Consider the following 72,089-nt stretch of genomic DNA (forward strand, 5'->3'; position numbering starts at 1 on the left):
TTGATCTTCTACTATATTCCTCTCCTCTTCTTGGACGTCGTGTGAGCGACGATCTATCAAGACGAAGACACTCGACCTTCTCCTTCTTTTCCAAGCTTTCGGCCACCAAAGAATACAAAGTGAAGAGGCCTCCTTCTTCCTCTTCTTCTCCTTCTTCTCCTCCAAGCAACCGGCCACAAGGTGAAGGTCCTTCTCCAAGTGCCGCCGATCCTTATGAAGAGGAAAGGGAAAAGAGGGAAGAGCCGGCCACAAGAAATTAGAAGAGGAGCCTTATGTTATGTTATTAGAGAGCATTCCCTCCTTTTTTATAATCTTTGCTAGCGGCTAATAAGGAAAGTTTTTAATAAAATTTCCTTTTATTTGCTATTGTAGATGGTTACAAAAAAAAAGAAAGATTTTAACAAAATTAAAATATCTCTTTTAAACTATTGTAAATAGCTATAAAAGGAAAGATTATAATAAAATTTTGTTTTAAACAAAATCTTTTTTTTATTCCTATAATGGTTGGTTACAAAAAGGGAAAGATTTTAACAAAATTAAAATATCTCTTTTAACCATTGTAGATAACTACAAAAAAAAGGAAAGATTTTAACAAAATTAAAATCTCTCTTTTAATACATTGTAGAAAGCTATAAAATGAAAGATTTTAACAAAATTTTGTTTTCAACAAAACTTCCTTTTCTCTTCTTATATGGTCGGCCCCATGCTTGGGCACCAAGCATGGCTTGGCCGACCCCTTGCTTGGGCACCAGGCAATGATGTGGCCGACCCCTCATTTGGGTAAGAAGGAAAATCAAAACGGGTGAACGCGAGACTTTATAGAGGCTACAGTAGGGACCGAGAGGAGGAATTGGTTTTAGCCTCCCGATAAGCTTGAGGTTCCTGTGTTCGACCCGAACACTCAACTCAAGTTCATTAATAATAACTCATACCACTAAAGAGTTATTATTGAGCTACCGCACTAATCCTATATTACATTATGAGCTCCTTTTTATTATAAGTGCATTAATCTCCCTATGTTTAAGATATCGAATGCCCATTAATTAAATGAGTTACTGATAACTCACTTGATTAATATCTAGCTCCAAGAGTAGTACCACTTAACTTCATTGTCATATTAAACTAAGTCCACCTGCAGGGTTTATATGACAATCCTTACGAGCTCCTAAAGGGGACATCATCAATCTAGATAACTAGGACACAGTTTCCTTCTATAATCAACAACATACCATATAAATAATATTATTTCCCAACTTATTGAGCCTATTGATTTAACGAATAAATCTCACCCATTGATAAATTAAAGAAATAAATACTAAGTATATGTGCTTGTTATTATATCGGGATTAAGAGTACGCACATCCATAATAACAGAGGTTCTGTTATTTTATGTAGTCAGTATAAAAAGAAACAACCTCAAATGGTCATGCTCAATACACACATAGTGTACTAGTATAATTTTATAGTCAAGACAAACTAATACCAAATTACACTACAACCTCTCCAATGGTTTGTCCATTCCAACTTGGTTGTGAGCTACTATTTATAATTTATAAGGAACTGATAACATGATCTTCTGTGTGACACCACACACCATGTTATCTATAATATAAATTAAATGGACAACTGCATTTAATTAAATGCAGACATTTGACCAATGTGATTCTCATTTCAAAATAAATGTTCATATGAAAAGCTAGACTTTTAGTATACATCCTAACAATCTCCCACTTCTTCTTTGCCTACAAGTTTCGGTGACCCAAGGAATGCCAAAATAGGAAACTTCCTTCTCTTCTTCTTCCCCTCCAAGCAAATCGGCCACAAGAAGATGGAGCTTGATGTGCCGCCGGTCTTAAGAGAAGAAAACAAATTGGGAGAAGAGAAAGAGAGAAGGGTCGACCACCAAAGAAAAGAGAAGAGGGAAAGCTTAGATTTCAGCCCTAAGGGAACAAGAGAAATATGGAGATGTGTTATGTGTTATTCGTTATTCCCATAAGGCACCCTCTACCTCTCTTTTATAATCCTTGGCCATGGCAAAAAAGGAAAATTTAATAATAATTAAAATATCTCTCTTTTAAATTTCCTATTATGATGGTTACAAAAGGAAAGTTTAAAATTAAACTTCTCTTCTAAATCATGGTTAAAAAAGAAAGTTTTATCAAAATTAAAATCTCTCTTTTTAAACCAATATAGATGGCAATAAAAAAGGAAAGATTTTAAAATTTAAAAATCTCTTTTAAAATAATGTGGATGACTTTAAAAAGGAAAGATTTTAAAATTAAAATCTCTATTTTAATCCTTTGCAGATTGCTATAAAAGGAAAGATTTTAACAAAATTAAAATCTCTCTTTTTATTTCTTTGGTGGTCGACCCCTTGCTTGGTCACCAAGCAATGATTGTGTTGGAGTGTATACTGAAAGCCTAAGCTTTGTAAACATTTATTATGAATAAAGAATCACATTTGGTCTAATTGTCTACATTTGTTTGTAGTTGTTCAATTAATTTATATTGTAGATAACATAGTATGTGGTGTCACATACAGAAGATGATGTTATCAGTACCTTATAAATTATAAACAGTAGCTCACGACCAAAATGGAAAGGAACAAACCATTAGAAGGTCGTAGTGTAATTAGGTATTAGTTTATCTTGACTATATAATTACACTAGTACACTCAGAGTGTATTGAGTAGGACCATTTGAGGTCGTTTCTTTTATACTGACTTTATAAAGGAACAAATACCTCAGTTATTATGGAAGTGTGTGCTCTTAATCCTAATATAATAACAAGCACATATATTTGATATTTATTTCTTTAATTTATCAATGGGTGAGATTTAGTTCGTTGAATCAATAAACCCGATAAGTTGGGAAATGGTATCACTTATAGTGTGTGTTGTTGATTATAGAAGGAAACTGTGTCCTAGAGATACTAGGTTGATAATGTCCTCAAGAGGAGCTCATAAAGATTGTCATGTTAAACCCTGCAGGTGGACTTAGTCCGACATGACAATAAGGTTGAGTGGTACTACTCTTGGACTTAGATATTAATTTGTACAAAAATTAATACAAGTACAGAACTTTTCCTAGCAACCCATGTACTTTTCATAAGTTAAACTTGGGTTGCAAACGAAACTTAACATTATTAATCCAAATTCAACTCATGTGATCTTCAGAAGTTAAACTTGGATTGCAAACGAAACTTAACATTATTAATCCAAGTTTAACCCATGTGTTCATCAGAAGTTAAACCATATTATAGAAGTTGATTAAATATCTATTTCAAGGGTTGGCTTCTAGGTTGTTGGCGAGACACTCGACCTTCTTAGTTATGAGATCATCCACTACTTCCTAGACAAAGTCTTTCAAAGAAATTGAATATTTAAACTCCTTACAGTAAACCCTAGGTTTAACTAAAGAGACCTCAATTAAAGTACAAGATCGAAACACAAAATCGAAGCACAAAATCGAAACACAAAATCGCTCGTCTCTTGTGTTGGTATTTCAGGATCCATACAAAGAAAAACTAAACTAGTTCCGTTGTGGAATAAAAAACTAGTTGTACTTTTCTTCGTAGACAAAGACCTCTTGATCTTCTACTATATTCCTCTCCTCTTCTTGGACGTCGTGTGAGCGACGATCTATCAAGACGAAGACACTCGACCTTCTCCTTCTTTTCCAAGCTTTCGGCCACCAAAGAATACAAAGTGAAGAGGCCTCCTTCTTCCTCTTCTTCTCCTTCTTCTCCTCCAAGCAACCGGCCACAAGGTGAAGGTCCTTCTCCAAGTGCCGCCGATCCTTATGAAGAGGAAAGGGAAAAGAGGGAAGAGCCGGCCACAAGAAATTAGAAGAGGAGCCTTATGTTATGTTATTAGAGAGCATTCCCTCCTTTTTTATAATCTTTGCTAGCGGCTAATAAGGAAAGTTTTTAATAAAATTTCCTTTTATTTGCTATTGTAGATGGTTACAAAAAAAAAGAAAGATTTTAACAAAATTAAAATATCTCTTTTAAACTATTGTAAATAGCTATAAAAGGAAAGATTATAATAAAATTTTGTTTTAAACAAAATCTTTTTTTTATTCCTATAATGGTTGGTTACAAAAAGGGAAAGATTTTAACAAAATTAAAATATCTCTTTTAACCATTGTAGATAACTACAAAAAAAAGGAAAGATTTTAACAAAATTAAAATCTCTCTTTTAATACATTGTAGAAAGCTATAAAATGAAAGATTTTAACAAAATTTTGTTTTCAACAAAACTTCCTTTTCTCTTCTTATATGGTCGGCCCCATGCTTGGGCACCAAGCATGGCTTGGCCGACCCCTTGCTTGGGCACCAGGCAATGATGTGGCCGACCCCTCATTTGGGTAAGAAGGAAAATCAAAACGGGTGAACGCGAGACTTTATAGAGGCTACAGTAGGGACCGAGAGGAGGAATTGGTTTTAGCCTCCCGATAAGCTTGAGGTTCCTGTGTTCGACCCGAACACTCAACTCAAGTTCATTAATAATAACTCATACCACTAAAGAGTTATTATTGAGCTACCGCACTAATCCTATATTACATTATGAGCTCCTTTTTATTATAAGTGCATTAATCTCCCTATGTTTAAGATATCGAATGCCCATTAATTAAATGAGTTACTGATAACTCACTTGATTAATATCTAGCTCCAAGAGTAGTACCACTTAACTTCATTGTCATATTAAACTAAGTCCACCTGCAGGGTTTATATGACAATCCTTACGAGCTCCTAAAGGGGACATCATCAATCTAGATAACTAGGACACAGTTTCCTTCTATAATCAACAACATACCATATAAATAATATTATTTCCCAACTTATTGAGCCTATTGATTTAACGAATAAATCTCACCCATTGATAAATTAAAGAAATAAATACTAAGTATATGTGCTTGTTATTATATCGGGATTAAGAGTACACACATCCATAATAACAGAGGTTACATTATTTTATGTAGTCGGTATAAAAGAAACAACCTCAAATGGTCATGCTCAATACACACATAGTGTACTAGTATAATTTTATAGTCAAGACAAACTAATACCAAATTACACTACAACCTCTCCAATGGTTTGTCCATTCCAACTTGGTTGTGAGCTACTATTTATAATTTATAAGGAACTGATAACATGATCTTCTGTGTGACACCACACACCATGTTATCTATAATATAAATTAAATGGACAACTGCATTTAATTAAATGCAGACATTTGACCAATGTGATTCTCATTTCAAAATAAATGTTCATATGAAAAGCTAGACTTTTAGTATACATCCTAACAATCTCCCACTTCTTCTTTGCCTACAAGTTTCGGTGACCCAAGGAATGCCAAAATAGGAAACTTCCTTCTCTTCTTCTTCCCCTCCAAGCAAATCGGCCACAAGAAGATGGAGCTTGATGTGCCGCCGGTCTTAAGAGAAGAAAACAAATTGGGAGAAGAGAAAGAGAGAAGGGTCGACCACCAAAGAAAAGAGAAGAGGGAAAGCTTAGATTTCAGCCCTAAGGGAACAAGAGAAATATGGAGATGTGTTATGTGTTATTCGTTATTCCCATAAGGCACCCTCTACCTCTCTTTTATAATCCTTGGCCATGGCAAAAAAGGAAAATTTAATAATAATTAAAATATCTCTCTTTTAAATTTCCTATTATGATGGTTACAAAAGGAAAGTTTAAAATTAAACTTCTCTTCTAAATCATGGTTAAAAAAGAAAGTTTTATCAAAATTAAAATCTCTCTTTTTAAACCAATATAGATGGCAATAAAAAAGGAAAGATTTTAAAATTTAAAAATCTCTTTTAAAATAATGTGGATGACTTTAAAAAGGAAAGATTTTAAAATTAAAATCTCTATTTTAATCCTTTGCAGATTGCTATAAAAGGAAAGATTTTAACAAAAATTAAAATCTCTCTTTTTATTTCTTTGGTGGTCGACCCCTTGCTTGGTCACCAAGCAATGATTGTGTTGGAGTGTATACTGAAAGCCTAAGCTTTGTAAACATTTATTATGAATAAAGAATCACATTTGGTCTAATTGTCTACATTTGTTTGTAGTTGTTCATTTAATTTATATTGGAGATAACATAGTATGTGGTGTCACATACAGAAGATGATGTTATCAGTACCTTATAAATTATAAACAGTAGCTCACGACCAAAATGGAAAAGGAACAAACCATTAGAAGGTCGTAGTGTAATTAGGTATTAGTTTATCTTGACTATATAATTACACTAGTACACTCAGAGTGTATTGAGTAGGACCATTTGAGGTCGTTTCTTTTATACTGACTTTATAAAGGAACAAATACCTCAGTTATTATGGAAGTGTGTGCTCTTAATCCTAATATAATAACAAGCACATATATTTGATATTTATTTCTTTAATTTATCAATGGGTGAGATTTAGTTCGTTGAATCAATAAACCCGATAAGTTGGGAAATGGTATCACTTATAGTGTGTGTTGTTGATTATAGAAGGAAACCGTGTCCTAGAGATACTAGGTTGATAATGTCCTCAAGAGGAGCTCATAAAGATTGTCATGTTAAACCTTGCAGTGGACTTAGTCCGATACGACAATAAGGTTGAGTGGTACTACTCGACTTAGATATTAATTAAATGAGTTGTCAAGAACTCACTTAATTAGTGGACATTCGATATCTTAAACATGGAGACTAACACACTCATAATAAGAAGGAGCCCAAATGTAATTTGGGATTGATGCGGTAGTTCAATGATAGTTCTCTAGTGGAATGAATTATCATTGATAAAATTAAGTTGTGTGTTCAACGCGGGATGCTTAATTTTATCGGAGACCAAACCAACTCCTCCTCTCGGTCCCTATCGTAGCCTCTTATTTATAGAGTTCTATACCCACCTATACCCACCTTCTAAACCCACCCAATAGGGGCCGCCAAGCTAGCTTGGGAACAAGCTAGGGCCGGCCTAGGTATCGGCCCTAGCTTGAACCCAAGCTAGTGGGGGCCGGCCAAATTAGATTAAAAAGGATTTTAATTTTAATTTTATTATGTGGAAGAAATAATTTATTAAAGAGAATTAAAATTAAAATATCTCTCTTGTAAAAGATCTACAAAGATTAAAGAAAGAGATTAGATCTCTTTCCTTATTTGTAGATTGGAGAGATGTTTTATTTTCTCTTTAAAATTATTCACATGTTGATAAAATTAAAATTATAGAAATTTCCTTTATCAACCATGAAGAGATTTTAAAGAGAAATTTTATTTTTAAAATTTCCGGAACAAATTAGGAAGTTTTAATTGTTGATTAAAACTTGTCCAATTTGTTCTCCAATGATGTGGCTGACCATTGGTTTTAATTTGGGAAATTTTATTTTATTTTTCTCAATAAAATCATGTCAAGGAAATTGAGGAAATTTTATGGTAATTAAATTTCCTAATTTGCTAGGCCAAGGAATATAAAAGAAGGGGTAGTGCCTTCACGAGACACAACATCTATTATTTCTCTCCCTCTGTTGGTGTGGCGGCCAACCTCTCCCTCTCTTCCTCTTGTGGTGGCGAACCCTACTCTTCCATTGGAGCTCTTGTGGTGGCGGATACTACTCGGAGAAGAAGAAGAAGAAGGAGAAAGCTAGCATCTCTTAGAGCTTGGTTAGTATTTTGATTTTCTTCCTTGGTGAAGCTTCCTCCTTGTGTTGGCGAACCTAGCTAGGAGGAGAAGAAGGTGATTGGTGGTTTCTCGTCTCGGAAGATCGTTGCCCACACAACGTCCGAGGTTAGAAGAGGAATACGGTAGAAGATCAAGAGGTTTTTCTACAAGGTATAACTAGTAATTTTTATTTCCGCATCATGCTAGTTATTTATGGAAATAATACCAAATACAAGAGGCTTATGTTCTAGTATTTCGAATATGTTTTTCGATGTTGTGTTATTTTGTTTTCTTTCTTTTCCTTGTGATTTGATTGTTCTCTTTGGTTAACCTAAAGTTATTTTAGGAAATTAAATATTAGCTTTCTATTAAAGGTTTTGTCTAGTCGGTGGTGGTTGCTCCCATATCCAAGAAGGCCATGTGCCTCGCCACGTCAGTACTGGGAACCTTTTATGGAAATTAATATTTAATGGAATTAATAACTTAAGGAGACTTGGATCGAACGTGTTAAGTTCCGCAGGAGATCCAAGTCAAAACCTAAAAGAACAAATAGATTAAGTTTTGGATCAAACGTGTTAAGTTCCGCAGGCGATCCAAAATTTAATTTAAAAGAACACATGGTAGCTAGGAAAAGGTTCAGACCTTTGTACAAAATTTTTGTACAGTGGAACCTCTAGATTTTCCGAGTAGCAACCAACAGATTGGTCGACCACATCTTGGACACCAAGATGGGCTTGGCCGGCCCCTTGCTTGGGCACCAAGCAAGGATGTGGCCGACCCCTATCTTAGGTAAGAAGTTGGGCTTTGGGTGGATAAAAAGACTTTTAATAAAAGGCTACAACAGGGACCTAGAGGAGGAATTGGTTTTGTTCTCCTGATGGAATTAAGCTTCTTGTGTTCGACCCGAACACCCAACTCAAGTTCATCAATAATAACTCATACCACTAAAGAGTCATTATTGAATTACCGCACCAATTCCATATTAAATTATGAGCTCCTTCTTATCATGAGTGCATTAATCTCCCTATGTTTAAGATATCGAATGCCCATTAATTAAATGAGTTACTGACAACTCACTTAATTAATATCTAGCTCCAAAAGTAGTACCACTCAACTTCATTATCATGCCGAACTTAGTCCACCTACAGGGTTTACATGATAATCCTTATGAGCTCCTCAAGGGGACACCATCAACCTAGATAACTAGGACACAGTTTCCTTCTATAATCAACAACACACCATATAAATAATATTATTTCCCAACTTATCGGGTCTATTGATTTAATGAATAAATCTCACCCATTGATAAATTAAAGAAATAAATACTAAGTATATATGCTTGTTATTATATTGGGATTAAGAGTACGCACATCCATAATAATAGAGGTCCTGTTCTTTTATGCAATCAGTATAAAAAGAAACAACCTCAAATGGTCCTGCTTAATACACACATAGTGTACTAGTATAATTTTATAGTCAAGACAAACTAATACCAAATTACACTACAACCTCTCCAATGGTTTGTCCATTACATCTTGGTTGTGAGCTACTATTTATAATTTATAAGGAACTGATAACATGATCTTCTGTGTGACACCACACACCATGTTATCTATAATATAAATTAAATGGACAACTGTATTTTACTAAATGCAGGCATTTGACCAATGTGATTCTCATTTCAAAATAAATGTTCATACCAAAAGTTAGGCTTTTAGTATACATCCTAACAGGCGTCCGGTTGGATGACGCTGCCTCAATTTCTGGAATTGGTGCTGGGGTTGAAGTCTCAACCCGCTCGGCGACCCCCACGGCAGAGGTAACGGAGCAAGATAGAGTGCTTGCTCAGCGCCTCTTGCGTCTAATGAGGGGTTCGTCCGATGAGCCAAAGCCCTCAGTTTGAGCGGGGTGGTATGGCTCGGGTAGAGCAAGCGGTCGACCAACCTCTTCCACGCTGGTCGTTCGGCTGGCTGCTCCCCGCTCGCCATGATGGGGGGTTGCCCCATCCCCGCCTTGCGGGTCTTCTTGCGAGCCGACCGGAGGGAGGCCACGACTCGCTAGTTCCTCAGCAACTGCTGCGTTGATTTCGACATCCTTGAACTTGGTCGGGTCAGATAGACGGGCTTGCAACATGACTTCGACTGCAAAAGAAGTAGAAAAATTAGTTAGAATCAAAGAAAAAACGTACATGGAACCTCTTATCTAAGCTGGTCGGGAGCCTAGTGCAGATCGAACGCAGGCCAAAGATGTACAACACACCCTTAAGAAGCAACTTGTGGATGTCATACTTCTGGCCGGCCAGCATGGATGCAGCATAAAGGTAGTGTTGGTTGCTATGCGGAATATCATACTGGTTCCCCTGTACAAAAATTTTGTATAAGTTCTGAACCTTTACTAATAACCTATCGTGTTATTTAGAAATTAAATTAGGAATCGCAAACGGTACTTAACATAATTGATTTCAAATTTAACTTATCTGTTCTTAATGTTTTAGACTTGGATCGCAAACGATGCTTAATATTATTGATCCAAATCTACCTATGTTACAAATTCAATTAAATATTAATATCTAAAATTGGCTTCCAGGAATGCATGGCGAGGCACTAGGCCTTCTTGGGTATGGGATCATCCACCACTGCCTAGACAAAGCCTTTTAAAGAAATTTAATATTTAATTTCCTTATATAACCTTAGGTTTAACCAAAAGGAACAATTGAATCACAAATTCGAAAAACAAAAAAACACAAACTCGAACCACAAATTTGAAACCTTGAATCATATTCCTCTTGTGTTTGGTATTTCAAAAACTATACAAAGAAAACTAGTATGATGTGGAAAATAATTACTAGTTATACCTTTCTTTGTAAGCAACAACCTCATGATCTTCTATCGTATTCCTCTTCTTATCTCGGACGTTGTGTGGGCAACGATCTACCGAGATGAGAACCACCAAGCTTCCTTCTTCTTCTTGTGAGTTTTGGCCACCACAAGAATTCCAAGAATAGATGAGTTTCGGCCACACCACTAAGCTCCAAGGGATGCTAGAAACAAAACCTCCTTTCTCTCATTCTCCAAGCAAAATCCGGCCACCAACAAGCTCCTTGAGAGTTGATGCCGCCGACCACCAATGAAGAAGAGAAGGAGGAGAGGAAGAAGATGAGAAGGGCCGACCACCAACCAAAGAAATAGAAGAGAGGAAAACTAGAACATAAGTTACGAGGTGAGGCACCTCTACCCTCTCTTTTATATTCCTTGTTCTTGGCAAATAAGAAAAGTTTTATAAAAACTTCCTTATTCTCTTAGCCAATGAAAGGAAAGTTTTATAAAAAAATTTCCTTTCAAACTTAATGTGGCCGACCACCTCTCAATCATCCACGCAAGGAAAGTTTTAAACACAAAATTAAAACTTCCCTATTTATTTCCGAAAATTTTTAAAATAAAAATGTCTCTATTAATTTTCCCTTCGTGGTTGGTTATAAAAGGAAATTTTATAAATTAAAATCTCTCTATTGAAACATGTGGATGATTTCCAAAAAGGAAAATTATCTTTAAAATTAAAATCTTTCTCTCAATTTACAAATAAGGAAAGATATCAAATCTTTTCTTAATCTTTTGTAGAAACTATAAAAAGAAAGATTTAATTTTAAAATTCTCTTTTAAATTATGAGGATGGTTAAAAAAAGGAAAGTTTTATCAAAAATTAAAATCTTCCTTTTAACTACAAATAAGGAAAGATATTAAACTTTTCACTTAATCTTTTGTAGAAAGCTATAAAAGGAAAGATTTAAATTTTAAACTCTCTTTTAAAATCATGATATCCACATAAGAAAAATTTTTAAAAAACAAAATCCCTTTTATTTTATATGTGGCCGGCCACCTAAGCTTGGACTCAAGCTAGGGTCGGCCACACCTCAATGACTCAACCCTTTGGCTTGGCCGGCCCAAGCTTAGGTTCCAAGCTTGCTTGGCCGACCACCTAAGGGTGGGTAAGAAGTGGGTATTTGGTGGATATAATTCTCTCTATATAAGAGGCTACGATAGTGACCGAGAGGAGGAAGTGGTTTTGGTCTCCCGATGAAATTAAGCTTCCCGTGTTCGCCCCGAACACCCAACTTAATTTCATCAATAATAATTCATACACTAAAGAATTATTATTGAACTACCGCACCAATCCCAAATTACATTTTGGACTCCTTCTTTATTATGAGTGTGTTAGTCTCCCTGTGTTTAAGATATAGAATGCCCACTAATTAAATGAGTTACTGACAACTCACTTAATTAATATCTAGCTCCAAGAGTAGTACCACTCAACTTCATTATCATATCGGACTAAGTCCACCTGCAGGGTTTACTTGACAATCCTTATGAGCTCCTCTTGGAGACATCATCAACCTAGATTACTAGGATACAGTTTCTTTCTATAATCAACAACACATACTATAAGTAATATCATTTCCCAACTTATCGGGCCTCTTGATTTATCGAACTAAATCTCACCCATTGATAAGTCAAAGAAATAAATACTAGATATATGTGATTGTTATTATATCAGGATTAAGAGCACACACTTTCACAAAAACAATGTCTTGTTGTTTTATTCAGTCAGTATAAAAAGAACTTACCTTAAATGGTCCTACTCAATACACTAAAAGTATACTAGTGTAATTTTATAGTTAAGATAAACTAATACCAAATTACACAATGACTATTCCAATAGTTTGTTCCTTTCCATCTTAGTCGTGAGCTACTATTTATAATTTATAAGGAATTGATAACATGATCTTCTGTGTGTGACACCACACACCATGTTATCTACAATATAAATTAATTGAACAACTACACTTAGCATATAAATGTAGACATTTGACCAATGTGATTCTTTATTTCAAAATAAAATGTTTACAAAAGGCTAGGATTTTAGTATACACTCTAACAGATAGTCCGAGCGGCTCTTGTATTTCTTCAGATCGGGTTGAAGTGGTAAGCCTACTTGCCAGCGGGTCTGGAAGCTTGGTCGCTCAAGAAGACACATAGAAAAGAAGTATTCCTTCCAATGTTTATTGGAAGTCAACATTTTGTCAAAAAACACCAGCCTAATTCGAGACTGAAACAGAAAGGTCCCCAGTTCGGACTGTTTGGGGTAATAGAAGTAGTGGAAAGCTTGAGAAGTCAGAGGGATGTTGTGCAGCTGAAACAACACAATGACGCCGCACAGAAGGCGAAAGGAATTCGGCACAAGTTGCGAAAGTGGAACATGGAAATAATTACAGACTTCAACAATGAAGGGATGGATAGGGAATTGGAGATCGACCACAAATTAGTCCCTGACCAGACAAATAGTGTTGGTCGGTGGTTCATTTAGCCGATTGGATAAGGAAACTAAAATGATCTCGTGATTGGGGGAATCTCAAAAACGTTCTTGAGGCTCTAAGCGTCGCCCGCATTAAACCTGGTCTCCATGATGGTGTACCAGAGTCCAAGAGGGGGGTTTGATGGTTGAGAAGAGCTGGTCATAGCAAAAGAAGGCAGAAACAACGGAAGAAATGCGATTGAAAAATACAAAAAGACCACGGGAGGGTCACCAGGAACGAAGAAAAAGGCCGAGAATCGAGGATGAGCAAGATAGGGAGGAAAGCTTACGGGAAGGAGAAGGAAGTCATCAGAGAAGGAGCGTTGGAGGTCACCGGAGGATCACACAGACACAAATCAACGACAACTCTCGAGGAAGACCCAATCGTAGAGAGGGAGCTGGCGCTACGAAGCTTATAAACTTCGAGCTTGGCTAATCAGGACCGTCTGATCTAGGGTGCAGAAATCGAGACACAGATCTGGCCGTAGAGTTTAAATCGTTAGGCGTCACATCAGCGCCTATTGCTTCGAGCATGCGGCGACAACGGTGGTGACACATGGTGCATCCCCATGGGTTATCATTTAATGGGCGCCATTAACAGACGTGGGAGCAGGCTCGACCTTAATGACAGAGATTTGCATAAAATTCGAGAAATTCGGGTGACGTCAATGTTGACTGTACTCACTCAAGGGCACCGAAGGAAAAATCTAGATACAAACATTCCTACCCCAGACGACCTCAGGGATCAACCCCAAGGCCGATTAACATTCTCCGGAAGGCTGATCGAAGCCCAACCAATACTGAGGCCAATCGGGCGACCAATCTCCAGAGATAATTTTTTATTCAGTTAATCGGACTTGCAGCCTCCTTCGACTAGACTTGAGGGGGAGGCATGTGTGATGCGATGATAAGGAGGGGCCCACCCCTTGAAAGGTCAGTGCCACGTTGGAGTTCAGAGTCAAGGTGGTCAAGCGATGATAAGGAGGGGCCCATCTCTCGGAAGGTCAGTGCCACGACGGAGTTCAGAGTCAAGGTGGTCAAATGCCCTATATCACTGGCCGCTCGGGCAGTCTGCTCGCTCGATTGGGATAATGAAGACCTGATCAGACATCATAACAGCTCGACAGAGTTCCGAGTTTTTGACGCTCAGAAAGACTAGGTATCTGCAAGGGCACACCGAGCGGCTTCCCCGCTCGCTCAAATAGTACACTCATCCGAGCAGAAAGTGAGAACCCGAGCCGAGTGGCTATCCCGCTCGGCCTAGTAAAAGACACTACTAGATGGATATTATCTTTTTGGGAGCATGCGCCGCTGACAGGCGGCATGGTCGGCGGCTGGTTTAGACAGAAGATCATACAACATAAGTTTCCACTATCACTTCAGAGATATGCGTGACTCATTAAGGTATTGTGTCAGGGATACTTTACTGATACATCTTTTCAGGGAAAGCTTCGAGAAGTGTGCATGTCTTGGGAAGCGTGCACGCACGTTACAAGAGCCCTATATAAAGGGGGGTCCAAGCTTCAGCAGAGGTATGCGATAATCTACTGTTGCTGCTACTTTTTGTTACTTTGCTTTGCTTCCACACACCACTGGTGACTGACTTGAGCGTCAGAGGGCCAACGCTGGGACCCCTTCCTTGGCTCGGTACTGACGCAGTTGTGGTTGCAGGGTCGCGCAGAGTCAACAAACGATCAAATGGAGCGCCACATCCCCAGCTTCCGCCACATCGACTGTCGTACATGATTAAATATATACGTTGTAACATGAGTTATCGTATAATTGTAGCAACTATGGTTTCATAACTACTATATAATTATAACAACTACAATTTCATAGTTGTTACAACATGAATACAAAATTTTAAATTTGATAGGTAGTAATTAACTTTTGATTTGGATTGAATCATATGACGCATAATATATTAAATCGAACGCTGGGGGCGAGCGTATTCACCTTTTACCATCATAATATATTAAATCGAATCTTATTCATAGATATATAATTAAATACATGATAAAATAACGATCCAATTTCATACTTAAAAAATATTATTTAAATCTTTATCAGAGGTTCTGAATAATTTTGATTTTAATTTTTTTTTTCATATTATAGTGTAGCAGGTATGAAACGTAGTTATTATAATGATGTAACAACTAAGTTATAGTAATTATAAAATCATAGTTATTATATAATAATTATATAGTAATTATAATTTTATAATTATTATAATAATTAACAGAAAGATAATAATATGAATAAGTTGGTATTCAAGTGTAAGAAAGTTGGATAATTTTACACGTCATCCTAGCTATTTAAGAAAAACATGCGCTTTTGACTTTTTCCTAATTTAAAACTCAAATTAAATTTTTTTATAAATATAAAAAAATGAAACTGCCACATTAATAGTTATCGGAACCGGTTAGACCGCAATATAGAAATCTAAACTGACAAGTGAATGTTCTGGGATCCAGCAAACCATGATAAAAACTAATGTCAAAATTTGACTCCGATTACTCATGTGCCCACCAACTGAACCAAATCGTAAGACCGGAGCGAGTTGGAAAAAGATAGAATCGGAGATAATTAAGAAAGAGGATTGAAAAGGTAAAGAAAATAAATAGAAGGTAATTTATTCCTTTCAAATTTACGAGTAGAGTTGGACGTAGAGGACTCGCGACGGACTCGCGAAAGCGCCGGCCGCCGGTCCTCCCCCACCATTCCACCCGAACGGGCAAACCCCCTGACCTCACGCGCCTATTAGTACCATGCCCACCTTCTGCCCTCAAACCTCACCTTGATGCGATCCTTCTCCCACCCTCCCCTCCGCGGCTTCCTCCTACTCCGAAGCCCCAAATCTGTCTCCTCCTTCTCCCCCTCCCTCTCGATCCGCCCCCGATTACTTCTCCTCAAGCGAGATCGGTCGAATCCCAGCTTCCTCAAGAGTTTTTCGCTGTTGGCCAGCGCGGATCTGAAGTTCCCACCGGCTTCTCTGAGATCGGATCTGTTTCCCCCCTCAGCTAGAACCGGCATGGCGTCGGTCGTCGGAGAAGGCTCGGTGGCCGCTCGGTTATGGATAGCATCCAGCAAGGAGGCGCTTCTCGGTTCGTATACTCCCTTTGTTGTGCTTCTCGCGGCGGGAACACTAGACATGGATACTTTCCGTAGATACATCGCACAGGATGCCTATTTTTTGAGGGCCTTCGCGCAAGCGTGAGTAGTGCTTGTCCTGGCTACCTGAGCTTCCATTTCAGTTATTTCGTATTTGATTTGTTTAGTTGGGTTTATGACTTACGGTTAACAAGAATTTGGTTCTAGATTTTGTGAAGTTCATATAGAGAAATATTTTAAGCTATCTATTTTGATAGTTCCTAGGTGTTCCCTGAGAATTCATGTTTCCTTCTCGGTAAATTTCAGCTATGAGATGGCGGCAGAATGTGCTGATGATGATGATGCCAAGGATGCACTCAATGAGTTGAGGAAAGATGCCCTTGACGAACTTAAAATGCACGACTCAGTAATGCAGGTACTATATAAAACACTTTTTCTAGCTCCTTTCAGATTGTGTTCGTCAACATTTCCCTTTTCTGTTGATAACACTTAGTTGATGGAAATGAAATTGTATCCCTACATTAAAGGAGAACAATTAGGACCCTATATAAGATCTTGACATTATAACTAAATATCATATGTGACTAATATTTCTAGAAAATGTAATGGTTCTAACACTCTCCTCAAGTTGGAGCATAAAATTATCTAAAATTATTACATAAAATAAAAGTCTAGGAATATTAAAACTAAACTGATTAGACACCCAACAAAGATGAAGACACTAACTCAAAGGCTGAGAAATTTTGATGATGCAATGCTTTGGATGAAGTTGATGACAATTGTCAAAAGTGTTTTTAATTTGTTATTTTGATCTTCATAATAGATGTTTAATCTTTTTCCTTAAGGATTAAATTATTTTAAAGGAGGAAATCTAGAAAGGAAGGGAAGGGGGATGACAAGGAAATGGGAGAGAAGGAAATAACCAAACCAACATTCAATCATATCCTTTTCCCCCTCTCAACGCTAATCTCCCCGGCCCCTTCCCCACAGATCTCAACACAAGCATGTAGATTGACTATGCCCACTCCTTTCCTTTCCCTTTCATGAATACCTATAAGCTAATTGCAGCCTTAGCTACGAGGCCATCTCAGATGTGGGTGACGAATGTGACAAGCTAAGCAGGTTGACAATATTTTTGTTGGAAATTAAAATTGTATTACCTCCCAAAAATCATATTATACAACCCTATTTATAGATGACACCACATCTAGAAAATAAGAAAAAAGAACTTGTCAAGTCTCCTAAAAAATGGAAAAAAGGGAACAATTAAAATAGGAAAATGTATATAAGGAAGCAAAATATTCTACAATATTATACACTCTCCCTCAAGTTGAGTTGTAAATATCAATTAAGCTTAGCTTGTAATTTAAATCTTCAAAGTTCTTCCTTGGTAGAGCCTTAGTATGTTGGTTGTTAGAACACTAGTTGACAGTTGCAGTAACTCGATTATTCCCTCTTCTATCTTTTATTTATGAAGTGACAATTAATAACCATATGCTTTGTTATATCATGATGTGTTGGGGTTGACTGTTATCATAGAACATCTTCATAGGTTCTTCAACAATGATCTTTAACACCTCTAAGAGTCTTCGTAGCTACATCCCTTCACGTATAACATATGTTATTGCTCTGAATTCAGCTTCTGCACTGCTACTTGACACAACGTACTTTTTCTTGCTACACCATGTAACTAAGTTTCCTTATACATATATGCAGTAGCTGGAAGTTTATCTTCAGTAGATCCTACCTAATCAACATCACTCTATATATCTTAATTACTTTTTTGGTTTCCTAAAAGACAAGCCCTTTGCTGGTCTTAGTTTCAAATATCTCATGATATTATTGATTGCCTCCATATACTCTTTATTTGGATTGTTCATGAATTCACTCACCATACTAACTGAGTAGCAAATGTTGGTCTTGTGTGTGATAAGTAAATGAAGTTGCCCTTAAGTTTTTGATATCTGCCTTTATTAATTGGTGCACAAAATGCTCTTTAGTTCCTAGTCCGATTGTTGATTCTATGAGAGGGTCTGCTGCTTGAATTCAAGCATTCAAGTTTCTTTTTAGAAGGTTTAGAATATATTCTTTTTATTGAAAGACTGAGATTCCTGCATTTGACTGAGCTATTTCCATTCCAAGAAAATACCTAAGGCTTCCCAAATCTTTGATTTGGAATTATTTGGCTAGTAGACCCTTAAGTGTGTTTATCTCTTGCATATGATCTCCTGGTTAGAATAATATCATTCATGTATGCGATAAGAATGACAATTGTCCTTTGAAATAAACATTCAACAAAGAGGGTGTGATTTGCCTAACATTATAGATAATCATAATATGCTTGATTATTCTAGTAAATTTGTAGAGTCTATATAATGTTCGTTCAACCTACAAACTTTGTTGATCATTTTTTACTTGTAATTGATAAAGTGACCAATATAGTTTTCGGGCCAGAGATAAGAGAACTCAAATTGTTCAATTTGCCTGTAGGAGCAAAAATTTCTTTGTTATTGATTTCACATGATTGTGTGAATCCTTTTGCAATGAGTCAAGTCTTGAATTGATCAACACTTCCATTTTCTCTGTATTTAGTTGTGAAGATCCACTTGCAGTCTACAGGACGTATTCTAGGTGGTAGTTCAACGATCTTTCATGTTCCATTCTTCTCTAGTGCTTGGATCTCTTCTTCAACAACCTACTGTTTTGGTATTATGAGAGCTTCTTGTATGGATTTAGGAATTATGTTTGATTGAGGCTTATCACAAAGCCCTATACTTATTAGATAACCCCTAATATGACACATAGTTATAGATCGGATGCTTTGTGAATTCTTTGCCACTCTTTCATTTTGTAATAGGAAGATCACTGTCTTTGGAAGCCTCAAGATTAGAGTTACCTTGTGGATCCTTTGATCTTGGATCTTGTTCTAATTCTTGGATCCACCTAAGGAGTACTTGGTGCTCTATTTTCCTTCCTTTTCCCTTCTAGGATAGGTGATAAGGTCTTTGGTGTTTCTGAATTGATTAGTGTTTGGGGAACAAAAACTAACACTCGAAGAAGAGGAAGTTTCTAGGAAGTGGTATTTGGAAGTTCAAACCAAGGATATAAATTTCGTTCCGTGCCGGGCGGAACGGGCGAAACTTACCGTTCCGCCCGCACACTGAAACCGGCATCGGCATTCAGAAGGTTTCGAAGCTTACGGCTGGCCTCAGAGGTGGCGCGTGAGCCCTGCGGTCGCTGAGGAGGCGTCGCGCGAGCCCCGCAACTGCGGCGAACTCGTCGCGCGAGCCCCTTGGTCGTGGCAGACTCGTCACGTAGCACCGTGGCGGTGGCGGCGGGCTCGTCGCGTGAGAGGATCGCAGAGCACGGCGTCGCGGTGAACCAGAGGCGAGGCGAGGAAACGGCGCGCGGGGAACACAGAGACGAGGAAAGAGGAAAAGTTAGGTTTTATAAAATATTTTAATTATATTATATATATAATACTTAATTTCTAATTAATTATTGTAATTATATATTATATAAATTAATAATTAATTAAATAAACACTTAATTAATTAATATAATTATAATGCATATTTTTATTAAAAATATAAAAAATTAAAATAAAAAATAGATAATTTATATAATATATAGTTATATAATTTAAAATAATTTTTAAAATAAACTTTAAATTATTTTTTTATAAATTTAAAACAGATTAAAATTTTATAAAAATATTCAAAATAATTTTAAAATTTTATAAATAATGTTAAAAAAAATAATTGTTAAATTTTTTAATAATTATATAAATTTTTTAAATAAATTTGACTTTAGAATTCAATATAAGCTCTATATATATACACACACGTTAGAATATTTATGAACTATAATTATATATTATATAAATTAATAAATAAATAATTTATATAATTATTAAATATATATTATGTTCTTTATGTTAATTTAAAAAATTATTATAGATAATAATTTTTTTTTAACTTATAAGCAAGATTTGGTACCATGAATATTAACATATTCAGCTCTCTACATTTTAGATTTTCGGTTCCTATCGTAACACATATTTGCTGATATGAATGTCTGATATTTACGTCTAGGAAATACTTTAGATTACATATTCTTTATTTTAGAAGTTTTGAGAAATGTATATGGTTAAGTTACATAAAACTAATATAACAACAATCAAGCCTATATATATATATCTATATATATATATCGAAACCCTATCGGTACGGCACGATACGATACCGAAACCGTATCGTTCCGATCTAGGACCGAAACCTCGGCACGGGTCGAGATTTTAAACCTTGGTTCAAACATTTCTACAAGTGAGCAAAGTATGCAATCATAGATGCATTTGGGTGTGCAGGGATTGTTTCTATCTCGGGAATCAATCATATTTGATAAAGTGTGGGAAATATGTTGGTCATTATCTCTGCATTAATATCCCAAAGCTAACATTTTTGCGTGAAACTATTCTTTCCCTAAATGTCAGATTGAGTAATATGACTGATGTTAAAAAAATATAACATCCATAGAGCTATAGAATTTTCTTATAATTAGTGAATAACATTTGTACCATTTTTGATAAGAAAAATATCCGCGGAAGATACACTCAATGGCTCTAGGATCAATTTTTCTCTGGTATTAGACTATGGATATGGACAAAAGCGGAGCAACTTGATAGGGATGGAGGATATGAGATGTGTTGTTGGGTGTGGTTTAAGAAGGATCTCACTTGGGGTTGAAATTTTAGGACTCGAGAATATTTTTTATTTATGAGGTAGGTTGTGTTGAGTATGACTTCCCATAATATTGTTTTGGTACATGTGTAGATAACATGAGAAATCAGACTATTTGGGCTACTTATGATATTTTTCCTTTCAAGTACATTGTGTTGAGGTGTGGCAACACAAGAGCTTAGATGAACAATAATCACTAAGAATGGATGCAAAATATTCCTTTATGTTGTCCAATTTTACAATTTATATTTTGGTTTGGAATTAAGTTTGAACCATGATATTGAATTTTTGAAATATCAGATCTACCTCTAATTTTTCTTTTATCAGGAAAACCATGTAAATATAGTGTGGTCACATCTATAAATGGTATGAACTAACGAGATCCACTTTAATCATAGACTATGAATTAATGAAAAACTATGTGATTCTTTGTAAGGTAGGTTAGGATAAGAATTTCAAACATGATTTGAGAGTTGACAAATTTCACATAATAGCTTTCTTGAAAAGAGATGGAAAGAGATTCTTGAGATAAAAATTTGAAAAGAGGTGAATGACAAATTTCAAAAACTCATTTGAATTTTTATTATTGAAAAGAGATGGGAAAAGATTCTTGAGATAAAAATTTGGATGTCCTAACCTATAGTGTCATAACATAATAGCTTTCCTGAAAATAAAAATTAGATTTTGATTTACTAAACGATATTATGGCCTTTTCTTTTAGGAGAATCATTCACCTCAAGTAGATAGATTCTCGAGCATTCTTTAGCATTGTTTATCATTTTTCCCGAATTTAAGACCTAAAAAAATTTAGTGACACAATTATGATCCTAAGTGAGTCTATTAATTGATATTAAATTGCAATTTAATTGAAGCACTAAAACAACAAAATTGAGTGTTTGGAAAGCTATACCGACTCGTACGTTTTTACGACATGGATGAAATTTATTAGTCTTTTTATGGATAATCATATGGTCTGAAACTCCAAAATCTATAATCTATAAATTCAATTTATCTTTTTAATCCTTAAGACATTTATAGAATTACTTTTCTGCGTTAAAGATTGACTCCCAATTATTAGAGTATAATCTGTTGGGATCCTTTGGATGGCTAGAGAGGGGGGGAGTGAATAGCCTCCACCAAAATCTTAATCTTTTCACAAAAATTCTAAGCGAGTTTGAATAACAATGAAAATAAGCAAACAAAAAGAAATTATACGAGAAAAGAACCAAGCACCACTAACACAAGATATAATGAGGTTCTGGGGATAACTCGCTCTACTCCCAGTAAGGTGGATTGCAGAGCCTCGATTCTTGAGATGAATCGCACACTGGCGAGAAGCAATGAAAGTTTCCTTCACGGAAAACCTCTCCCATAAAAGTCTTGAAACGATTTAAAATGAAGCATGAGACTTACGGATGCGGTGGCTCGAAAGAAAATCGAAGTAAGCTTTCGCGTACGAAGATGATGAGAGCGAGTCGAAACTGCAATGACTCAGCCAAAACAGCGCCATTTCACCTTGGCGTTCTCTTAACTGCTTTCAATGCCTTACTTATGTCTGCGTTCGATCATTTGCTGCCGGTCGGCGCGACTATAGAATCCCTTTATGACTCTGGCGTCATACGATAACTTCTCTTCCTCTTACGATTCTCACGAGCTCGCGCAGTAGAACCACGGTCTTGGCTGGTGCCTGCGAGCTCCCGAACGATCACCGAGGAGTTAAGCGATAACCGCTGATCGGCTTTCTGCGGAAACCACGACCAATCGCGAAGCCGCCGTTCTTGCCCAAATCGTTGTGGAAAGCGTTAGAAGATCCTTTGTCGTTCCTTTGATGAAGGCTTAATTTGAAATGCTTATTTGGTATGGTACTATGACTGTATCTCCAGACTCGCGTGAAGGTTAAGCGAGATAGGCGAAAAGAAGTGCGAATCGAGAAAATGTCGAGGAAAGCGGCATGCAATGAACTTAGCGTAGATCAAATTGACGAGGCCGTCGAGACCTGGACATTAGAACAACGGCTGTAATGACGTCGATTACGAGGCTGTCGATTAGTCGTGGCGAGCCGATCGATTGGATATGAATCGGTCCGTAGGCAGGTCAGCGCTCCACACTATTACTGCGGCGTTTCTCACGATGGAATTCTGCGAACTGTCAGTTGCACTCGGTGTGCTCTTGAGTGTTTTTCACGATCGGTCGCGGACCGTCCGAAGAATTAGTCTGTTAGATCGATGCATGGACCGGGTCGATCAAATCGAAATGTCATTGGATGGGTACGTTGGCAGATCAGCCTTTATAATGATCTTAGGATTGGTCAGGAAACATTCTGAGGGCCCTCTCGACCCTAATCCGGTCGAGCGAGCTCCGTCCTCTCGACCTAGTCCAGGAGGCAGTGCTGCTTAGGGCCTCTGGAGGCCGTGCCGGTCGAGCGGCTCACAGGCCCTCAGCGGCTAGTCCAGGAGGCTGACCGAGCCCTCTCCGACCGTCAGGTCCGGAGAGCGAGCGCCGAACCCTCTCGGCACAGTGGGAGAGCAGTGCAGGCCTCTCGGGCCTAGTGGAGAGCATTGCAAGAGCCCTCTCCCGGAGCTTAGCGGTGCCAAGTTTCCAACTTGGACTTTTCCCATACGTGATCGGCCTTGATCGATGTCGTCGAGTTCGATTAACGTAAATCTGAAACTTAAATCGGTGTCGGCGTGAAACAACGGCCGGTCAATTGTGTCAATGATCTCCATTTGTTGTTTGACCGATTTAAGTTTAGATGAAATGTTTCTTATTTCGTATTAATTTTAGGAATCAGTCCTCCCCACAGATGAATACACCACGATGTAAAGTCGATAGCAGAGATCGAGATCCTCTCCGTTATCTTACTCCCCAAATCGAACCCATTACGTCCTAAGCTTGATGTCCTCTCCCCGCACAGCCGAACACCGAAAGGTGCAGACTGGGTTGATAAGACTCAAAGACTCCCCACTTAACCCATCTGTCTTTTCTTATTTTAAATTCCCTCACAAGTGTATTATGAGACGTTAATAAAGAAATAAGAAGCGGTGAGGCAAGCATATGAGCAGTGCTCGATAGCGATAGGAAATGACACGTAAAGAAAAAGCGGGAAAATGAAAGCGTAAATAGAAGAAATAAGCAAATATCGAATTGACAAAATATCCAACGAAATAGCATCAATAGCGGTCGAAGTAGCCAAACGGAATGTGTCGATCGATGTCCTCAGCGTAGGAGCATCGTCATCGTCTGCGGGAGGCACGTAACCACGAGGCGGCATCTTTGAGCTGGTGGATGGCCGAGAAATCTTTGCGGAGGTGGGTGGTTGGCCGTCGGCCAGGCGGGCTGGCTGCGTCTGCGTCTGCGGCTGGTGATCGTCGTGGCGGCTGGTCGATCCGAGCGCGCGCGATCCATCAGAGCTGGCCGGTGGCTACGTCGTGTCGATCGGCGGCTCTCGACTCCATGATCTGCCGCCAGCGGTCGAGTCGGCCCTCGTGACAACAAGAGGAGGTATGACCTTTTGTCGAGGAAGTGCGTGGTAACTCTCCCGGACCTCTCCCATCCTTCATTGAACGGGTCCGTTCATCCCGAATCTGGGACTTGGAAATGCGGGTTTCCAGTGCGATCTGTCGACCATCTTATCCTGCCCTTAGACACGTATCAGCGAAGGTCTTCGGGCAGTCTGTGATTAGCTGCCCGTAAGGCGTATAAATAGTGGGCTATTGGGTGAGTATGAGATGATCGAAATGGATGCTCGACATGATATTAAAATCGATGGCCTTGAGCCATAAGCGTCGAGGCGTTGAGCCCTTGGGCGGATCTCTGCTAGGGTTTGGTGCCAGTTGGAGAAAGCGGGTTTGTGGTATCTTAAAAAGAATATAGTCGAGGAGGAGATAGTCTCGGAGAAGCCTTGAAAGTAGGAAACTCGACGTCATTCGTCGATCCGTCCGATGCAAGATTGTCGAAAATACTCATGGAATGAGTGTCGGGGTGGTCGTAGTGGAGGAGGTAATGGGTTTGGTAAATCAGGGATAAATGGGAAAAGAGGATCTCACAGACACGTTACGTGACCTAAAATACCCGAAAGAATTCTCTGACGGAGAAATCGATAGTTCTCTTAGCGACTACGATTCTATAAGCACCATCCAGCAGTGCGATGAGATTGTTGTAGAATCGAATGCTAGGTCGTAGTTGATGTCCCTTTCTAGGTGAGTAACGAAAATTGATTTATAACTTATCACAGGGTTTGGGATACGGAGGAATGAAAACATCCATGTGCTGATCCACGGTCGGCGTGGGAGTAACTTGAATGTCCTTTGTTGAAGCGTTTGTTGTGGTTGAGAATCTCGAAGAAGGAAGGTTGAGGTCGGAGGGTGCTGGGACGGATTTCTCGTGAGATGACTTAGAGTACCCTCATGGGCTGATTTCAATAACTTCCTTAAATAGGCGAAAATGGGACGTAATCCGGGAATGAGTGAAGGTCTTGCGGGGCCCCCGAACAATCGAGAACCGACGAGAGGCAGTATCTGAGAGATTGGGATGAAATGAGGCAAAGTACCCATGATGAACAGATTTGGGAAGGAAAAAGGAGTTACACAGGCGCCGTTTGTAGCTTTCGGAGAAGGTGGAGAGAAGAATCGGAGGCCGAGGAAGTCTTGAGGAGAATGTCGCTAGGGTTTGGCGTGAAATGAGAGGAGAAAGGTTGGGGAAGTTAAAGGATGATCGAGGAAGCATAAGATCGGGGCCGTTGTCGATCGAGGAGAAAATCGGCGGATGGGAGCGTCGTCGATCGAGGAAAATATCTGGGTGGTCGTGGAGACGATCAGAACTACGATCGGTCTGAACCGATCGAGATGTCAGATCGATAGATCGTCGTGCGGTGTCTCCCCGATCGATCACACTGGATCGATCGGTGAACTTCGTGAATTAGAATATCTTTGATCGATCGTGGAGACGATCGAGGCAACCTCCCCAGTGATCGATTCGGTGAACCCGGTCGGGTGTCTGACATAATACTGAAATTTTGAGCCGTTGTCTATCGAGAATTACGAAAAGTTGAGACACCAAGGTCGAATCTCCCGGAGTGCGTAACTTTGGAACTGAATCATCACCTGAGTATATTGAAAAATGACTCTTGTAATTACGAGAGCTTGTTTTAGAGTCAGAAAGTTTGGACTTTAAAACCGAATTCAGACATTTGGAGATCTTGGGGTTCGATCTGGAAAACCTTATAAAGCTATTACATAGTGAACGAGTATTAATTAAGGCTTGGGATTCTTATGATCGGGTTTAATTTGTTAAAATATGTCAAGTTGCTATTATTTCCTTTAACGACCTATCTTATTATCGATCGAGTAAGTAAAATGAATCAACGACAATGTCGATCGACACATTGACCATGTCGACCGTAATTAGATAATTTTACAGGCGAGAATCGAGCCAATTCATGGTTGGAATATACAATAGGATTTTAATAAGAGGTGATGTTAGATATCGTATGGCCATTCTGAATTTCACTATGTACAAATTGTATGATGGTATATATTGTATGAATTTTTGTAAAAGGTCATACGCTATCCCAAACACCCCACATGGCCCGTCCCCCAGCCATCTGTAGATAGTTAAATCAGGAAATTGTACTGGCCACCACATGGAAGGGTATTTTCGCCGGCTTTATCGGGAATCGACCTTTGCTCATTTCTATAAATCTACCATGTGATGATCAACTCGACTATTCTTTGGGGGCGGTATAGATTGTATGAATGATTGGTAGAGAAAGTGATCAAGAGATAGTGTGCAAACTTGTACGGACGATGTTCAATAGATAATAGAAGAAAAGGAGGGTAGAAGGTTAGCGTTAATAGTCGTTCAATGCCTACAATAGGAGAGACGAATATGATCTCAAGTGATGGCTAGGATTTGGAGAGACGACTAAGGTTGGCTCTAATACCATATTGGAAATTAAAATTGTATTAAATCTCAAAACTTATATTGTAAAATCTTATAATGATACCACATCTAGAATAAGGAAAGAGAACTTGTCAAATATATATAAGGAAGCAAGAATATTTTACAATATTCTACCCTATTTGTAGCAACCCTCCAACTCCTTTTTTCAACAAAGATGTTAATTATGAAGGGTTAGCAAACAACATATGAATTGTAACTGAATAAATATAATTTAATTATCATATGCAAAAAATTGGTTTATATGGAGCACTTGTTCAAAATGAAATATGGAATGAGAACTCTTGAAGGCATGAGTTACTTGAAAATAAACTATAGTTAACTTCTAATCCATCCTTGTCCCTCTCTTGCACACTTACAGGTTGTAACAGCATCTCCTCATAGGTTGTGGCCTTAGTGACTGACCCTTACTATAAGGGTGGAGAATTCCATGAGTTGAGGAGGTTGATAATGGAGGGTTGGGTGGAAATTAAGATGGGAAGGGTAGTGGATTAGGTAGAGAAAATGTGGAGATATTTTTGTGTTTTTTTTCCTTAAATCTAGTTCTCTTCCTTCGCTTTTTCCTAACTTTCGATGGGATCACTTTGAGAGCAAACACCATTCATGGTGTTCATTGAATCTTTATTCCTTGTGGAGTTGTTTCTAGGTAAACAATAGAAGGGTTCCTTGGTGTGAGTGGCCCCTCCCCATCTTGACAAAGTTAAATCCGTCCACTTAGAGTAAATGTACCCTAGATCCATTTCAGGTTCAAGATAGTGCAAGATATTAAAGTTGGTGATAAAATGAAAAATTATGAATGATTGCAAAGAAAAAAGATTGATTGGGATTTAAGTGACTTCGACTCTTGTGATGAGGAGTTAATATTAATAGAGACATTGAGTTTAGTTCATTATGTCCTCAAGAGACTTTACAAGTGTTAGTGTGGGCACGATTATATCGTGTGGGCTTTGAGTGTCTGAACACGGCTGTTTGAGGGGGCATGGCTAAGGCATGTCGGGCTCTGAGCTCCACGGCAGAAGGGGCACAACCAGCTTGTGCTAGGTCTTGGAACCTCTGCGACTACTCCATTTTTCATCGAACTTCAGTTGGACGATCATGTCCATGCCATAGAGCACGGCCAGAGCGTGTTCCTCGCTTTGAATTCTTGTTCCAAGGCTTTTAGCTCCAATTTAGCTCCGATTTTGCATCCTGTCAATTAAAAAGCGCAAAGAGAAGATCTCTGAAAAAAAAAAGTGAAAACAATAAAAGGATATGAAAGTATGCAAGGTCTGTTTATGTGATGGAACAAAATGCATGCTAAACAATACTAAAAATTATGTATGAAATACACATATCAAATACCCCCAGATTTGAATATTTGCTTGTCCTCAAGCAAAACTTACAATCTAGATCTATGTGTGTGAATGATGCATCATAATCCCTAACGAATTAGTTTATTCCTATTATGAAGTTTCACTTGTGAGCAAAAATAGCCGAATTGTCCTAATGCGGTCTATCCGAAAGTTTTTGGTACTCAACTCTCTCTAGTTTCAACCTCCAATCCTAGTCAAGTCGTCATCTAGTTATATTGTAATGCTTACAGCGATAGACATTTACCCGCCACACGCAAGATTCGGCCCCCCAAAAGTGCTATGTACCATTAACACAGGGTCTCAAAGGAGTACTTGATAGAAACATGATAGGTATTTCCTTAGTAACTTGAGTGTCTCAAAGAGGTATCATATCGGTTTTCACTCATGACAACTATTTTTTATTCCATACTCTTTTCTTTCTCTCTTTTTTTGCAATGCTCAAGAAACTCTTTTTTTTTTCCGCACATTCTCTCTTCGTTTTTTCGGGATTTTGATTTTTTTCCAATGAGTACCATTATCCGAATTTTTTCAATAACCAAAATGTAGTGAGGGGTCATCTAGAAAACAAAAGTACTAATCCAGTTCTATGAATCATAACTATTCTTTGATTTATCAACTTTCAAGATCAAGCATATCGTGAAAAAGAGATCCTAAATAACTAGGTCAACATCAAAACTCTTACGGTAAAAACATTACTATAGAAGAAAATACATTACTAAATATACTAGCATACTATCACAAGAACATAAAATCTATCATGCTAAAATCGTGCATGGGATTTAAAAGCTCCCCAGATCTTTGAGCTTCAGAGGTAGTTTGTTCTGAATCATTGCACTACACTCCTTCGTTAGAGCAATCGTCTTGAAGTCTTCAACCTTCCTCCGATGTGCAAGAATATCTTTCATGAATTTTGCAAATGTCAGCATTTGATGAAGCATCGAGTAGGGGTATGTTCACGCAAAGCACTTTGAGCGTCTCCAATAATTTCTCGAACTACTCATCCTTCTTGGCTTTGACCAAACTCCGAGGGAAGTGTATTGGTGGTATATATGTCCTCAACGAAGTCTTGGAGCTAGGTTCTTCAATCTTTTTCTCGGATTCTTTAGGGGTGACATCTTTATGAAATCCGAGTCTCTCTATCCATGTGGTTTAGACCATCGTCTTTATCCTCTTTGCGTGCATGTGGTTTCGCCAAAGCTCTACCGCTTCTTAAAGTGATAGTGTTGCAATGCTCGACATGGTTCATCACGGGCTGTCTTGGAAATTTCCCAAGGGTTCTCGAAGGGGAGCTACTTCCCTATACAAATTGAGTTTCAAGAACTTTAGTATAATTAACAAGGCGTTCGAGCTTATCTGCCATTTGTTTGATTTCCTCATTCTGCTTGGTTTGGGTAGCAATAAAGGTTTCCAATAATATCTCTATATTGGATTTTGTACTTGCTGAGATCTCGGTGGTAGTTTATGATTTCCCTGCGCAACTTATTCTTGATTGCTCTCATAAGATGAATTTGGGTGATTCCTCCAACCAGAATCGTAGTTGCAAATGACATTTACTTGTTCTACTTGGATTTCTTGAGGTCACAGCTCTTACCTAACAAATCGTAACTGTAGAACCTCTTTTGTCTTCCCATTAATGGGTGATTCCATGCCACATTCTCGATGATATCGTAGGCTTCATCTACTGCTTTACTCATTAGGGCACCTCCAACAACGGAATCCAATAAAACCTTTGTCGAATATGTGATCCCGTTGTAGAATGTGTGGATAATCAATCACCACTCTAGTCCATGATAGGGGCATTGTTGCAAAAGTTCCTTCAATCTGACCCATGCATCACACAACGACTCCCCATCTCTTTGCCCAAAGCTTGTGATTTGATTCCTTAAATGTGTCGTCTTGCTAGGAGGGAAATCTTTATCTGGGAAACGTCTCTCCAGCTGATCCCATGTTGTAATACACCTTGATGGACGAAAATGTAACCAAGCTCTAGCCTTGTTCCTTAAAGAGAAAGGAAACAATTGCAACCTAATAATATCTACAGAGACACCATCACACTTTAGCGTTTCACTAAGAATACCTCTAGGTGAAGATAGGGATTATCCGTGGGTGCGCCTCTACATTGGTTCTGTTGTACCATTGCCAGTGTTGTAAATGACGATAGGCGGTGGCAGGGAGGTGAGTAATTGCCTATCACCTCGGCTGCCTAAGTGGTTGAATATTTTTTACTATTTTTTATACATAGTATTATAAATAGTCATTATTCTTTATGTAATATATGTAATTAAATAATGTTTATGCAAAAATAAGCTTCATACAATACAATACAATACAATTTACATAAGGGACCAATCAATATATAAATGCAACTAACAAGATAATTAATAAAGATTTATCCCCATATTAATACTAAAAAAGTAATATCATTACTTTTACCAAAAACTTAAGTTTAAAATTCAAAGTTTCAATCCAACATGGCAACAAATGATTATGCTTTGACTTCTTTTTAGAAGAATCTCCCTCCACTTGACAATTATCATTCTCTACATCAACACCTATATTTACTTCCGCCATCTCTTCTTTTAGTTCATCCACCCTTTCTCGCTTCTTATTCTTGTTATTTTCAAGATAAGCTCTTACTCTGTTTTTATCTTCATCGGATGCTTTAGGACGTGCTTCAACTTGTCCAAAAATACCCACAATATGATGCTTCATCAAATAAACTCCGCCCTTAATAAGCCTCTTATACAATTTGCATGTGATCCAATCTCTTTCTTCTTTTCAATACAACATCCCATAATCCCAAACAATATCACTAGACTTTCGCTTCATTTCCACGTCCAGTTGTTTCTCATTTTTTGTCATTAATCTTCAATAATTAAATAAAAGATAAAAAACTAGAAAAAGAACTTACGAGAAATATAAAAGCTAACCTAGTGGCGATAGCAGGCGGTGGCAGTGGCAGTGACGATGGTGGGGGCGATTCCAGGCAGAAGGAGATGAGTTGTGGTTGACTTGGTGGGTTGGTGGAGTTATTTATGTTTTGAAAGGCAGAGAAAGTGTATTAATATATCTAGGGTCTTTTAAATTTTGTTGACTTTGATCGCCTCACTTACTGCCTCGACTGCCTCATTTGCCGCCTCACCCGCCGCCTCACCCACCGCCTCATCGGTCTTGCCTCATCTTTGACCACCTAAAACACCGCCTAATGCAAAGGCGGTGTGGTTGATGCTTGCCTCTTGCCTCGATTGATATTTAGATCACTCACCATTGCAAGTAATGCTGGGTTAAGTTCAAAGTTATCAACGTCGATTGGTGGTCTTGCAATGCTAGATCTTAGTCCTCTATTACTAGGCGTGGCATAGTCCTTTAGAGGTATGTTATTTTTGTTGGTACCCATCTGCACATAAAAATGGAAGGTTAGAATAAGCAGTAAAGGAGAGAAAGAAAAATAGAAATAGCAAGAAAAGAAAGAAATCTAAATTAACCAAATTGCAATTGAACTAATATCTATTTTCCTGTCAACGACACAAAAAATTTAATGGGAGAAAATTGTAGCCACAAGGTTGTCGTCAAGTAATAAAAGATATCGATGAACTATAAAATTGGATGCTAGTCAAAATCACAAATTGCAAGAGTTGAGAAAAAAAGAAAACTGATTGAGAAAACACGAGAAGTCATAGGAGAAATTAGATCTTGGGGAGCAATTCTAGAATTTTGATTTTGCCATGATGAGCGTTGACATCCTAAATACCATTCTCTTATTTCAATGTTTATTTGCTTGTAGGTTGTCCTGAGGTAACCGATATGAGTTTTGAAATTATACCGGAATGCCTACGCAAATGCGACATCTACTTTCAAGGTAACCTTACTAAAACGATCACTTTCACAAGGAAGCCCTGTCACAATGCCCTACGGTCCTCTAGGTGCTATCCTCTATTTTGTGATGCCGAATCAGGGTAAACCTATTAGGATTTGTGATAGCCAATGGCGTTCTCGCGAGGTTTTGGACTATGTTCGTGAACAACCCATCACGTCTTGGTCTTTATGGGTCGGAGTTGAGTTCACGTCCTTTTTTGTGTCCTGCGAGATATGAAGATGCACGGTTAGTGTCAAAATCATGTATGTGCAATAAAGCTAGATCTTGGATAAACAAATCATACAATAAGAAAAGATGAATTACGTATAAAACGAGGGTCAGCAAGTAGCTGCTTCCTCATCATAGAATTATGATTACTATTACTCCATGGAAATGAAATTACAACCTTAAGACAAAGAAGAAGACATCCTATAATTTGAATCAAAGAGAAAAGAGAGGAAACTTAGTTGTGATGTTGCTGATGTCTTTGGAAGAATCTTCAAGCTCTAGGATGGAGGGAAACTTCACTCCTAGGAACGACTCTCCTAGGTTCCTTGTCACGGGGAAACCCCTTCCTCCTAAAATAAGAGCCTCTTAGGCCTTTTCATAGTGCTTGGAACCGACAAAAACGGATGTAGGATTCTAAAAATAATGAGGCATCACCACCGTGCCATGGCCGTGTTGCTCCAAGCGGCAAGAGTCGGGGCAGACATGGCCTTGCCCGTGGGCACAACCAAACCATGTTCGACTCTGAGTGTCTGAACATGACCGTGCTAGGGGGCACGATTAGGGCATGTCAGGCTTTGAGTAAATCTGGCTCCATTGTAGAAGGGGTACAACATTGCCCTCGGGGGGGGGGGGGGGGGGCACGACCAACCCGTGTCAAGTCCAGAGTGTGTGCCTCGCTTTGAATTCTCGTACCAATGCTTTTAGCTCCAATTTAGCTCCGATTTCGTGTTTGGTCAATTAAAAAGCGCAAAGAGCATATTTCCGAATAAAAAAAAGTGAAAACAATAAAAAGAAAATGAAAGTATACAAGTTATGCTCATGTGATGGAACAAAATGCATGGAAAGAATATTAAAAACTATGCATGAAATACACACATCACCATGCAACCTTAAGGTGACGGGTTTTTGTCCGAAAATAGCCTCTTGCAAAATGCAAGATAATACTGCGTATGTTAGACCCGATGTGGTCCGACCCTTCTCCGGGACCTTGGCGGAAGTTTTGTGCACCAGACTATTTTTTTTGTAGTCCAAGTATATAGTTGAAGGAGAGATATATATCATGTCTATCTTATTACATCAAAAATATAAATCAAGTACAATTTATTTTTCTAATTGAGGTTATGGTGTACTAATCCTTTTTGGCATAATTCCATTATAGATGAAGTGGCAAATCACCTTGTGCATTGCATATTATGTTAAAGTTGCGGTCTTCATGAAATGATTCTATTTGGATCATCTTATAAGTTATATGTGTCATTGCCTTGCATTATGCTTCAACGTTGGATTATGATGATATATTTTGTTTTTTTCTTTTCTGTAAGTATCTCATGATAGTTTTGATATGATTAACCAAGTCAAGTTAGTCATGTTATGTTTGATCCTTATGTTTAAGTGTGCAGGAATTTAGGAGCATAAGAAGTCGAGCGGAATACGTAGCTAGCGAGAAGGATGACACGAACTCGGTGCGTCCGAGGGACGAGGTGCCGCGGAAGAGTATGCTGGCGGACGAGAAGGAAGCGCGCGACGTTTCTGAAGGACGAGAAGCTAGAGCGGAAGATTACTCAAGGAGAAGGCCGGAAGATGAGTTTGGGTGAATCTAATTTCGGATGATTGAAATTACCCAAGCGATTGGAGAAGGTGTCGGACTAGTTAGCACAAGGCTGACTAATCCGGGCGCTTGGACTAGCTGGCCTGGGCGCTTTAGGTTGCTTGATGGGTGTCTCGACGTTGCGGATCAACTTTTGGGTTCACGTCAACAATGGTCCGCGTGCCTGGAGTAGGTCTGGGCTCCCGGAGATGAATAAAACTTGGTCACTTGGCCGTTGCGCGGAGATAGAGTTTTTGCCATATTGGGGGCGTCCTGATCGTGCTACGCCAGCAAACGGTCATATTTGATCAGTAGGTTATAAATAGAGCCTGGTCACAGTGGTTTCGAAAAATACACTTCTGTACTTCGAATTTCATTTTGCCTTTCATTTCCGAGCTTCATTTTCGTGTACGAGGCTTCCCTGCCTCAGACATTTTGTTCGAGAAGGAGATCTTCATAGTGAGCCTACTTTCTTTGGAGTAGCAATCTTCTAATTGCAAACCAAGTAAAATTGTTTGTCTCGTACTCTTCGTAATTCTATTATCTTTTTATTAAGTGTGTAATTGTTTAAGCCCAATAGTTTGAGAAAGAAATACTCATTTTTTTTTGTGCATGACAATTCACTCTCCTTTTATTGGCCGCACGGGACCTACATTTTCTACATTACCAGTTGCCTCCAATATACATACAAAAATTTGAAGTTGATATGCTATCGATACTGAATCCTCGATAATTGGTGGCCAAAAATACATCATTATTTCGACATTCATGCTTCTCGTAAAGTAAATCATTCTCTTAAATTCTTTAATATTATTAAAAGGATTCTTTACATTCCCTCCTAATTGTTAGGATTGATGACAAACAGACTAGAGGTGGAGGGCCTGAATAGATGCTGCCTTTAATTTCAAATTCTCACACAACATAAACAGATCAAACTGTTAGTAGAATGAGTGTGCAGATGTGTCTATGTGGTTGATCCTGTCAAGAGTGTACACAACGAAAATAAGATAAACACGAATGCAAGATGATGCTAAAACGGGTATTTAATATGGTTAGGAGATCTTGCTCCTAAACCATGGCCTACAAACCACTCCTTTATAAGAGGCAACAGGAAAACCTCTTACAATTCCAACATTGGGATGTATATAATAATCACTCCTCTTAAATGTAAAGCAAGACTAAGGGAAGAATATCTAGAGCATAAGTTGAAGCCTTCAACCTTGAATTTGGCACTTGAATATCTTTGAGCAAATTTAATACTTTATGAGTATATAATACGTTTTCATGCAACAGAACACCAATGTACTGTTTAAGCCTATATATTAACTAGTTATACCTTCTACTTACACTTTTTGGTTGTTAACTGTGAGTTAAGTGACTTTTCCCACTAAACTTTGATTGCAAGAGCAATCCTTAAAGTCTTCATCTTCTGACATGATTATGATTTTGCATAGTTGAAGTTTTTTGCTTTGCATCTAAATATATATTGCTTCTTGCAAAAAAATGCGTTGTGTATTTTCTTTTGATAAAAATGTCCCTTGGGAGCTATAAGCAACCTTCACGCTAAGATAGCAATGCAATCTTCTCAAATCTTTGATAACAAATTTGGCTTCAAGATATTTTTTGATGTTTTAAAGGGACATTTTGAACACACAGTTGCAGTATTGTGTCAGATAAAGACCAAGGAACATGATTAAACAACTTTGGAGGTGGACTAGGTTTTGGGGAGGGGGACATGATTGGACGAGTATTTGGAAAGTGTAGACCACATTGGAGAGATAGGTATAAGAGATGGGTAGGTCTTGCAGCCAGGAGAAGAGGCAACTTCATTAGAAAGGACTAAGTCAAGTATGCATTTATACCAAGTTGAGAAACTTATTATTATTATTATTATTATTATTACCAAATAGGATTAGAATCCATGTATCTGTTGTCCTAAACTCAATTAATTATATAAAATTGACTAGGTGTGTCCTGGACTCAATTATGTCTTCATAATTTTATTCAACACCTACAATGCACAATTCACACGCACAAAAGGATCATAGTTAAGTTGTGCTGCTTTTTGAATTTAGGGCATCACATATTGTTAGTCTTTTTTATAATGATAGGTACTTTTTTTTTTACCATATAAGAGGGAGCTGCAATGAGAATATATTTGTTTATAACTAAGGGTAACAATGACACATGGAATCGTAGCAAGTGTGATCTCATTGACAACAAATATATATTTTTAGTTATTTTCTGCCAAGAGTTGTTTACTGATGTGTGAGTTCTGCAAGTGCATGGTCGTCGTCAAGAATAAAATATCGTCCACTAGGATCGTATTGTTGAATACCAGTTTACGTACAAAGTAGATTATCTAGATGAATAAAAATGAGGGAATTGTTACCAAAGCAAAGCGATCCAAGAAAAACGGCAGGCGATGGGGAAAACCAAATTGAGACAATCCTAGGGGTTTGGTTTCACCATGATGATTGATGACAATCTTGTGATTATTTCTTTTCTATCTCAATGTTGGATTATATTTGAAGGGGTTGTCCTAAGGTGATCAATATGTCTATGGGAAAGGGAAAAGAAAGAAAACACCGATGTGTCTATCCTAATACAATTCATAAAGCAAATTAGGACAAACCCTTTATGTTCTAACGAACCATATAAGCCTCGAGAGATTAAGAACCCTCAAGTCAGTTCTATAGGTCGGAGATTAGGGTTCCTAATGATTTATTTGGCCAAATTTTGTTCTCCAATACTAGTAATATAATGATACTAAAGTATATGGGAAAATGTTTATCATTCTTATCATCAAACTGTACTTATCTCAACTACCTGGATCTCATACCAACTTTATCCAACATTGTGCCACTCATAATGTTGGAAGCAAAGTACATAAAAAGATGTTAATATCCCAAAAATGAGTTTAATTTCTTAAACTTTAAGTGACATCTAAATCCAATAATTTTAGAAAATGAAATCTTTGGATTAAAATAACTGATGTAAGATTTGACATCATTGGGTGAGAGATTGCTATTTTAGTGACAGTCCTTCACCTCAAATTTTAGGTGGGTATGTGTTTACATCTGTGAATTGTATTACTATCTTATTCACTGTTATTTGTTATGTTTGAAGAGAACGAGCAGTCTCCTGTGGCTATACCAACTGACCAAACTATTAAGATTCCTTGTTACCAACTTCATGATCAAGAGAGAAGTCAAAATTAGATTGATAAGCAAGTAGAGTATATCATATTGGGAGCAAGATGATCAATTGTGGTATTCTAGCCATCTACACGGCTTCATATTGTTAGTATTGATGATATGTTAAACTATTGGAGCAAAAGGTGAAGCTATCTCCTTAGCGATGATATGTTAAACTAGCTTTAGCAGATAATGATTAAATTATGCTCCTTTCAATTATTCATTTTAGGCTTCTCAACAATTCATATCTGTTTCACATGTGATGTAAAATGGTGATCATATTTTGAGATCTCATTAGCTGAACAGAAAATGGCAATTCAAATTACTATGTTTTTTTCTTCCCTTGTGTAATTTTTTGAGTTTGTCTACCACATGAATGTTTCCATCTTGCTATCCTATGTTTTTTTTTACATTAGTAAAATTCTTCCGTTTATCCAATTTAAAAGAAGGATTTAAATATTTGATGAGATACAGCTTATAAATAGGTTTGAACTCACTCCAATTTCAAACCCACTCCAATTTTCATCTTATCTTGGTACAAATTCACACTGCTTGCTTGTACACTAAATAATTATCTGGATATATGTGCATGTGAGTCTATCTGAGGGAACCAGTTATGCAGGATTGGGGAGTTGATCCCACCAAAGAGATAATTCCCAACCCAGCAACTCTAAAGTACACTGAATTCTTGCTTGCAACTGCTGCTGGAAAAATTCGAGGGGAGAAGGGTCATGCAAATATAGTCACTCCGTTTGAGAAGACAAAAATAGCTGCTTACACAGTTGGTGCAATGACTCCTTGTATGCGGCTTTATGCATTCTTAGGTAAAGAGCTCCAGTCATATTTGAAAGCCCAAGGAAATTGTCATCCATACAAGAGGTGGATTGACACTTATTCCTCCACAAGCTTTGAGGTATTGGATATCTACAAGCAACCAACAATTGCTAAGCATTTTCATCCATAATTTAACACTCAACTACTATTAGGCCAAGGCCAAACCCTAAACTTTATTAGTAGTGCTTACATTCGTGTCTGGTTTCTATTGACTAGGAATCTGCCATGCGAATAGAAGACTTGCTTGATAAGTTGAGTGTTTCATTGACTGGTGGTGAGCTGGAAATAATGAAAAAGCTTTATTGTCAAGCTATGAAACTTGAAGTTGAATTTTTTAATGCTCAGTCTATTGTCCAACCGGTGGTAGTTCCATTCACCAAAGTGCTTGATAAGGAAACTCAGCTGGTTATTTGTTCTGATTTTGACTTGACATGCACTATGCTTGATTCCTGTGCCATATTGGCAGAGCTAGCAATCTTAACTGCATCCAAGGTTGTTCAGAGTGACACTGATACTTTGGCTACTCAGAAATCGTCTTCAGTTATGAGGAACTCTTGGGATATACTTTCTAAGCAGTATGCTGAAGAGTATCAGCAATGCATAGAAAGCTTACTTTCTGCAGAACAAGGTTATCTTTATGCAAATTAGTTATAAGTTGCTTAGGAAATAATGTTTCTTCATTGGGGATTTGTAGTTGCAAAAGTTAATAATACTTACCTTGTCGCCATGCAGCTGAAACATTTGACTATGAAAGCCTATGCAAAAGCATTGAGAAGCTCTCTGATTTTGAAAAGCAAGCAAATTCTAGGATCATGCAGTCAGGATTGCTGAAGGGATTGAATCTAGAAGACATCAAAAGGAATGGGGAGCGATTGATCCTACAAGATGGATGTAAAGATTTTTTCCAGAAGGTTATAACAATAAAGGAAAACTTCGATGCTGATTTCCATATACTCTCTTTTTGTTGGTGTGCAGATCTTATAAGATCATCCATTGCCTCAGGTATATCCTCGTTTATTCACCATGTTTTTAAAATCCAGGTTACACTTCCTTTCCCTGTTGAAGTTTATGTTCTTATCTTGACACATTGAGACTATAAGAAATTGGCCGCACTCTCTCTCATGTTCATAATTTTTTTTTACATTATAATTACATTGATCATTTATGAAAATGTAGTGGCCTTATATCAGTCTTACATGCAACTGGAGAGTTGTAGAGTACTAGAACTCTAGAATGCACTTACAAATGACAAACATGAAACAAGATAAATTTCTGGGAACACTATTAATCAAATTCTATATCTTAAATTTTAATTGCTCTCATATTGTTTATTCCCTTGATCCTTAATATCAAGTAAACTCTTGCTCGATGCTTGAACTTAACTTTCCAGTTGTTTATTCCTTTCATCCTTAATATCAAGCAAGAGCTATCCTTAATATCAAGTAAGCTCTTGCGTGATAATCATGATTGTCGTCAGAAAAGAAGAGAATGGAAATGCAAATGGAAACATTTCATTTCCTACAGAAACTCGTTTAATCTTCTACATGGCCCAGAATTATATTTTTGAAACTGAGAGATTAGTGATTTGAGAGAATATTTCCATCTTTGTTCAAAGGCAAGTCTGAGAAACAAAAAGTGATTTGCCTCTATTATGTTTATTAACTGTAGGAGATATTTCTATAAATGGAACTACTGGTGGAATTAAGTCATTATACTCCCTCAATTTGGAATGTTGAGGTATTATGTAATGCTCCATTGGGTCTAGTTGTTCATTTGTTGCAGAACCTTGTGGACCACAAAAACTGGCACCTTGTGCATGATTGACTGATGCAAACATGCAATCTCATCTCCCATCATTTTTATTACTACAATTCATGTAATGCCAAATGGTTTGTCCTGGTTGATTAGTCAATTGAATTGTTATGTCTTTTGAGTTCTATTATCGATTGTAATTGTAATATTTTATATATTACTGGAGAGATTTTTTTAACATATTTTTTATCCAAACTATAGTTTGGTTAATAGGAATCAATGCTATACTACTGGGTAGTTAATTTCTATGATGTTACGTGGAATCTATCTCAACTTGTCATTTTCTTCAGTAGGTTGCCTAAATGATTTGAGCATACATGCAAATGAGTTCAACTACGAAGGATCTATTTCAACTGGTGAAATTATCACAACCATGGAGTCTCCCACGGACAAGGTCAATAAATTAAGAAGCATCCTATCCAAGCTTGGCAATGAAAAGAAACAGTTGTCCATCTACATTGGGGATTCGGTCGGTGATTTGCTGTGCTTGTTGGAAGCAGATGTTGGGATAGTGATTGGATCAAATTCAAGTTTAAGGAGAATCGGGGAGAAGTTTGGTGTCTCATTCACCCCACTGCACCCTGCTGTGATAAAGAAGCAAATGGAGGTTGTAGGGAATGACTCGTACCCATGGAAGGGGTTGTCTGGTATTCTCTATACTGCATCTAGCTGGACAGAAGTACATGCATTTATTTTGGGGGCATAATTTTTATCTATTTTGCACCTCTTTCCTCTTGTTGTTAAGAGTAATATAGACTCGTTCCTATATCAATATGTGGCTGGTTTTGTGAAGCCACAAGTTTCTTATTTATCCTCCACAGTTAGATTGATGGAAAGAAGAATTACTTTGTCCCTGGCAATCGTTTCTTGCTGCCAACCCATCTACAAGTAGAAGCCAGTCGGCATTTTTATCAGACAGTCGAAGATATTTAAGTTTCAGTTTTTGCATGTACATCTCATTTGTACTTGTGGTATCAAAAACAATGTCCAAAATCAGACATTTTTAGAACTAGGGATGGAACTCGAGACTTAAGACAAGAATTTTAGAATATCAGATGAATGTGTATCCTCTATGCAAGTTGAGAAATTCAATCACCTTTCAGCATGAGTCTGTAAAATCTGGGGATGTGCCTTCAGAAGTCCAAATATTTCATTTCTAGTGTAGCAAAGGTGATTTTCGTCCCAATGTTTCATTTCCATGAGTGCATGCTAAATGGTGACATTTCTAGCTGACAAAATTCACCGGCAATTTACAAAATCATGCGCTTGAAGTTGTGTAACCAATATGTGCAACAAATATTCTTCCGCCTAAATTTGTCTCCTGAATTGTGTGCACGTTGAACCGTTGAGTGACCAAACCATGTGGTAAGTCGAAGTGTCAAACTCTGTTGCCAATTTGCCGTCTAAAATTTTGGTAACAGCCCAATGCTCTTCTCATTTCACCTATAATTATGAAAAATGAAACTCTATTCTTCTCTACACTGTCCACGATTTCTCCAGCTTTGAATGTGCCCGATGGTTGGTAAAACACCCTAAGTTTCTTCTTTGCAGCACCAACAATTTCTCAACCAAACACTCCATCCGATGGGCAACAAAGCCCGTGGCCTATTCTCTCTGTGCCAACGATTTCTTATGGAAGTTCTCAACATGTCCAACTATAAATGTGAGCTTAATGAATGCGTTTTTGATCTTTAATCATGATTGATACGAGACATAACGAGCAAGTTCAAGATATGACATGGCGGTCAAAATCAAGGGGATGTGATGGTCAAAGTCAAGGTAATATGGTGTTCAAAGTCAAGGGAAGAAAACATTCCCCAACTAGCTTTGTTACTCGTCCAGCGCTAAGCATTCCCTAATTGACTTTGTTATTTGTCTGGCGCTAAGGCTTGTAGGGCCAACTCGACTGGATTACAAGTCGTTTGGAATATGGTTGACTGGCCCTTAAGTCGGTCGGACATTTGGGTTTAATTCTTTACGCTTGAATTGGGAAGCAACCACGTCCGATCATTCAATAGCCGATTGAGTTTAGGGGGTATCCAACCCACCTCGCAATCTATCGACCATAGGTTCAGTCGAGAGAAAGGTTAAACTCCTTACTCTATACGAGCCTCTCTATACACGCCCGGTTGACCCTATTACCAGCCATCCCTATGGGTTTCCACTTGACGATATGCCTGTGTATTCATTCGATAATAGAACCGGATGAGTTCATATGACTCCATACCCATCCCTTATATGTACAAATGTAAGATAGCTTTCTCTATAGGTCCCATCCCTTTGCCAGGGACTCCTTCTTGGTTTTTGGGTATTGATATTTTGTTTGCTCATCTTAGTGTGCACAAGATCGAAAGAAAGCCTCTTCACAGAGTAAAAAGGTCATCATCTCCTAGTCAACAACCAAGCCATCATTGCCAGCATGCCATCTCTTCAATTTTCAGACAGGATCATATTTAGCTCCGTATATGGGAATTTTTTTTTGCCTAAATATGAAGTTTAGAGATGGAAGAAGATGGAAGACTCACCACCGTCACATTGACTCAAGAGAAGTTGGGAATGTTTGAAGGCATTGGAATTCCATTCTGTTTCAATTTCCTTGTACAAAAATTTTACAAGTACAGAACTTTTCCTAGCAACCCGCATGTTCGATCAGACATGTGTTTGATCAATCAAGCAAGTTCTTGACGGATCAAAGCACACCTTGATCAAAGTACAAGATCGTTGGCCTCTTGTGTTGGTATTCAAAATCGATACAAAGAAAACTAAACTAATTACGCAGCGGAATCAAAGAACTAGTTGTACCTTTTCTTTATAGCTAAAGACCTCTTGATCTTCTATTGTATTCCTCTACTCTTCTTGGACGTCGTGTGGGCGACGATCTACCAAGACAACAAACACCCTTCCCTTCTTTGTTTCCAAACCGCCGGCCACCAAGAGAAGCTCTAGGATGAGGCACCTTCTCCTTTTCTTCCTCTTCTCCAAGCCACCGGCCCTAAGGTGGAGTTGGAAGAGATTTGTGCCGCCGGCCCTAAGGTGGAGAAGGAGAACCTTGTGCCGCCCACCCTAAGTAAGAGAGAAGGAGAACCTTGTGACACCGACCCTATGCAAGAGAGTTGTGGAAAACTTATGTTTACGGGGTGCCACCTCCCCTTTTTATAACCCTTGCCATCGGTTACAAAGAAAGGAAAATAACAGAATTCTGTTTAGAATAAATCTCCCTTTTATAATCAAATTCTGTTAGGGTGGATGCAAGACTTTATATAGAGGCTACAACAAGGACCTAGAGGAGGAATTGATTTAGGCCTTCTGATGGGCTTGGAATTCCTGTGTTCAGCCCGAACACCCAACTCAAGTTCATCAATAATAACTCATACCACTAAAAGGTTATTATTGAACTACCACATCAATCCCATATTACAATATGGGCTCCTTTTTTATCATGAGTGCATTAATCTCCCTGTATTTAAGATATCGTATGTCCGTTAATTAAATGAGTTACTGACAACTCAATTAATTAACATCTGATTCTAAGAGTAGTACCTCTCAACTTTATTATCATTCTGGACTAAGTCCACCGGTAGGGCTTACATGATAATCCTTATGAGCTCCTCAAGGGGACATCATCAGCCTAAATAATTAGGACACAGATTCCTTCTATAATAAAAAATACACCATATAAAGAGTACTATTTCCCAACTCATCGTGCCTATTGATTTAACGAATAAATCTCACCCATTGATAAGTTAAAGAAATAAATACTAAGTATACGTGCTTATTATTATATAGGGATTAAGAGGATGCACATCCATAATAACAGAGGTTTTGTTTTCTTATGTAGTCAGTACAAATCAAACAACCTCAAACGGTCCTGCTCAATACACATATAGTGTACTAGTGTAATTTTATAGCCAAGATAGACTAATACCAAATTACACTACAACCGTTCTAATGATTTGCCCCAATTCATCTTAGTTGTGAGCTACTATGTATAATTTATAAAGAACCGATAACATGATCTTCTGTGTGGCACCACACACCATGTTATCTACAATATAAATTAAATGGACAACAACATTGACATATATATAAATATAAAATGCAAACATTTGACCAAAGTGATTCTCATTTCAAAATATTTCAAAATAGATGTTCATACAAAAGCTAGGCTTATAGTATACATCCCAATAATCTCCCACTTATACTAAAAGACTATGCTGCCATACATCTGATTCCTATCCCCTCAACATGCCTATCAAAAGCTTTCGCCGGAAGGGCCTTAATGAAAGGATCTGCCAAGTTATCTGCTGATGTAATCTTAGCGACAACAACCTCTCCTCGTTTTACGATGTCTTATATCAGGTGGTACTTGCGCTCAATGTGTTTACTTGCCTTATGGGTTCGTGATTCCTTCGAGTTTGCTATTGCACCACTGTTGTCAAAATAAATTGTGATGACTTTGGGCAAACCAGGAATCACATCTAAGTCCATCAAAAAGTTTCTGAGCCATACTGCTTCTTTTGCTGCCTCGGAGGCTTCTACATACTCAGCTTCTATGGTGGAGTCTGAAACGCATTTCTACTTAACACTCCTCCATGCTATGACTCCATCTCCTAAAGTAAACACATACCCCGAGGTTGATTTACTACTGTCCTTATCTGATTGGAAGTTTGAATCAGTGGAACCCACAGGGAGCAAATCATTTGCCTAGTAAACCAGCATATAGTCTCTAATCCTTTTTAGGTATTTTAATATATGCTTTACGACAGTCCAATGTCCCGATCCTGGATTACTTTGATATCTGCTAACCATACCCACGACAAAACAGATATCTGATATCGTACATAGCATTGCATACATTAGGCTTCCTACAGCCGAAGCATAAGGAACTGCCTTCATCTCCTCTATCTCCTTTGGTGTCTTAGGACACAACTCTTTAGATAAAGGTACTCCATGCCGAAAAGGTAGAAAACCTTTCTTGGAGTTTTGCATGCTAAAACGAGCTAGGATAGTATTGATGTATGAAGCTTGGGATAAGCACAACATCCTTTTCTTGCGATCCCTTATTACTTTGATCCCAAGAATATGTTCACATTCTCCCAAGTCCTTTATATTAAACTTCTTGGACATCCATATCCTTATGTCTGACAACACTTTGACATTGTTACCAATGAGCAAAATGTTATTTACGTATAGTACAAGAAATACCACCACGTTTTCGTCACTTTTCTTGTATACACAAGACTCATCCGGACACTGAATGAATCCATAAGACTGGATCACTTCATTAAACCGGATGTTCCAAGATCTCAAAGCTTGTTCAGTCCATAAATAGACCGATTGAGCATACATACAAGATGCTTTTTGCCCTTCACAATGAATCCCTCTGGTTGCTTCATATAGATGTTTTCTTCAAGACTTTTGTTAAGGAAAGCTGTCTTGACATCCATTTGCCAAACCTCATAATCCATAAGAGAAGCAATAGATAAAAGAATCCGGATAGACTTAAGTATGACTACCGGTGAAAAGGTTTCCTCATAATCGATTTTCTCTTTCTGAGTATACCCCTTCTCAACAAGCCTCGTTTTAAAGGTTTCTACCTTCCCGTCTGTTCCTCTTTTCCTTTTGTAGACCCATTTACATCCAATAGCTTTTACACCATTTGGTGGTTCTACAAGCTCCCAGACCTGATTAGAATGCATAGATTTTATTTCAGAGTTCATTGCACTTTGCCAAGATGATGCATCTTTATCTTGGAGTGCTTCATCATATGTCCAGGGATCAGCTTTATGTTCACCAGGGATCAAGTTCGAAGACTCTCCCAAAATATGAATCTATCAGGTCGTCTAATGACCCTCCTACTACGACGAGGCACTACCTGTAATTGTGTATCATTTGTGACACGTGTTGTAGTTACTTGTGGTATCTCATCTTGCACCGTTGGTACTAAAGTAGAAGTGTTCTCTCTTATTTTCTCAAGAATAATTTTACTCATGGGTTTGTGGCTCATTACATAGTCCTCTTCTAAAAATCGGGCATTGGTGCTAACAATGACCTTCTGATCTTTAGGACTATAAAATAAACCATCTTTCGTTCCTCTAGGATATCCCATGAACAAGCGAACTTCTGTACGTGATTCCAACTTATCAGCATCTCCCTTCAGCACATGTGCTAGACTTCTCCAAATCTGAATGTGTTTCAAACTAGGATTACGCCCATTCCATAATTATGTGAGAGTAGAAGGTACTGACTTAGATGGTACTAAGTTCAGAATGTACGCCACCGTTTCTAGAGCATATTACCAAAACAAATTTGGTAATTTTGAATAACTCATCATTGATCTAACCATTTCCATAAGGGTCCTATTCTATCATTTCGCCACACCATTTTATTGGGGTGTACCAGGTGCAGACAATTGGGATTGAATTCCGACCTCTGATAAGTAACTCCTAAACTCTCCTTAGAGGTACTTGATGTGCGTAAATAGTATGATCGTTTATGCATGTTTTAACGCACATTCACTTGCTTTATACGTATATATTCCTTGCATGATCACCTCTTTTAGCATGTATTCACCATATATACTCTTTTGTTCGAATATCTGCTCTTTGTTTGGTTCTGTGTTGACAGGGATAACTTTTGGAGCGAAAACGGTGATTGTCGACATACCAGAACAAAGCAGAGAGCATGGCCGTGCAACCTTGCACGATTGTGTGGCCAATCCAGAGAGGGATCAGAGCACGGTCGTGCAAACTTACATGACCGTGCCTTACCACCAGCAGCCAAGCAAGGTATGGCCGTGCAACCCTGCACGACCGTGCCCCCATGACAGTGGCCAAGCAGCACACGGCCGTGCCAACATTCCAGTGGAGAGGAAGGTCACGGCCGTGTGAATCCACACGACCGTGTGACCTCGGTAGAGATGAAGAAGGCCACGGTCGTGCAACCTCGTACGACCGTGTGACTCAATCTGAGAAGAGGCTGTGTGTGGCCGTGTGGATTCCACACGGCCATGCGACGAAGAACGCGGGCCGTGCCACGCCAAAACAGAGCCGTGCTGAATTCTGGGCAGATTGCAGAGCGTTCATAAAATAGCCATAACTTTGCGCTCCATTGGAGTTTCGGGATGTTTTTTATACCAAAACGTAGATGACTTCAAGATATACAACTTTGCTTCAGATCCAACAGAGAGAAAGAATTTTTTTCCCATGCTAAATGGCATGGCCGTGCCTCCCAACCGTGGGTTCAACTGGACCTCCGCCCAGACTGCAGACCAAACTTCGAACCGCCATAACTTTCGGCTCGGTTGAACCAAGGGTTAGATACAAGTATCAGATTGAAGATAATTTCAAGAGCTACAACTTTAGTTTAGGGTAGATCACAAGAAAACCTGGTTTAATGGGTGAAAAACTTGGTTTACCGGACACCCCGTAATCCTGGTTTTCCTGGGCAACTTGGAGGAGATATAAAAGGGTCAAAAACCCTATTCTTGCATCATCTTTGGTTTGGAGACTTCGTCCCTCTCCTTGGGAAAGGGTTTTCTCCTTCGAGGGAAACCCTAGAGCTTTATCTACCTCCATCCCTTGACGATCCATCCATCTCCGGAGCAAGGAAGCATAACCAAGACATCGGAATCATCAAGCATCTCTTCTTCCTCTTCTTCTAGGGTTGTAAGTATGCTTTTCTTTATGTTCTGGGGTTGTTCTTCCCTCACAATGGAGTAGACATCCTCTTCTAGGATTAGGGAGTACTTGTAATGCGACGGAGTTGTAGAACTATGTAGATTTATCTTATTTTTATTCGATGACTTGTTCATGCCTTGTTCATGCTTGTGTGACATATTTATATTTCATGCTTTGTTGATTGATGTGGAGGATGGTTAATCCCGCAAAGGGGACACCCTAGAGAGTATTGACCAAGGTACCCTAGTGACAGGGGTAGCCCTTTCCGGACGTCTAACATGCTCCCTTAAAAGGAGAAACAATCCCTTAGGAATTGCTGCTCTCGTAGAGAGAGTGCTCTAAATCGTACACCCGAGGGGCCCTAGTGACAAGAGTAACCCGTTCATGGACGTCTAGGACATTCTCTTGAAAGGAGAGGCAATTCCTCCATAAGGAAGTAGGGACCCGTACCATCTACCTTTATCCTTATTGCTATTTACTAGACATGAATTCCTGTGATCTACTGAGGCACCCTCGTGACAGGGGGTTAACCGTTATAGGATTTCACAGGGATCGTCTCTATTCGATACTTAGGGATATTGACCAATCTAAATTCTTACAAGAGCATGGACATAGAGGGTAGAAACTAAGCAATCTATATAGTATCTCCTAGTATTACAATGAAATCGAAATCCTGGAATCCATCTCCTGAAGCTCATTCCCTCCAAGATCTCTTCCCTCTCTCTCTCTCAACCTTCTTTCTCTCTTCAATTACTCTCATTAGTTTACAAGCGCCAAAACTAACTTTCGACCGTTTAGATTACCTACTTGTGACATCTCTAGTGCTTAATCAACAGCCCTTGTGGATTCGATATTTTTATTACTGACGATGAAACCGTACACTTGCGGTTGCGTAACAAGTTTTTGGCGCCGTTGCCGGGGACTGTTGGCATTAACATTAATAGATTAACAATTTAATTCATCTAGACTTGTAAATAGTTTTTTTTCTATTTTCATAATTCAAAAAAAAAACCTCTGCATTTATTTTTTGTTATTAGTTAAAGGTTCGGTTTTTATTTTTTATTTTTTTTTTTGCATTCTATTTCTTGTCCTTAATTCTTCATTTTTGTTTTTTCTCATAACTTTTTTTTAAGATATTCATGAGCAATAACATGTCAAGCAGGGCCTTAAGAGGTTTCTCTGCACCCATTTCTGCAAGATTTTTATCTCCTATTGTGCTACCTCATATTGAAGCAGAAAGTTTCCAACTAGACTCAGAGTTAATTTCTATGATACAAGGTCACAAATTTGGAGGAGAAGCATCAGAAAGTCCTTATCTGCACCTTGAGACATTTCTAGAGCTTTGTGATATGGTGAATTGTGAAGGAGTATCAACAGATGCAGTTCGGTCGATGACATTTCCTTTTAGCATCAAGGATAAAGCAAGGACTTGGTTATATTCTCTCCATCCTCAAAGGATCACAAGTTGGGAACAATTGGAGTATCAATTTCTGAATCATTTTTTTCCTCCAAGCAGAATAATCTACATGAGGAGTTGCATCATAAATTTTGCTCAGACACATGGAGAATCAATATTTTAAGCATGGGACAGATTCAAGAGTCTACAAAGACAGTGCCCTCATCATGATTTAGAGAAATGGCTGATTCTACACATATTCTATAGGGGGGATTTCCTTTTCAGATAAGTGCTTGTTAGATTCATCAGCTAGAGGTTCTTTTATGGACAAGAGTATAGAAGAAGCTTATACATTGATTGATCAAGTGACATTGAACCTCCATGGATGGTCAAGCAAAAGTTGGATGGAATCTCCCTCAGATATTCAAGAAGTACAAGCCATATATACAAGAGAGTCTGTCAAACAAAGTGCAGTTCAACCACCCAAGAATGTCGAAATTCAGAAGTCATAGAATAAGGAGTTCAAACATTTGGGGGCAAGGGTTGAGAGCATAGTTTCAAAATGGTTCAAAGAAGATCCCCCTCCTTTGCAGACAAAATCTAGTGAGATGTGTAATAATATTAAGTTGAGAAAGGGAAAGAATCATGAAGAACTTCTGAAGAAGGACATGTTTAGAATTGAGGAGAAGAATAATAGAAGATCACAATAACTCAATTCCATTTCTCCAGGAAATTCCCAAAGGCCACAAGTACCTTTCCCTCAACGGTTGATCACACCATCACTAGATAAGCAGTTTAAACCTCTTTCACAAGCTCAACCATTCTCAAGACCTTCACTAAAGGTTCATTTTCCACAAAGGCTAGTGAGGTCTAATGAAAACAAAGACTTTGGCAAATTCTGTGACACTAATATGATTGAGTGTAGATTTCTGGATGTATATGAAGATGAGGACTCTTCAGATGATGATTGTGATGATAATGCAGCAGACAACAAGTTTTTGATAGATCGTTTGAAGCGATAGAGGGGGGGGGTGAATATCGCTCCTTTTTAAAAACTATTCTTTTCTTTTATATCAAAGTCGTGCACAACGGAAAGTAAAAAGAGACAGATTGTTTACTTCGTTCGGAGCCTAGCTCGACTCATACTCGAAGGCTCACGGTCCTTGCCCGCACCGGTGAGCAAACCACTATAACTCTTCTTTCCGAAATTCTTCAGAAAGAAGTAGAACGTACAATGGAGGAAGATAGTAACACCCTACTATCTTGCTTAAATGAATTACAAATGCAAGCTTTAAAATAAATTTTACCGACAAATAAAAATGGAGATGTAGCTTAGGTCGGCACTTCTGGAAGATGTAGCTTGCTGCATAGATGAAGATGAGACGATTGTAGAGCAGGAATTTTGATCAGAAAAGTTGTTACCAAGCTTCTGACTTTGAGCACCTTTTATAGCTATACTAGAGGTTCGGCGACCGATCCCTCTATTCGGTCGACCGAACCCGCTCCCTTCCTTCCTGGTTGAAGTTCGAAGCTGGCTCGATCATTTTGCATTTACTTAATGATTCAGTCGACTGAACTCCTTTTTCGGTCGACCGAACAACCTTTTTCCTTGTTCGTCAGAATCTGTTGTGATCATGATTTAATGCAGCTTTAATGTTGATTGGATCCGTCGACTGATCCCTGGGTTCGGTCGACCGATTATCCCATCTTTCCTTTGTTGTTGATCGGTGCTGATGAACTGGCTAGGCTGAGTCATGGTTCAGTCGACCGATCTTACGGTTCGATCGACCGATCAGCCTTTGATCTGATTCTGGTTCAGTTCTGATCTGGACTGACTTATGTGCTGACTTGGTTCGATCGACCGATCCTCTGGTTCGGTCGACCGATCCAACTTAACATGCAAGACAATGTTAAAAATAACCTGCAACACAGATGTTAGACCAAAACAACCTGCAACACAGATATTAGCACAATAGTATAATAATGAGAAATAAAAGAACAGTAGAACTGTTCTTGATGTCAACTTGGAAACCTTCCTGGTTTCTTCAGTTGGATCAGCGACCTAAGGTTGTTCCCTTCGAGAACCCGACCTCACTGTCGCTCCTCTAGTTTGTTTACCTCAACCTACCTGCCAAACTTTGATCCTCCAGATCTAGTTTAGACTTTTCACTCTACCTTGATCGACTCCCCAGGACTTTTCCTTCAATCTTCGGTCCTCCAGACCTCACGATCACTCTGCCAAGCTTTGGATCCCCTCGACCGACTTGGACTTGCACCTGGGTTCCACGATCTGCTAAGATTTCTCTGCCTAGCCTCCAGCTAGGACTTTCCCGGTTGAGTAAACATCCTGCACACTCAGTCAACTTGTTAGATCATAACAAGACTTAACTTGAACCTTTGACAACATCAAAACTCAGGTTTGATTCTGGTGCAGCTTGCACCAACAATCTTCCCCTTTTGATGTTTGGCAACTAAGGTTCAAAGTTAAGTTAAAAATAAGCAACAAGTAAATAAACAACCAGTTTAACTTTTAAGTTTTCCCTTTGAGTTAACTAACTCCCCCTGAATTTACTATCTCTCCCCCTTTGACACACATCAAAAAATAGGGGCAGAACCAAAAGTATACATTACTAAAAGTATACTAAGTCAAGAAATATTTTGAAAAATTCTAAAAATTATATGTTGAAAAGAAAAAATTTGAAAAAATTTGAAATTTTATATTTTGAAAGCTATATTTTGAATTTTGAAAAACATTAAAAATATTTTGAAAAAAACTTTTGACAATTGAAAACATTTTTAAAAAGAATATTTTGAAAGAATGAATATATGAAAAATACTATTTTTAAAAGAATGAATATTAAAAAATATTTTGAAAAGAATGAATTTTTGAATAATATTTTGAAAAGAATGATTTTTTTAAACAACAATATGAAAAATATACTTTGAAATTTGAAAAACATTTTGAAAGAATATTTTGAAAAAGAATGAATTTTAAAACTCTTGAATTTTGGAAAATATTTTTAAAATAACATTTCTAAAATATTTTGAAAAGAATATTTTGAAACAGTAATTTGAAAAAAATATTTTGAAAAGTAATATTTTGAAAATAATTTGATCAAAATAGTAATGCTTAAAAAATTATTTTGAAGCTCCCCTAAAATTGATGAATTCCTAAAGTCCAAGCATGGATATAGAAAAACTAAGGAAAAATTGTCCTTATGATGAAATGTCCAACCCTTGTCCAAAACTAGCTATCACAAGATAGTAGCAATTTGATGCAGGTTGGTCAATTTGAGTATTTAGTACTAATTGGGTTTTTACCAGCTTGTTAACCCAAATTGATCAATATATGTATTTTAAAGCCCAGATTTATAGTGATGCACTGACATAAGCATCTGAAATTTAGGGCTAAGACCTAAGCATCTCACCCATTCTAAGTTTACAAACAAGGGATCCTACTGTGTTTGTGAGATGCTGGCTTCTAGAACTATAGGATCATGCAATCTACAGTAAGACCTAGGCTTTTCCAGAAATTGAAAAATAATTTCAAGGAATTTTGAAACAAAAATTTGAAATGGGGATTTTTACAAAAATAAATTTGAAAAATAAACTAAGTAGCAATTTTCAAAATCAAAGAACCTATTCTACAAAATTTTATCAAGAACTATTAAAGATTGAAAAACCCTGAAGATTAAGCATAGTCATAATCCAAGTTAAGTAATAGATACAATAAATCATAAAAGATAAATCTTGAAATCACTCATTCTCGTCCTCATAATCTCTCAGATAATCAAAAATCCACTGCTGCTCCTTTTGTAAAGCATCAGTACGCTCTATCATCTCTTGACGAAAATCAGCAACTTGTCCCTGAAGAGAGCTGTACTAATCATCCATTTTTGTTTTCAAGGAGTCAAAGTGACTAAAAATATCATCTCATAGACGGGTAAAGAAGTCACTAGTTGGAGGAGGAGGAGGAGGAGCATATGAACTGCTTTGAGGAAAATCAAAGAAGGGTGTCATGGCATATCCAGGATCAATAAACACAGGAGGAGGCGTAGTAACCGGGATCGGATCATCCTCATCAATAGGGTCGTTAATTGACAGCCGGTGGGATGTAGTGTGGATGAGTTCGTTTGTACACAAGTCCTTCGGCGCTCGTCTTAATCCCAGCCAAGGACAATTGCCTAACCCCGACAAGATCAAAATCCGATAGCTCAATCAACTCACCCTGATGAACTCCAACACCCAGAGAAGCAATGTAGGCAGTAAGAACATGACACTGAACCATATGAACCTTAAATGAAGTGTTGTACCCTGAATAGTAAATGATAGATCTGTAAACCCAGTAACCTAAGTCAAAATCTAGTCTATGTCTAAGAGCATACATCAGAAAAAGATGAACCGGACGCAAGATGCCCTGATCTCCAGATGATAATGGTGGTTGTTCTGGATGATAATGAGGTTTGGTAAGAAGGGAAAGCTAAGCCCATGTTATGTGGGACCATACCGAGTTCTGAAAAGAATCGGCAAAATAGCTTATGAAATAGAGCTGCCTCAAGAGATGTCAGTCATTCACAACGTGTTCCACGTTTCGATGCTAAAGAAATGCATTCCGAGCACGGATCAAGTGATCGAACCACGGGCAGTACAAGTGCAAGAGGACCTAACTTACGAGAGCCGACCAATTCAGATATTGGATCGAGACGTCAAAAGACTAAGGGACAAAGAAGTACCCTTAGTAAAGGTTCTGTGGCAAAACCAACGATACGAAGAAGCCACGTGGGAACGAGAAGATGATATGAGACAGAAGTATCCATCACTATTCTAAGTTCGAGGACGAACTTTTTATGAGGTATGAGGTACTGTAACGCCCATGAAATTATAAGATAGGTATATGAATATTATTTTTCCTTAGAGCATAGAAATGAAAAGAATAAGATAAAAGGGAAAATAAAGACAAAAATATAGAATAAGAAGAGGTGAGGTCAAGGATTGAACCTTGAACCTCCCACAAATGATGGAGATAAATTGATGCATGATAACCACTAGGATAAGGAGTAATATTTGGATAGAAAGGAATGAAAAATTTAGTTAAAGGAGAAAAGAAAACTAAGCAAAAGAGCAAGAGAAAACCAAGTTGCCTACCTTCTTTTCCCTCTTGGTTAAGAAAAGGAGCAAGCAAAAGAGGAATTGCCTACTTCCCTCCCTCTCTCAATTTTCGTGGGAATTAAAGGAATGATGGAGAAGAAGAGTTGAGGGAATGAATGAAGACATGCTTCATTGAACAAAGGGAATAAATAGATTTGGGAGAAGAAAAACAAGAGAGTAAGTCCTTTTCTTTCTTCCTCCTTCTTCCTTCTTCATTCCTCACCGAACCAAGAACCTTTCCCTCTCCTCATTCTAATAGCTAAGTTAAGTTCTTCTCCAAGAAAAACTAATTTCCAAGAAGAATCCTTCAAGTTCTAGCCCTTCCAAGCAAAGGAAACAAAAGGAGGTACAAGAAGAAGAAGCTTCCTCCTTCCTTGGCACTTAGAATACTTTTTTCTCTAAGGAAAACCACAAGCGAAAGGAGGTAAGTTTCCCTCACCTATGGTACAATAGCTTTTGTTTGTTCTATGAAGATTTGGTTACATAAAAATCTAAGAAAACCCCATGAAGAATTTCGGCCAAGATAAGACCAAAGGAAGGACCTAGGGAATGTAAAGATCTAAAATTTCGACATGCTCGATATGTTTCTTGTAACATGTATTTTATGGTAGGGATTTATTTCATGTTTCTATGCTAGAATGTTTAGTAGAACTTAGATTCATGATCCTAGACTTTTGGCCAAGCATGAACAAAAGAATTAGGTAAGCTTAAGCCTCAAACTAAAACATGCTCCTTTGTTCTTATGATAGGTGCCCTATGATAATGGTATTGTTAACATTTTCTCCTACTTGTTATGTTGATTGGAACTTCATTTTCATGCTCATGAATATTCGGCCATGGTAGAACTAAGGGCCTAGGAGAGCTTTAACTTAAAACTAAGCATGCCATGATTTCCCTAAAATAGGATATGAAGCTATTATGATATGCCCATGATTGTATGTTAAGTTGAACTCTATTTCATGTCTATGAAGGTTCGGCCATGTTTAGATTTGAGGCCTAGGAGAGTTTAAAACAAGTCTAAGATGCTCATGACCTTCTTGATGAAATGATATGAAACTAACTTAATGTTCTTATGCTTGTTTGTTGCATGGAAATTTGGTTACATGCTCTATAACTTTCGGCCACACAAGGTTTTAAGACCTAGGAAACTTAGAACCTAATTCAACTATGCTCATGTTGTTCCTTGAAATATTTGCTATGAAAGTTGTTTAAGGTTCTCATGCTTTTAGGACACTTGAACCCTAGCTTTAAGTCCTACAAGTTTCGGCCATATCATGTTTAAGGGCCTAGGAAACTTAGAACCTAACTCAACTATGCTCATGTTGTTCCTTGAAATATTTGCTATGAAAGTTGTTTAAGGTTCTCATGCTTTTAGGACACTCGAACCCTAGCTTTAAGTCCTACAAGTTTCGGCCATATCATGTTTAAGGGCCTAGGAAACTTAGAACCTAATTCAACTATGCTCATGTTATTCCTTGAAATATTTTCTATGAAAGTTGTTTAAGGTTCGCATGCTTTTAGGACACTTGAACCCTAGCTTTAAGTCCTACAAGTTTCGGCCATATCATGTTTAAGGGCCTAGGAAACTTAGAACCTAACTCAACTATGCTCATGTTGTTCCTTGAAATATTTGCTATGAAAGTTGTTTAAGGTTCTCATGCTTTTAGGACACTCGAACCCTAGCTTTAAGTTCTACAAGTTTCGGCCATATCATGTTTAAGGGCCTAGGAAACTTAGAACCTAACTCAACTATGCTCATGTTGTTCCTTGAAATATTTGCTATGAAAGTTGTTTAAGGTTCTCATGTTTTTATGACACTTGAACCCTAGCTTTAAGTCCTACAAGGTTCGGCCATATCATGTTTAAGGGCCTAGGAAATTTAGAACCCAACCCAACTATACTCATGTTGTTCCTTGAAATATTTGCTATGAAAGTTGTTTAGGGTTTACAAGCTTGAATGATAATTTCTAACCCAATGTATGCTTGATAAGTTTCGGCCATGATAAGTTGTAAGCTTAAGAAACCTAGAATTCTACCTAAACCTGCTCATGGTGTTTTCTTATGGTATAAGAAATGATACTTATTTAGGTTTCACATGTTGGTATGGAGTTTTTACCTAAAACCCAATCTATATGTTTCGGCCACTATAAGACATTAGGGTTAGAAATCTAATTATGTTTCCCATGTATCTTATATGCCATGTTTATGAGATTGCTATGCTTCTATGTTTAATTATGCACACTTATGATCTATACATGATGGAAACCCTTATGCTATGCTATGTGTTATTTATGATGAGCTGTGTGCCCAATTTATGCATGATATATGTGAAGAGCTGTGTGCCCAAGTTTGCATGCTATTTAGGATGAGCTGTGTGCCCAAACTATGCATGTATTTATGATGGCTGTGTGCCCAAACTTTACATACCATTATGATGAGCTGTGTGCCAAATTCTATATGGTATGATATGATAAGAAATACGATGTGCATGAAATGATAAGAACCATGATATGTATGACATGCTACTTTACTTTATATGGCTTGTACCAAGGGTGGGCTCCATAAGCTCCCCGGGGTCGATGGACTAAGAAACGGGCCTCGTTAGGGATGGACTCCTAAGTGCCCCTAGGTCGATGGAATAAGAAACGGGCCTAGTATGTATGCCTTGTAGGGTTCGAGACTTGCTACCTTGGACCTACAAGGGATGCACGCATTTATGTATGTGGTACAAGCCGGGGCCCTAACCATGTTATGATTATGTTTAAGTATGTATGTAATAAGTTTTCAAAGGACATGTTACATATATTATTGCATGAATCATGTTTTTGAAAGTCATCTCGCATAACACATTATGATTATGTTACGATAGACCATGATGCCTATGATTATGTTATGTTATGTTAGGATAAACCTTATGATTATGTTATGATATGTTATGATCATGATCATGTTATGCTAGAATGCACTTTATGACTTTATTAGGATATGCCATGATACCATATGATTATGTTATGATATGATGCTTCTATACATGATATGATGAGTTATCTTTATGCTTTATGCCTTGAAGCTTTATTTATACTATACGGTTTTTGTGAGTAGGAAAGGATCTTACTGAGCCTTGAGTGCTCACAGCTTACTTTCCTTGTACCACAGATAAGGGCAAAGAATGGATGTACTAAGGGAGCAGCAGGAGGGGGCAAGGAGGACGTGTGTAGTAGTGACTTGGCTAAAGAGAAAGACCTGCTTCTAGTTAATAAGAGTTATGTTCATGTTGTTCTTTTATGACTCTATGATACTTCATCATGCTCTTTAGTATTATGGTTTAAATTTATGCTAAGCATGTTATGTGACCCATATGATAGGTAGTTAATGATGATGTTTTGAAAAGTAAAAGAAAAGTTTAAAGAAAAAAAAATATATACTATAGATAAGACTTCCGCTATTTTAAAGAAGAAAAGATAAGTAACCCCCGTCAGCTTAAGCAGGAAGGGGCGGGGCGTTACAGTACTGGACTTCAGTTGTCCTTGGGTTGGGCTCCCATAGTCGTCCCTAGGTTTAGATAACCTAGTAACTCTACTAAATTTGGGACTTGCAACCCCGGGTCTGGTTAGGGATGCGCGTATTGCAAGTACAGTTGTCGGGCCCATCAACAGCATGATTAGTATTTTTCATCTATTTATGATAAATAGTTTTTCAAAGCTTCACAATTTAGTTATGTGATTACAGTTCAGGATTTATATCAGCCTAGCATTGGTTTAGTTAGCTATTGTATAAGTTTAGTTCTATCTTGTTGATACTAGAAGATATTGTCATGATCAGCTTTTGATTTCTATGTTTGTATGATAGTATGTCATGCCATGCTCTAACATGTTCAGCCTATATTTCAAATAGCATGTTTTAAAAACATAAATTGCATCGTATGCATACTTTGTGAGGTAGATGGTTTCTTACTAAGCTCCCAAGCTTACAGATACTTATTTTCCTTATACTGCAGATAAAGGTAAAGGAAAGATGGATTAGCGGAGGCTGGAGGACAATGCGATGAAGATGTGTGTGGATGAAACTTGGAATGAAGATCTTTTGAGAAATTAGAAACCTTTAGCATTTTCTTATGTTATTACTTTTCTGCACTTCTAGTTATTTTAACATTTTGAATCATTAAAGACCTACTTAGACTGTTAGTGATCATATTTAGAATGCTAGTTAATTGTCATTAGTATGTTTTCAGCCACTTTAGAACCTATGTATGTGAATTGGGCATGAAACAGTGCTGAAGTCAGATTTCTGATACGAAATCAGAAACCCCGATCGATCAACCGATCGATTGGGGGTCCTCAATCGATCAGCTGATCGATTGGGGAGCTTGTTTCCGCGAACAGTAAGCTTCTGGATCGATCCGCCGATCGATCCAGTCACATTCTGTCGCGAACAGAAGGTTAAGGGATCGATCAACCGATCGATCGAGGAATTAGCTCTCGCGAATAGAGAGCTTCAGAATCGATCACTGGATCGATTGACAAGTCTGGATCGATCAGCCGATCGATCCAGAATGTTACCGCGTGCATAGTAGCGCGCTGAATCGATCAGTGGATCGATCAAATAACTCCAATCGATCCACCGATCGATTGGAAGGCCTGATGTTGGCTAGGAAGCTCTGTGTACAGTCTCTAGCCCATTCGGAAGCTTAGGTTTCATCTCTTAGCATATGTAGCATAACAAAAAGGCATTATGAACAGAAGCTACAGCTTGTAACAGTCATTAGCATGATAAGTTTTAAATTAGTTCACTTCTTCGCAACTCATAGCCTAGCATAGTATAATGTGACGGTCTGGCCTTACAGCCTGGTAAGTAGAAGGCGGGTCGTTACAAAGAAGAAAGACGGGTTTATGCGGATGTGCATAGATTTTAGAGCGCTGAGCGAAGTAACGGTTAAGGACAAGTACCCTCTTCCCAGAATAGATGATCTATTAAAAGGGGACAACAATGTTCTCTAAAATACACCTGCGTTCTGGGAACCATCAGTTGAAAGTGAAAGGAAGTGATACACCCAGAACAGTTTCCAGGACCAGATATGGACACTACGAATTTGTGCCTGCTTGCAGTGGAGATAGCAAACGCCTCCACCGTTTCCAAGCACCCTCCAATGTGGCCTACATCTGGTGTAGCTGTGTCTGCTTGCCTCCATATTGCACAGGTTGTGCAGGAGGAAGGTTGATCTTGGTCGGGCAATTCTTGGTCATATGCCCCTCTTGACCACATGTATAACAACCACTCGTGCCCTTGCGACAGATTCCAAGATGCATCTTTCCGCAGGTGGAACATGTGGCATACTTATGTTGCTTGTTTACGGATCCTCTCTTCTTATTACTCCACTGCTTCCTCTTGGAGCTCTCTTTCTAGGTTGACCCATGACTCTGGGGTTTCTGAGTGCCAGAACTCCCTTGACCTTTGTTCTCCATTAGTACTGGCTTCTGTTGCTTGATACTGTTTAGATAATGCTCCATGATCAGGGCACTACTAATCATCTCTTCTGCATCCTGCGGTCTATTAATTCCGCCAGCTATATTCAGAGCTATCTCTGGCCTCAGCATCTTGAGCATTAGTCTTACCCCTTCTCTTTCTGTGCTGACCAGCTCGGGACATAGGCGAGCCAACCTATTGAATTTCTTCACGGCTTCCTCTATTGATAAATTTCCTTGTCAAAATTGTTGGAGCAATCCCAATGGTCCACGGGACCATGTGTTTTGGTGTTTGGGCAAAGGGTTTAAATTAGGTTTACCCTCGTTATTTGATATGTGTACTTGAGTTGTGCAGGACTGCAGGTGACACATGTGACTCAGGTTGACGGCTTCGGGTCCGATGAAGGATGGCATTGAGGACAAGCCACGGGCTTGAATGCATCTGAGGGATCGTGGACAAGACAGCAAGGACAAGGGCCGAGGGAAGCGACTTCGAGGCATACGCGAAGGATGGCATTGGAGACAAGCCGCGGGCTTGGATGCATCCGAGGGACGAGAGCCAAAGGAAGTAGGCTTGAAGGCAAGAGGTCAAGGCTGCAAAGAAGAGTCAAGTGAGTCGTGAGGGTCCGAGTGCAAGTGAAATGTACTCGAGATGGGAAACCCTAAGTTTAGGGTTGTACCAGTCGACTGGTACTGGGACCAGTCGACTGGTGGTGAGCACAGAAGCATTCTGTACCCGAAATGGCTGGGATCAGTCGACTGGTCATGGGACCAGTCGACTGATAGATAGCCGTTGGAGTGCCGTTGGGCTGGCACCAGTCGACTGGTGCATGGACCAGTCGACTGGTAACGGGCAAATCAGCAAGGCTGATTTCCCCAAGCTCTATAAGAAGGAGCTTGGTATGGCCGGCCAAGGCGACGAAATTAGACTTGGTTAAGGTCTAATTAGTAGTCTACAAGTGCTCAAGTGTTTGTGGAATCCAAGAGGTCTTGGTGTGTTGTGGTGAGGTTTCTCCACCCACAAGGAGCGACTTGAGATAGCCGGAGTTTCCGGGGGCTAATCCACCGAAGGATCGGGATCGTCCACCTTACGGACAGCCGTGGAGTAGGAGCATCATCTCCGAACCACGTTAAACGAACGTGTATTGGTTTGCTAGTTCTTTTCTTTGTCTTTAGCTTTCGTATTCGTAATTAGTATTTGTATTTCCGCTTGCGCACTAACGAATACGTAGGAAGCGAGTTATTGGGGGCGTCGTCCATTCAACCCCCCTTCTAGCCGGCCACCGATCCTCCAACAATTGGTATCAGAGCGAGGACGCTCTCCGTTGGACTAACCGCCAAGGAAGCATAAGATGGCCGGGTTGATTGCCCCTCCAAAATTTGAAGGAGGAAGCCTTGGGGACATCACCTATTGGATGAAGAAGATGGAGATCTTTTTCGACACGGATTGGGACACCATGATGGTGGTAAATGAACCATTCGAAGTCCCTAAAGACAAGAAAGGGAAGAAGCTCCGATCACGACATTGGACGGAAGAGCAAACCACACGATCGGAGGCAAATTCAAAGGTAATATCTATATTGATTGATATTTTGCCTAATCATGTGATAAATGGTGTAGGTGAGCATAAGAACGCCCACGAGTTGTGGAGCAAGGTGAAGATGGTTCTACAAGAAGAACCTAAACCTACACAAGAGGAAGAAGAACCCATTGAGATGGGTCTAGTTGCTCAAGTAGAGGGGGAGCAACCGGAAGGTGACGAGCACTCAACTTCCGAGGAGAAGGAGGAGAAGGATGAAGAAATGGCATCCATTAGTGTGGATGAGGAGACATCCTCAAAGGGTGAGGAAGAATCCAAGACAAGTGAAGAAGAAGTCTTGGAAGTCAACTTAGTAAGTACCTCCACCGAAGCAAAGTCAAAAGATCACATTATATGCTTCGGATGCAATGAGAAGGGGCACTACAAGAGCAGGTGTCCAATGGGTAAGAAGAAGGTAAATCCTAAACCCAATCAAGTTATTTTAAATATTAACATGGGTTGTAGGAAGGAAGAAGTCCAAAAGAAGAAGATGCACATTGTATGCTTCACATGTGGAATGAAGGGTCACTTCCACACCAAATGCCCAAAGAAGAAGGAGCTTAAGAAGCTTGCACATTTAAAGAAATGGGAGAAGAAGAAGAGGAGCTCAAATTAAGGGGGAGCTTCAAGGGTAAGGGAGGTATACCCTAATTTGAAATGCAATGCAAATTCTTATGTTCCCATGCATGCTAGGAAAAATAATGATTATCATTATGTAGCAATGCAAAATTTTGGATTTAAGTATCATGATAGGAGTAGGGTTAATGTAGATCAAAACCCTAGGAGGCCAATTCATGAAAAACCTAGGAATGGTAGACCTAAGGAGGCCCAAGGCATTAATCCTAAGAAGGGGAGACATATGCCTAGAAAGGGTAGGTCTAGGAATGTCCATGGTGGACATGTTGACTCTAGGTTTAGGAACCTAGAAAAGGAGAATCAAGCTTTGAAGGCAAAGCTTGATGGTTTAGAGAAATTCCTTAAGAGATTCACTATTGGATCTAAGGGATTAAATATGGTGTTGGGTAGTCAAAAACCCAAAAATGATAGATCGGGTTTGGGATACCGATCTAGTTCCTCCAAGGCTAATGAGAGATCATGTGCTAGGGTGGCAAATGATCATGGCAAGGGAGAGTCCTCCAAAGCTAAGGGAAAGTCTTATGCTAGGGTTGCATATGACTATAGCAAGGAGAAGCCAATAAATGGCAAGGGAAAGCCATTTAATGGTAAGGAGAAATTAACCAAGGACAAGGTGTCCAAGGTTAAGAAAGTTACGTTTGTAGGCCAAGTGTCACCGGGGGTGGACCGATGTGACCTAGCCATTGTGGATGAGTCACCTAGGGAGGTGACTAAGGTTAAGAGCTCTAGGGGGAGCTCTAAGAGTCAATTTGGGACCCATGGCCAATGGATCTCAGGTGGATTCTACTTGGGGGTCTAGAGGAGCCATGGAGTGTGCCAAATGGTTTGGAGACGAACTTGAGTCTCAAACCTAGGGATTTGGCACACATGGATTGTGTTTCATGCAAGAAATATGACATTTGGGGTCATATAGCATGATAATTGGTTTTGGATGTATAGATGCCATATAAACCAATGCTAGGGATGCATTTTGGGTTGGTATGGGCAAATACATCAAAAGGAAGCCAAAACTAGGACTTTAGGTCAAGGTTCAATTGAACCATTTAGCTAGTTTTGGATTTTGTGTCAATCTTGGGATTGGTGATAGATACATTTTATAATGTATTTTTCCCAAGTAGACACTGGTATAATAGACCTCTCCACAAAATTTGGGAATTTTTGGAGGTCTAAGGAATTACTGGTGCATTTCTGAAGTTGACCTTAAAAGGCTAATTTTTTCAGAAAAAGGGTACCAGTCGACTGGTGCAGATACCAGTCGACTGGTAACAGTGTTTTTCGACCACAGAATGTTTCTGTAAGGTTCTGTCGAAGGGGGGCAGTCGACTGATACCAGTCTGAAACTGTTTTTAGCATTGGTTTGTGACCATGTCAACTCGCTTAGATGTATGGGATCCAAGGGGGATTAATACATGAGTTTAGGGTCAGTTTGGATGACAAGGTTTCAACAATTGGGATATTGTTGGAGAACTTTTTGGATGTTAGGCAAAGGGGGAGAATTAAGGTTTAAATTGGGAAAACCTTAAGTGTCTTTGCGTAGGGGGAGCCTTGGGATAGGTTCTTAAAAAGCCCGTGGTAAAATCCTAGCTCAATGGGGAGCGTAGGTGTAGGGGGAGCCTTGTGATAGGTCCCAATACTTGTTTCGGCGGTTGACCAAGTGTGTAGCCTTGGCAACGTAAGTCCATTCGGCGGTTGACCAAGTGTGTAGCCTTGGCAACGTAAGTCCATTCGGCGGTTGCCAAGTGTGTAGCCTTGGCAACGTAAGTCCATTCGGCGGTGTAAGTCCAAGTGTGTAGCCTTGGCATCGTAAGTCCATTTGTTTTAGCATGTTTTCCCTAACTTAAACGTATTGCCAAACACCAAAAAGGGGGAGATTGTTGGAGCAATCCCAATGGTCCGCGGGACCATGTGTTTTGGTGTTTGGGCAAAGGGTTTAAGTTAGGTTTACCCTCGTTATTTGATATGTGTACTTGAGTTGTGCAGGACTGCAGGTGACACATGTGACTCAGGTTGACGGCTTCGGGTCCGATGAAGGATGGCATTGAGGACAAGCCGCGGGCTTGAATGCATCTGAGGGATCGTGGACAAGACAGCAAGGACAAGGGCCGAGGGAAGCGACTTCGAGGCATACGCGAAGGATGGCATTGGAGACAAGCCGCGGGCTTGGATGCATCCGAGGGACGAGAGCCAAAGGAAGTAGGCTTGAAGGCAAGAGGTCAAGGCTGCAAAGAAGAGTCAAGTGAGTCGTGAGGGTCCGAGTGCGAGTGAAATGTACTCGGGATGGGAAACCCTAAGTTTAGGGTTGTACCAATCGACTGGTACTGGGACCAGTCGACTGGTGGTGAGCACAGAAGCATTCTGTGCCCGAAATGGCTGGGATCAGTCGACTGGTCATGGGACCAGTCGACTGATAGATAGCCGTTGGAGTGTCGTTGGGCTGGCACCACAGCAAGGCTGATTTCCCCAAGCTCTATAAGAAGGAGCTTGGTATGGCCGGCCAAGGCGACGAAATTAGACTTGGTTAAGGTCTAATTAGTAGTCTACAAGTGCTCAAGTGTTTGTGGAATCCAAGAGGTCTTGGTGTGTTGTGGTGAGGTTTCTCCACCCACAAGGAGCGACTTGAGATAGCCGGAGTTTCCGGGGGCTAATCCACCGAAGGATCGGGATCGTCCACCTTACGGACAGCCGTGGAGTAGGAGCATCATCTCCGAACCACGTTAAACGAACGTGTATTGGTTTGCTAGTTCTTTTCTTTGTCTTTAGCTTTCGTATTCATAATTAGTATTTGTATTTTCGCTTGCGCACTAACGAATACGTAGGAAGCGAGTTATTGGGGGCGCCGTCCATTCAACCCCCCTTCTAGCCGGCCACCGATCCTCCAACAAAAATTCCATGAACGCATCGTAATGTTTGTTCGTGACTCGCATATGGAAGAACTCTTCGAAGAACTCAATCTCGAAGTCAGACCAGGTCATTTGATCTACCTTTCATTTTTCCTTGACCTATTTCCACCACATTCTTGCATCTCCAGTGAAGCAGAAGGAGGCACACTTAATCTTTTCTACCTCTGGCCAGTCCAGTAGCTCCATTATATTCTCTAGGGTTTTGAACCACGCCTGAGCATCCCATGGTTCATTGGTGTCAGAGAAATTTTCTGGTTTCAGTTTCTGCCACTGAATGAGGTATGCTTCTTGCCTCACCACCTTTGCTGGGGCTACAGATATAACGGATGGTACTTCAGCTATAGTAGGTGTTACTACATTGACTTCCGGTGGAACCACAGAGGGAGCTTGCTAGTTAGCAGTCAGGGCGGCAATAACCTGCTGCTGCTCAGCCACTTGTCTCTAAAGCTGAGCTACTACTTCTAAAAGGTTGGGCTATGGTGCAGACTCATTTTCCCCTACTTGAGGTTCATTAACCCTCGGTTGTCTAGCTGGTCGTCCTCTTGCCATCTACATATTCATAACCCAACCAATGAGACATACATCAGCCCATCATCATTCTTACTTGTTGCCATTAATACTTTCATGTATAAGTATGCTTAATCTTACAAATATTTCCAACTAATCATAACAGAAATAAAATGCATAAAAGTTGTGAGAATGTACTGTCTTACTTGGGAGTTGCAGGATCAATGCTTGATGTGTGTGTGGCGGAAGGGTGGAACCTGCTCTGATAGCAATCTATAACAACCGCCCTTCTTAACCCTAACCTAAGGCACAGACGTTACTCTTTTCATACCTTCTAAAGACTTCGCTATATGCACACTGCTCGAACTAAAAATCTATTCTGAATTTGTTTCGACTGTTAAGTCATGTTTTGGAGAGAAGCGGAGCTGAGATAAAGTCTAGAGCTGCTAGAAGGTCTGGGACATGTGGTGATGACCGGCCGTGTACCATACCAAACCCGAGTCTGGGCACGGCCGTGTGTGGCACACGGCTGTGTAAGGTCTTCCCTGCTGGAGCAAGGCAAGGCCGTGTGACTCCACACAACCGTGTCACCTTGACAGAGAGGGAGAGGGGCATGGTCGTGTGGCTCACACGGCCGTGTCACCTCGGTTAAGACGATGGGGGGCACGACCGTGTGAATCCACACGGCCGTGTCATCTTGCCCGAGAAGAAGAGGTGCACAGCCGTGTGAGCCACACGTCCATGTCACCTAGTCCGAGACAAAAAGGGTGCACGACCATGTGGATCCACACAGCTGTGTCACTCTGGCCCGATAGGAAGAGGTGCACGGCCGTGTGAAACCACACGGTCGTGTCGCCTTGGTCGAGAGCAAGAGGTGCATGGCCGTGTGGGTCACACGGCCGTGTCACCTTGGCCGTAAGGGAGAGGGTTGGGGTCGTGTGACTCCACACGGTCGTGTCATGGCCGTGCGGGGGTCACACACGACTACACTAAAGTAGTGTTTCTCCCCTTTATACTCCTCCTTGGCTTACCATTCTATCTCACTACTTTAGGGAGAGTCTTTGACACGCTATTTACTACCAATCTGTAAATTCATCATACATGACTTTTACTAATGTTCAGGTAAAGCTGAGATAAGAAAATACATTATCACAAATCCCACGATCTTCTTCCACTGTTCTGGCGCACACACACACCCAGACACCGCTCCTGCCTAGTAAGTACCAACTACTCACAAAACAATGCATTAAAAAGGGAAACATGTTTTGCAAAACTGCTTGAAGGAACACAAAACATGCACTCAATAATTACTCATGCTAAAACCCATAATTTGGAAATATGTACATGGCATGTATTTTTAAATAGACTCATCATGCAAACATCAACATTTTTAAATAGGATTATCATGAGACGTCTACATAAAACCATGCTTGTATTGAAAACAAGTAATGAAAACCATAAACCTTGCCATACAATAGAGTTCATCAAAACTGCACCTTATAGTCTTTATTTCCCAAACTTAAGAATGCCTTTACTTAAATAAATAATGAACTTGGGAAAACTTCATATTACGTACTAGTGAAAATAATAATCAACTTGCTTTGGGTCCAACATTGTACCACTTTGCGCACATATATCTTTAATAAGATCCGAGGTAGCTAATCCCGAACCTATTAAGGTACTACTAGGCGATCTAGGGGCCTAGGGGCGATCTAGGAGCCCACCCATGGACCTTGCGTCTAGTACAAGCCATCTTAAAGTAAAATACTTTCTTTTTAATACTCTTTCTTATACTTGCACTAACTTGTCATTTCAACAAACACCTTGTGTGCACTTAATCTCTCACACTTATAGGGAAGCACCTTGGGGCACTTGATTATGCTTCTTAGTCCCAAAACTTAATGGGAGGAAAATCAAATACTCTAAACGTGCTCTTAATCCCAACCTTTAGAGGGCATCTTACAATCATAACATCTATCTCCTTTAACATACGTAAAACATATCATGGCATGAATCTTCTTTTAACTTACATAGATACATACTACAACATGCATCGACGAAGCAACTTATTCCGCAAGTGAGAAGTACTTACCTCCTTTCGCTAGATCTTACTGTTATAGAGGGTGTAGGGAAGAAAATCCTCTCTTGAAAGAAAAATCTCATAAACCCTTTTCAGCACGTACTACTTCCTTGGGAGAGACCCTCCCCTTAGATTCTGTCCTTGAAAACCTTACGAATTGAAGCCTTAGGGTTCCTTGGCCAGAACTTGAAAAGGGAAGGAGAGGAAATTCGGCTAGGAAGGAAAGGAAGAGGAAGATGAAAGTTAGGTTTTCATCTCTTCCTTTCCCTTTTATACTAAATGGAAGTTGAAGCATCTCTTCATCCAAAATCTTTTTATAATCAATTGCTTCCTATTTCCAATGTGATGATTTACCACCACCTAATGGCTACTTAAACTAATTTCAAGTAAGAGGTCTAGGGTTTAATCCTAGCCCAGGCCATTTATGATTGTATTTTTTATTTCTTTTTCTCTTCTTCTATTTCTTTTTGCTTTATTTAAATAGAGAAAATTTATGGCCATTACACATTTTAATTGCTTCTTCGATTGGCTCCTTTTACCCTTGTAGAATAGAAACCATTGATCGATGTCAATTTTTAGATAGACCTCCATCCTCTTCTTCCAATAGGAGAAATCATCTCCATTGTCTAGCGGTGGATGAGCGGTGATGTAGCCCTCGCTTTGTGCCATTAAAAAGGATTCTTACACAAACAGAAAAACTAGAAAGAATTATCAAGACTTGGTCTTGGATTAGTAGTGTATGAGAATAAAGAAAGTAAAGTTCGAGTAGTGTTGCACCAACTTCGAGCAAAAATCAAAGTGAAAGAAAATTTATCTAAAAGGGTAATCATACCAATTCATATATAATTGAAAATCTCAAAACTGAAAACAAATAAGAAAAAAGTCCCCTCCTTGATTGGTGGTTGTACTAATTCAGAGAAAACCTAGCTTTGATACCACTTGCAGGATCGTTACGCACATGAGAGGGTGGAGGGTCAATCATGTGATTTTAAAAAACTTATCTTTTTGAGTTTTTATAAAGCGAGTACACAGTAGAATAAGAAAAAGCACAAGTACACGAGGAGTTACTTAGTTCAGAGCCTTCGGTGACTCCTACTCTAAGACTCACGTGTTGGGTTTTTCGGGCCGCGAAAACCGCTTTTCGAGTCGCGGAAACCCCGAATCACCCAAAGCCGTAGATCCGTGCAAGGAAAAATTTCCGAAAACACGAGTATGAGTTTTAATACTTTGATCTACAGTAGATCTACAAAGAAAACATTTTACCTTCGATGCGTGCCCTCGCAAAATCCCGCTTGTCCAAGGTACGTGTCGGATCTCCAAAGTATCAAGATAGATACTTCTCTAGTGATATCCACACGAACAAGGAGTACTCTCTAGCACTCAAGGATGGAGAAGAAAGACCCCAAGTGTGCTAGCACTCTCTCTAGGGCTCTCGGATGGGAATGGAAGAAGAAAGGAAAGCAAAGAAGAGAATACAATACACTCCTCTAAAAATATTACCTTTCTTCTTGGACTTCTTGGATTAACTCACTCAACCACCTTCTCCTCACCATGGAAGTCACGGCAACATCTAGCCAAGAGAGGGGAGAAGCAAGGAAGAAGATGATAGAATGAATGCACACATAACTCCACAAAATCAAAAACCCCATTTCCATTAGTGTGGTCGGCCACACAATGTAACCCCCTTCATTAATGTCGCCGGCCACATTAAAACCAAGGGAAGAGTGTAACCCCCATGAGGTGGCATACCTCATGAGGTGGAGGTGATGTGGCAAGGATGAGTCATCCTTATGATGTGGCAATACATCAAGTCAAACATGATGTTTCAACTTCTACTTGGTCAAGTCAAACTTGACCAATTGTCTTCCTTGTTGAGTTAAATCCAACCTTTGATTCAAGTCAATTTTAATTTAATGAATCTCAATTCATTAATATAAATTAACTCAATAAATCAAATCTAAATTAGACTCATTCAACAATTGAATCTAATTGAGTCTAACTCAATAAGTCTAATTTGAATCCAATCTTTGGTGCATCATATGAACCTAATCCAATTGGTTTATCATATGAACTCAATCTCCATCCACTTGTTCTTTGTGTGTGACCCAATAGGTTTTTGTAACGTTGGCAATGTTTCTAAACTCCTTTAGAAACATAAGCAATGAGCGGCATCTAGCAATACATCATTGCTACCCAAGTTACAAGAAATGTTGAGATCCAACATCACCTTGTGACTATTAATTGTGACTCCTCACAATATATGACAAGTGTCCTTCTATCCTAGACATCTAGATTGATCAATGTGAGGCATAGACCGTGTCATCCTCTGACCAATCTAAATCTTGAACTCCAAGTAGACTCACTCAATCAAATGAGCTCAATATCTCATATTGACTCATTTGGGTATGGCCATACATTTCGTGGTCTCACTCTATCAAGAATATCGATGTCACTCCTGTCATATAGGAGGGATAGATCCCATCTACATCACTCACATCCCTCTGCATAATTCGTTACATACCCAGTAATCGCCTTTATAGTCTACGGGTGACGTTTGATGAAACCAAAGTACATAACTCCTTATGTAGGGATCCATGGTGACTTCAGGTCTAAGGACTAGTAGTCATACTAATAGCCATATGAGAAAGTATATGACACTCATATAACGATCCATGATACTTTCTCATGGCGGGTCATTCAGTATATATTCTCTAATGCATACCCATGTGTCAGCTTGATATCTCTATATCCATGACTTGTGAGATCAAGTCATCGAGCTGACCTACATGCTAGTCTTATTGTATTAACATTGTCCCTGAATGTTAATACTCGACTAGGAATGATTTAGAGTAGTGTTCCCTATATCATCTCACTATCGATTCAACTAATCGATTGATATAGGTATGAACCTTCTACTCAAGGACGCTATTATACTTAGTCTATTTGGCACTGATACAAATAAGTATAATAACCAAACAAATGCCTTTATTAATATACAAGAATATGATACAATGAGTCCATACAATCATCAAATGATTGGCTCTAGGGCTCTAACTAACATCACGATCTCTCAGACCTTATCGATGGGCAATCCACTATAATCCTCTTCCAAAATCGTAGGAAGAGGGAATCAAGTACAATAGTAAAAAAAATAAGACAAGTATAACCTACACTTTCCTTTATGCAATAATTAAATAGTTAAAAATAATTTTATTATCCAACACTTGAATATTATTAGGTTGATCTCAGTGTTGAACAACTTCTTAGTAGTCAAGTCCAGCAACATCACGACATAGCAGGAGGACGAAGTCGTAGCATTCAAAAACTCCAAAGGTCGCTTATTGAAGTAGTATATGAGTTGTGTTGAAAGCTTGGGCGAACCTTCCTTGTATAGGCTGTTGAGGGCCCCTCCCATCCTCGTCTAAGGCACCTCCAAGTGCAGAAGTGATCTCGAAAATCTTGGTGAGGATAACCTCTACTTATTGTTCTTTTTATTTGTGCTAGGACACCTCCAAGCACTCTAAGATGCGTCTAATCTGCCTCATGTTGGTACAGTTGGCACCAATGATCAAATTCAAGTTTTGATGAATGACAAATGGATTAAAATTAGATGTGCTTGTGATCTAACTTTGTTATCGAGTGTGCAGGATTGACTAACTTGACGGGTCAAGAGAACTAGACACCAGACAAGAATTCCAGTCGAGATGTGCAATTTCTAATTGGCGAAGTCCAAACATGGGATTCTAGCAGGAGGTCGAGATATTCGATTCCCGATGTGTTGAAGTTTGGATTTGTGATTGCAACAGGAGGTCGAGATGTTCGATTCCTAATTGGTAAAATCTGGATGTGTGATTCCAATAGGAAGACCTGTTGGGTCAAATTAGACATTAAGGAGGTAACTTGACTTTTGGTAAGTGGAGGTAAGTCATTGAAGGAGAGTGACTCAATGAGGACGCGCCCTATTTGAGGGGCCAGTAGGTGTCAGTCCAGTTTAGATTCATTTTGAAAACCTAAACTGAGATCCTGACTAGATTCTGGTATCGAGGAGACATGATCTAATTACTAAATTGCTTATTTTCATTGAAATAACTTTGTCGTGTAGGGTATACTTTGTTTGTGTTGAACTAACACATTTTACAGGGAAAAAGAGCATAAAATACCTCAGTTGAACAGTACCCGAGTCGGCTTCCATGCGAAGGAAAGCACCTTGAGCAAGGCTATGCTATGGAAGGTTCCTTCGAGAGCATGGAAGGCGCTTTCAGTTGAATAATGTAGAAGACCTCGGTGACAATAAGAGTCAGTTTTTGGGGGATAAGAGTTGGTATTGAAGGCATTTTCAGTGGTGTTGAAGGTGCCTTCCATCCCCTTTAAAAGGGTTATTCAACCAAGGCTTTAGACTCCCCTCATTTACAAGCTTCTACGTAATTGTGCAACATTTTGACTGCTTCGACTTTGCGCGCTGCTCTGCTACGATGCTGCTGCGCCCGACTACTACTGAGGAGCCGACCAACACTGAGTCTGATATGATCATCTACAAGTGTTGGGTAACAAAAGTTTGATTTTGTACATAAATATTGTTTTAAAGGAAAGTGTAGCATGTTACACTTATCCTTGTCTTTTTGTACTCAATAGCCCTCTTCCGACAGTTTTGAAAGAGGTCATTAGTGAATTATCCATCGATAGATCTGTAGGACCTAGGTCTTGAAATAAGAGTCACCGAAGCCTCTAAATCAAGTAAAATTGACTGAGTTCACATACTTATATTTTTGCTTTCTATTTATGTGTCTAATTTCGCTATGTACTTTTGATTTCAAAAGGAAAAGATAAATTTTTTAAAACACATGATTCACCTCCCTTCTCACGTGTATCTCGATCCAACACCTCCAGACTTATCTACAGACTTATCTTCTTAAGGGATCCTCCGGCTCGTCCAGGGCGCCTCCAAGCTACTATTTGAGGCACCTTAAAGCACCTTAGAGGCCCCTCGGACACTCTTCATCCGAGGCTATTTTTGTTCCTTTTATCCTACAAA

The 72,089-nt window shown here is 39.0% G+C and overlaps 1 protein-coding gene and 2 non-coding genes across 4 annotated transcripts; 2 read left to right on the plus strand and 1 right to left on the minus strand.

Moving 5' to 3' along the window:
* Positions 1 to 15,628: 15,628 nt before the first annotated feature.
* On the plus strand, positions 15,629 to 40,778 carry LOC122025077 (bifunctional TH2 protein, mitochondrial-like). 2 transcript variants are annotated; one of them, XM_042583839.1, is made up of 6 exons: positions 15,629 to 16,208; positions 16,413 to 16,521; positions 37,647 to 37,937; positions 38,075 to 38,486; positions 38,591 to 38,860; positions 39,961 to 40,778. In XM_042583839.1, exons 1-6 carry the CDS (start codon positions 15,796 to 15,798, stop codon positions 40,374 to 40,376), a joined length of 1,911 nt encoding a protein of 636 aa, XP_042439773.1. In that variant the 5' UTR covers positions 15,629 to 15,795; the 3' UTR covers positions 40,377 to 40,778. The 2 variants fall into 2 exon arrangements, with proteins under 2 accessions (XP_042439773.1, XP_042439782.1); XM_042583848.1 differs by having other exon boundaries at positions 39,964 to 40,778.
* Positions 29,938 to 30,043, plus strand: LOC122039308. Its single transcript, XR_006128158.1, has one exon. It is a non-coding gene; the product is annotated as a small nucleolar RNA R71 (small nucleolar RNA).
* Positions 40,779 to 48,873: 8,095 nt separating the features above from the next.
* Positions 48,874 to 48,979, minus strand: LOC122039206. The gene has a single exon (XR_006128088.1). It is a non-coding gene; the product is annotated as a small nucleolar RNA R71 (small nucleolar RNA).
* Between the last annotated feature and the right edge of the window lie 23,110 nt (positions 48,980 to 72,089).

Source organism: Zingiber officinale, chromosome 1A, assembly GCF_018446385.1.
Source record: "Zingiber officinale cultivar Zhangliang chromosome 1A, Zo_v1.1, whole genome shotgun sequence".
Lineage (NCBI taxonomy): Eukaryota > Viridiplantae > Streptophyta > Magnoliopsida > Zingiberales > Zingiberaceae > Zingiber > Zingiber officinale.

Coding starts and splice junctions, on each gene's coding strand:
- LOC122025077 (XM_042583839.1), top strand. CDS start 15,796: ATGCGATCCTTCTCCCACCCTCCCCTCCGCGGCTTCCTCCTACTCCGA. Junction 37,938..38,074: donor ATTCCTCCACAAGCTTTGAG/GTATTGGATATC, acceptor TCTATTGACTAG/GAATCTGCCATGCGAATAGA. Junction 38,487..38,590: donor CTTACTTTCTGCAGAACAAG/GTTATCTTTATG, acceptor GTCGCCATGCAG/CTGAAACATTTGACTATGAA.